Source organism: Mercenaria mercenaria, chromosome 16 (genome assembly GCF_021730395.1).
Source record: "Mercenaria mercenaria strain notata chromosome 16, MADL_Memer_1, whole genome shotgun sequence".
Taxonomy (NCBI): Eukaryota; Metazoa; Mollusca; class Bivalvia; order Venerida; family Veneridae; genus Mercenaria; species Mercenaria mercenaria.
In genome coordinates, this window is record NC_069376.1 from 62,164,334 (window position 1) to 62,236,422 (window position 72,089).

Here is a 72,089-nt window from a genome sequence, read left to right on the forward strand (position 1 = left end):
AATTTAGCTCTGGTGGCCACTACAAGGGACTAATCGCCCCCATTTAAATATAATTGGGAGAGGACCTTGTTTTTGTTGGTTTATTTGTTTTGGGGTTGACGCTGTTTTTTCGACAGTATTTCAGTCATGTAACGGCGGGCAGTTAACCTAACCAGTGTTCCTGGATTCTGTACCAGTACAAACCTGTTAATGACCAAGACTGATGAAGTTCCATTGAGCGGTTCATGAGAATATTTCGTTAACGGTATTTAGGGCCAAATACCAACATCTGACAATAACGTTGCAATACTAGTTTGACGGAAATCTGTAAAGGCGTTCATGAGAATAATTCTTTAAACGTATTTCTAGGTTTAGCACTAGTTGCCCCTATAACGGACTTCGCATCCCATTGGAACAAAATTGGTGGGGACCTACAATGATGATACAGACAATATTTGACGAGGACATCAAGCTGTTAGTGAGAAGAACGAGTTTAAAGGTATTTCTAATTTTAGTTCTAGTGACCCCTAAAAGGGCCAAGCATCCCCATTTGAACATATTGAGAGAGGATCTTATAAAATTTTTTAGTTTGATGAAGATCAATAGCGCGGCATCTCTAAAGTAGCCGTTTTGAAAGTATTTCTAATTTCAGCACTGAGACAAAAATAAATTTCGTTCTTTATCCCCCCTTCGGAGAGTAGCGAGTATATTGTTTTGCTAATTGTATTTGTCATGTCTAGATTCTAGGGTTTACTTGAGTGTTAACAATACGTAGAATGTACACCCTTGCTGCTATTTAAATGGCCGAGGCTGTCGTTGTGTCTTGATTACACTGGAAAATAAGCTGTATACTTTGCACTGAAATTTCACTATCCGAATGGGGGCGTCCGTGGCCGAGTGGTCAGACCCTTACCAATGTGGGTTCAAGTCTCGCTCGGGGCGTTGAATTCTTCATGTGAGGAAGCCACAGAAGGTCGGCGGTTCTATCAAGGTGCCCGCCCGTGATAAAATAATGCACATTCCATGCTGGAATGTCGCCATACGACCTATAATTGTGTCGGCGCGACGTTAAATCCCACAAAAGACTAATAAGCCGATTATATGATACACGGTCCGATAATCTGTATTTAAATGTCATTTCAATTCCTTTTCCGTTTGGTCTGTTCAGTTCAGCGCACCTGTCAAATTCTTTTGTAATACTCGTTGCATAACAGAGTCGCTGGTGTGTAGTATGTGATTTATGAAATAAATATCGAATTTTTCTGCAGATAAGGGACCACTATTTAGTGATTAAAGCTGGTATCTAAGCCACTGCCTGATATATAGCTGTAAAACTAAGAGGTAAACTTCAATGTTTTATCAGAAAATAAATATCTGCATGCCAGAGTCATTTAAAACATAGCGAACAGATCGATGGAGATACCATGCACCTGCCCGTAAATAGAGGGAGTATACCAAGCGCTACATAAGCTTTATAGCAGTCAGGCTTTCTCCCCTTTTCACGTACAACATATACTCATTTTGCGGCGGCGCCGTTTGTTTTCATTGAATATGCAAATTAAGCATGTCTCCCTGGACCAATGTAAACTTGTCTTATCGTCTATGGAAAAACGCGCGTGAAAGTCAGTAAAAATCACATGTTCTGTGTGTGCCGATTAGTCCAATCGTGGGATTCTCCGGGATTTCAGGTTCATATTTTCATAATTATGTAAAATATTGTTTGGTTAACATGCAAGCTATTTCTTCTTTTTTTAAGTTCTGAATTAACATATTTACAACTGATACAGGAAAATAAATGTTTGTATTACTCATTTATTGTTAGTATTCTGCATTAACTGATCCGCGAAAATAATGTTTAAATTCTATCTAAATACATATATTGTCAAATCGATAGAGCGGGGCAAAGAAGCAAAAACACAAAATTATTTGGCCTAGGTTGAAACACGAAAACCTTGTGACCTGTCATAAAATGACACAATAACGAATCTTTATAAAGACGTTCCTGTGTGCTAAAATAATATTAAAGAGCACTAGTGTATTGTGTTGTGACTAATCAACTGCACAGAAAATCAAGGCTTTATTGTAAAGACACAACTGAAGAAGTGGGCCTCAAATACCCTGGTTTAAATCCTAAAAGTAAATATCACAGTTTTAAAGATGCACCACAAAATAACTGTATTTATATGTATTTCCACGATGGTAATCATACATGCTTTACATGAAGACAATGAGAAATAAAAAGTATCTACTTATAAATTGACAGTGACATATATAAGGGCCAAGACAATGTGTTTAATATTAAATTAATGTAGTAGTATGCACAGTACTTGATGTATTAAGGTGAGTATAGACCACACTTTCAAGTTCGTTTCTACAGTGTAAGACAGTTATCAGTCTATGTTTATAAAACTGTACTGAGAAGAGAATGACTGAATAAGTTTGCAGATGAAGTTGGGAAAACACATTAATTCAAGGAGGGCCCAAATTGTCCACCTGTCATCTGTAGAATAAGTACCACTTTTTTTTTAATATACCAAACTAATGTCTTTAGTGAATGCGCTTTATCTTTTTTAAAGATATTTCTTGTTTGTTTTATGGCACTACTGTGTACCTCAGTGTCATTCACTATCAGCTGTGATAAAGCAGAGAATATCTGAATTTACATTTTGTTTATTAAATTGTCATGTCACCTGTACAAATTGAAACTTTATTAAAACAAAAACAACATATAATTTGCATGCAACCACTGTGGAATATTAACATTCATCACATTTACTTTATAAATAGCTCGCTAATAAATTGCCCTATTAACGATAAAATTCTTGTAGTGTAATGGCTAAATTTTGTATTTTATTTTTGATATTTCTGTCAGAGACTTAAGATTGTAAAAATAACACAAAAAAACTGTCCATTTCATAAATTATGAAAGTCAGACAAGATTGTCAAACCTTCGGTAGCCGGAGGGTGTCGAACAAGTACACATCCGTGAATTATTTTAGTTTAATTACTCTAAATATCCTTAAGTTGTTAGGAAGTTGAATAATGTATCAGCTGTGTTTTCCTGTGCTTTTCTGTATAAACTCTCAACATGCATTGTGATCAGGAGGGGAGACAGCCCAGGTGACGGGCTAGAAACATGGTCCCAGGTTTGGCTGACAGCTCCCAGGAACAGAAACGTATTAATATTGTTAAAAGATAGACTGAATCTCATTCAAGTAATTTATGTTAAAAGTAAGAAAAGGAACAGTTTTAAACAATTATTTGAACAATGAGTCACTTTTTTAGATTCTATCAAACAATTATCAGGATCAAGCTGTGCACTATTCTTCGTAGTAAATAAAACTGTTTTAACTGTCATTATGTGTTGTGTTCTAAAAAGACAACTTCAGGTACCTCGGCCACAACGTTACATTTTGTTCTATTTGTAACACTCTATTTGTAACACTCTATTTGTAACAAAGCAAATACTTGACTATTACAATACATGTATGAGAAACAAATACAAATGTGTCCTCACATGAAGTTATCTAAATGACCAGCTGGAAAGCAGTGATGTAATCATGGGCTGGAATACCTTATCATTGATAGAACTTATATAGTCTAAATTGTCAGTGTGAAATGAAACTAACTGCTAAAGTAGGACTGCTTGATCATGGATAATTTATCCATGATATTCATAAATTGAACTACTTTGTACAGCACATGAACATTTCCTTAATGTTATTAGGAATAAAATAAAGATTTTAGGATTGTCAGAAGAACACTTATAACTTTGGTATGACATCCCAGAAAAGGTAGTGCCAAGATGAAATAAAAAATGATCTGGTTCTAAATGGACAATACTGGTCTTAGATCCCTCACAAACCATGGACCTTAAAGGAAGGAAAAGCCGTTTAATGTACCAAACACATTTTTGTTGTGTGTATACCTGAACCATAATGTGTATAAGTTAATGTACTGTCTTCTATCCTGTAGCTATTACTTAGCTAATACATTGCTGAATCATCATTTAATGTTTGTTACATCATTATAACATTATTCGATTGCAGAGATTTTGTGTGTACCCAATGCTCTTTTGTGCTTTATAATTTCGGTTGTTTCCGATACCTCAGTAATTCTAGACATTTAAGTTGTTTGCACCCATTGCCTTGTGACAATAAATTTGCCATCAATCTAAGTGATAAACGGAGTTAGATAAAATTTGACGTGTTTCATATTAAATAACAAATACTTTTTTCAACATAAAAGGGAATACGGCGTAATTAATGCATAACATGTTCGCAGATCACCGGAAATGACCTTTCGTGTATTTTGCACGTATTATTGGCACAAGTTATTATCTACGTTGTATTTCGTGATGTTATTTATATTTGTGTACTATTTCTCGGAGAATATTAACTGATATAAATACACAAGTAAAAGTTCCAGATGCATAAAATATGCACGAGAAGACATTGGGTATATTGACAACAAATTAATTAAAGAAATTACTGAACTCAAAAAAATCCATATGCATTTTGTTCACCAAGATACAACCTTGTACTGTACAAACTTTGTTTAATTTACTATTATGGTACTTCTATACCTGTATTACCATTTTCCATTTGACTGCAGTATTAGTACTATCGTCAGAGACTTTACTTTTGGGTATTTTGCTCATTTCGTATTGTCACATGGAGGCTTGGTGGTTGTCGCAACACAATTTAGGTCATATGACAACGTTCTCTTTTTAAACAGAGAAAGGCATTTGTAATTATACATTAATAGGTTGGAAAGTCGCAATTAGACCTAAATCATGCACCAAAGCAATCAAACACAACAACAGCAACAAAATGAACTCTCAAGTTACAAATAATAAAAGATAGATACATATGTATCTTATTGCATTTAACCAAAACCATATTTATTGCTATTATTTTATATCTATTTAACTCAATAAATCATAAATATTTACGTATACAACGATTATGAGTAATGTTAAGTAATGTATAACGAAAGTTTTGCAAACTATTGTGCAACATAAATTGTTACTTTTTATATTTATGATTGTTAGTTGTAATTCCAGTTTAGATTCAGATATTTGCAGTAATGTTGCAATTTGAAAATTTGCCTGTAACTGTTTATATATAATAAAACTACAATCATATTCAAAGGTCAAACTATCACCAGTACTCATTTGCTTTAAGTTCATTTTGACTTCTTTTTTTTTTATAATTTCGACATCTCATCATAATCACGTGGGTACATGAAATGCAGCGTCAACAAATTAGAACTACTGATACTTCTTCACGTGATTGGTATTACATTCAATGACCTTCCGCACTCGAAGAGTAATCTCTTTTTGTATTTTAAATTCTTTCATGAACAAGTTTTCCAAGAACAAATTTAAGAATGATAACTTTCAAATTCACTTTAACTGGGTCGAAGAGATTTCTCCCTGAAAAAGTAAACTGATTCAAAAAGGAACTTTCTCAGTCACTTTCGCTTTTAAATGAATTCTGTTTAAATTCGATTTAATTAAGAAACTTGAAGCATCCGACTCAACTAATTAGTTTCGTACATTTAAGCTATATAATCGATTGCGCATGTTAGTTTAAGCAAATTAGTATCTCCGAGAAATTAATTTGGACAGTATAGAGCCGTAGAAACAATACTTTCAAATGTAAAGCCTTATCTATCTGCGTATTAAACCTTCACGTGTAACGCCTACAATTACCATCGATGTAGGTAAGTACGTTCCCCACATTTCGTTTTTACAACCGAAACTGAAACTACAAGCTTGTGATGCTGAATAATACTCAGAGAAATTTATAAATAGTTACACAGAAGTAATATCTATTAATAGACACAAAAATTCCCAGTAGCATGCTTATAAGGAGGTGAAATATAAAACCGGCAATAATTCTTTTCCGACACAGTTAATTTGTGGTGATATTAAGGTATGTATTTTATTTTTATTCAAGTGAGATAGTGCATGACGTTATGTGAGTTGTAGCTTAGATGATTTTTGTATTCAATAAATAACTGTTTTCTTTTATTCAAAAAGTGCAAGATTTATTACAAGTTACAGTACATTTGTGTATCGTGCATATATTTAACCAAGTATGCTTTGTGTTTCAGAAATTTAATACATACTGAATATAAAACAACAGTTCTATAAGAAAACGGTGCTAGGAACAATATTGTGGAATTACATATTGACAACGACACAAATCCAGAACGATCCATATATATTGAATTGGAACGCAAAATAGTCACGTTCAAGTCTAGCAGAAAAAAAGAACAGAAAGTACACAACAAACAAAACAAAAGCAATGAGAGTAATCGTCCTTCTCTTAATTGGGATACTGCTGATGGCCGTCCTAATTGATCGTATAGAATGTAAGAAACGTAGGAAACTTTGTCGATTTAACAAAGCAAAGATGACGTGCACTGACTTTATTCCAAAGAGAAGAAAATTTCGTAAAAACAAAGGCAAACCGAAAGTTGGACGCTGTGAAAAGAAGGGCGGTACATGTGAAATTTTCCAAGGTAGAAAGAAAGTACGTTGCTTTTGTGCAATATCATTTGACGTTTGAATGGGCTTTTAAAAAGGCAGAAATTATGTTGATACGGGTAGTGCTAGGCAAAATAGCCAATTCCAAAAAGAAAGTAGCCGGGCAAAATCGTCTGTCAGTGAATATGATGATATTGTTTGAAAGTATGGATATGTAAAAACTGTGACTTTAGAATTTGGGTATGTTTGACTTATATACATGATAATTCTGTATATATTATATTACGAAAACAAGTGTAACTTGTTTATGGTATTGAGATTTTATCAATCGTCGCAATGCGCATTCATTAAATAAGCAAACTACTGGTGCATACTTTAAAGCTGTACTTCAAACATTTATATCCGTAAAATAAATATTTTGTTACAATTATTAACTGATAGGTTAAGGAAGTATACTGTAATATGACTTTTTTCAAAGTAGTAAAATAGGACAACATTAAAGGGACATTTATGTGTTGGATGTCATGTGAGTAACGTCTGTCTCCCCCCATCCCCGCATTCACCCCCCATTTATCATCCTAAACAAAAATATTTCCGTAGAGGGCCAATACCAGACCAAATAACTCATATTTTTTAAATTTTAATGTCAGGTATTGAATGTTTGATTATGTCCCGACCTTTTGTTTATGAAAATTAGTCTTTGATAAACTGAATGTGTATATTTATATGTTTCTTTTTTAAGTTACAGATTTGAGATCTCTGCAGATTAATATGCTGTTTTTTCATTATTACAATTATTACATGTTGCACTTTAATGAATATCAACATTTTAAGAAATCCTTCTTGCCATTTATACGAGTACAGCTTGTGATTTATGGCAGCTATGAAAATTGTCTCAAGTTGACAAATAAGTATTTGTGCATTCTATCATGGATTAGTTCGTAGTCATATATTGTTTATGGTTTTCTTCTGCTGGTTATTGGTATTGTTTCCTAGATATTCTGCTCAATTCTTGAGCTAAAGAATAATACATAAGACAATATCTGTTGTATTACCTTTTGAACTATTATGTCACTTTTGTTATGTACATAATTATGTATATATGGTTTTGTTTTTATCAAATAATAATTTGCTGTACATATGCTTTGTTAAATTTGTTATGTTTTGTTTTCTAATAAAATTTTAACATAAACCTGCTTCACTTTTCATATTTAGTCGACTATGATACTATTGGATAGACAGTACTCTCGACCTCGTAACAAGGTTGTCTCATATTGTTTAAACAGCCATTATCTATGTATGCACAGTTACGTTACTGACACAGAAACAAAATTTATTGCTCAGGCAATATTTTACCATCATGTGAACAGAGCCTGACCAAATCCTTGTGTTCGCGTGCGAATTATGAATATAGTTTGAAGCTATAATGCGCATTCATAATTGGGATACAGATTTTAAGTCAAAGTCTGCGATTAAAGTAACCGACAATAAATTTATGTGATCAAGTTTTCAAACCTCCTGGTTATGAAACTCTGTAAATCATACGTTACTGATAGTACGTTCTCCACTTTAACAAAGTATCTGAAGCATCCAGTATGATTACTGACTTTTGATATTTAACAAGAAATATCTTTAAAAATGATGGTCGGCGAATTGTAATAAGGAAAGAAGTTTATGAATTTTTCATCTAACATTCATCTTTCATCTAACATTTTTCAAATTGCAAAACTAAACACCGCACTTTAACAATTTAAATGGTTCTCTTTTAATTTTTCGCAAAGGTTTCTAAGGTTGCAATTTTGTTTCGTTTATCCTTAGACGAATAATTACAGCAGTAGTTTGATGAAGATTCATGAAGCGGTTCATGAGAAGAGGTCATTAAACGTGTTTATATTTTTAGCTAAATTGGTCCCTATCCCCATTTGTAACAAAATAGCAGGAGACCTTACGATATTGTTACACATCGAGTTTGATAAAAATCCATTACATTTTAGTGGTTAATGCGAAGAAAGGCATATCTACTTTTAGCTATAGTGGTCCCTAATAGGGCCCAAGTTCCTAAATAAATGAATTTGGAAGAGGACCTTATAATGATGCTCCAGACCAAGTATGACAAAGATTCACCAAGCTGTTCATGAGACGCTGTATAAATGCATTTCTAGTTTTAGCTCTAGCAGCCCCTAAAAGGGGTCAAATGTCCCAGCTGAACAAAGTTGGCTGCGGGCCTAATAAAGATGCTACAAATCAAGTTTGATTAGAATACATGAGAAAAAAATCAATTAAAGACGTCACACCTATAAAAAAAGTGAAGGTCAAGCAAAACATACAACTGTAATTATTTCAATATTTCTGTTTCATAAGCAAAGTTTGACCGTAGTCATATCACCTAGATAAACTGTATGCAGCGTACCTTCATTTCAGTGTAACGAGATTCAGTCATTATATAGCATATAAATAATGAAACAGATTTCAACCGAGTTCAATATTTGCATACCATACTAAAGAAAAATATTCATATATAATAAATCAGTTAAACTATTTATAACAAATATATCAAAGCAAACAAGTACTCATTTTAATATGCAATCTGAATAAGTCACAAAAGCAAGAAACCTTTTCATATACAGACGACAATTGTAACAATGAAAATCTTTTAAAAAGCACTTCTCTACATAAAAGACTCTTATCACACCCTTATTCATGTGATACGCAGACCGTATTCAGCTCTTTCTTTAATTTGATATATGTTGGTATTTGAACTAGTTTTTACCTTATTTATTAAACTTACTTATCATTTTGAGATATATCAATATTCTTGCTAAATATACTGAGTCAAAGTTAGCTTTAAAACTGTGAACAGCGTCGTTTAGGATAAACGCTAGCTTTGTCTACATTTCACTCAGCGTAGCACAATCAACAGATTGAAAAAAATTGACACTCTCGTCCAATCAGACAGAGTGTTGCATAAATCTTCCATTTTGATAAATTATCTATAATGCGTTATCAAGTGGTTTGATTCGCAAACTGAAATCACGTGGCATAGGTAACGAAAACGAATTTAGACGGCGTCGCCGAAAAACCTGGGGCTCTGTCGTTTACGACCGAGCGGTGACACAAACTCAAGAACATAAATTCTCGAGTCTCACTGGCCTAATATGTCATTAAAAGATAATTGCCAATGTAAACACTCACAATTTTGCAAAGTTGTCTTTACTATAGTGTACGAAAAATGTAGATTTGTTTTAATTATGTATAACCTTTTCGTAAATATAGGGTTTATACAAATGCATTGAAGCATGAAAAAGACTTGATCGTTTAAAATATATAGACATTCTTCTTTTACAAAAGCGGATAATTGTCACAATGTATTACTACAGGTCAATAGTCGAGTTCATAAAAATACACATATTAAGGCAATGCAAAAAGACCTGATAATTTAAAAGTCGTAAAAATAAATAATTTGTTTTAACTTTGTTTTTGTGAAATTGAGACGCAACTGAAATACATAATATCTACAGACAGAGTTCCAATGTTTTATCAGATTAAGCAGATTTTTTTTCCGGCCATGGGCCGGTATTGATTTCATTATTACTTCCTGTTTATATCTGGGGTGAAGGTCATTTAACAGCTGATTAAAACTGTACATTTTGATTGGTGGATGAACAATTCCACAGGTTTCCGAATGGAATAGATAATATTTTCTTAAGGGGTGTGCAGGTGCTCTGAGCAGTATTGTTAGACAGTATAATCCGTTGCAAGGCTCCTGTGGAAATAGCTTGTAAAACGTCATACACGGCAGAGTTCGACTCCGCCATTCTGAGCGTAAACAGTCAACACGTCCCCTAGTCAACTCGTCTACCAGTCAACTCGTCCCAATTTTGGTCATTTCGTATTCCTTGACGATTGCAAAAATGATCATTTCGCTCCCCACCCCCACCCCACAAGACACCGCCTTTTTAGTCTTATTTTTTGTCAAAGTTTTCCAGATTATGATTAATATAATTATGATGTAAAATATGTGTTCTGTAAAATATACCCGACATAAAAAGCATGAAAATTTTACTTTAAAAATTACATTTTGTTTTACTTTATAAACGCCCGATCGTATGTAAAAGTGCAGAGTGCATGCACGTTTCGTAGCTTAAAGTGTGCATTGGCTAATGTGGCCGTGTATCTTTTTTAAAGATACTTCTGTTTCTGTGTATTATCGGAGTGTGTTTCATCGAGTGAATACCAGATGCAAGAGTCGTAGTCATGGGTGAAAAATAAAAACTGATGTCCGCAAATTTATATGTAAACTATATCAAATTCTTTCCATTTTGCCCGTGCAATGAAAATTACAACAGTTTGACTTCACAATGTCTATGAAGTTGCTTTAATAGTTATAAGTGATTTATAAAAAAAACGTATACGAGTTCTATGATGGTTTATACCTGTATTGTTCTGTTCTTAATGTTATATATGCACTTCTATAAGTATGTTTTGGATATTTATCACTCATTTCCCTCTAAGATGAAATAATGAAATAACAATCAAATTAATTACGATGTTGATAATCTAACTGTTCGAAATACAGTCAAATTTGCCCGAAGTATCACGTCTATTAAAAAAACACTTGCAGTAAGTGACCACATTTTCAGTTCTTTTATGTACATGTATAGCCTATATTGATGCCAATAAGAGGACATTAGTGTTGGGAACACATTTTGGTGTTCTTTTAGGTGGTCTCTTGATTCAATATGTACTGTAGTGAAACTTATAGAATAAAGATAAATAATCTACGTTATATTTCAATAAACTGTACTAACATGTAGTTTAATATATGAAACATATACAAGTTGAAGAAAATAGCCACTGGAAAACGTGAAACAAAATGAAAATAAGTTTCATAGTGCGTCTGATCGGTGGAATATATGACGATCTTAAACTTCAGCAAAAGTTTTCAGTATAGAAAGTGTCGAAAAATAGCAACATTCTAGCGCTATTCTAATGTCATTTTGTGCGAGTTAATAGTAATACTTTCAGTTTACCATGATGACATTTACTTAATTTGAAGTACATTGCATCAGAGCGGGAACATTTACTGATTAATAGCGGGAGTGACAAAAAGATATGGAAAAACTGATTCATGACGTAATGTAATGAAAATGTTAACAGATCTTTTTCTTGCGATGAACTAGCTCTAAGCAGGGTAACTGTATGTTCTATTAAAATATTTATTTGTGATAAGCAGGTAGAAAATTCGAAGCTAAACAACATTAGAATACAGCACCAATATTATTTCAAAAGAGGTTTTGTCACCATAATAGATACAGGTTTGACCACAATGGACAAATCTGCAAAAAGTCATGTCAAACCGATGTTGACCAATGATGCATCAAAATATATTTTTAATTGCCTATTACATCAGGAATTGATTTTAAAGGTGGATAATCAGATTTTGGCCATGTAACGGATTTGTTCGAAACTTTAGCATCTGATCATTTACACTCATTTATGTTCACTTAACACTTAATACAAATTAGATTTTCACTGGAGGTATTTTTAAAATTTCATTTTCTTATCCTGGTTGCCCAACCAAGATAGAGTTATTTTATCATAAGTATAAATTTGATAAACATACTTTGCCTAAGGAAATGTATAAATATTAGACATATTGTAATATATTTGTAAAATATTTGCATTGAAAATTATGTATTTAGATGGAATTCATTAGAAACGCAAGTTTGAAAAATTATTATTACCTCCCTTTGCCTATCTTGGTTGCGCAACCAAGATAGATTGGAAATAAATGAATTCAGAAGCTACACACAGCTTTTAAACTTGCATTTTGGTTCAGAGTGTTCAATACTTGATATGTCTATCAAATGCAAATGTAAAACTAGACATTGTATCGAAATAAAAAGAAATACCCAGCTTTTTATATACTTTCATATTAAAGGGGAGTAATTACAAAATTTTATAAAAATAATAAAATATACATTTCAAATAGGAATCTAACTCTATGTAATCGGTCTTTTTGTTCCTTAAATAATTCTCTACCAGAATATACAAAAAGTAAAAAATGTCATTAAATGTTTTTTAAATGTGATTGACCACCTTTAAATGATATTCCTAATACCATATTGGACAAACTACAACATGTTTTAGAACACGAGAGATTGCCTTGTAACGGGTCATATTACCCAGGAGGCAGTGCCAAATTCAGACCATCACCTTCTACTCGCATTTGATAGAAGTACACAGACATGTCAGGAACCCATGGTCAAAAGACACTATGCCTGTAATGTACGATCATTACAACACACTACTACCAGGTTATAGACCGCTTTAAAATTGACTGTTGATGTTTTTTATGTAAACTTTTAGTTTTGTTACAGTTTCACTTTCGGTTGTATTCAAAATATGTACTTAAAAGTATCTGATAACAAGTAAAAACTAAACAGAGTATTATTTTATGGGAAATAATGGTAAATAAACACATATTCCAAAATTATCTGTTACTAGGATATTTAACTGCGTGGAAATACAACGATGCGGTGCATTTGTATACACTACTTAAGGGCATTGTGAGTCAGAAAACCTTAAACGCAGTGCATTCAAGATTTGTAATGCTTTAAACAATTTCAGTGAAATAGACAGGTTATTTCCTGTTTAAATATATTTTCTTTTCACCTTCAGAACTTCTTTCACACACTTCAGTTGTGTTTCGTACTCACAGTATAAAATCACCGCCTCGGTAGCCTAGTGGTAGAGCGTCCGCTTCGAGTGCGGGAGGTCGTGGGTTCGATCCCCGGCCGCGTCATACCAAAGACGTAAAAAATGGTACTAGTAGCTTCCTCGCTTGGCGCTCAGCATTAAGAGGATAGTGCTAGGACTGGTCAGCCCGATGTCAGTATAATGTGACTGGGTGGGGTTTCATGCCACGTGTCTACGGCGTGATATTCCAGTGAGGCAGCATTATAAAGTTGGGCATTGTGCTCACTGCTACAAGTAGATATAACTGAAAAATTGTTGAAAAAGACGTTAAACCCGAACACACACACACACAGTATAAAATCGATTTATACTGGTATCTTTTGAATGTGTAAAATTTTCATTATCTATTATGACATAGAACAGTACGTAGACTAACTAATTTGCATCCAAAACATACACTCATAGGGAAAATGTGTCATAGTATATCAATGATATATAATTTTCCATTCTGGTATCCAATTTGAAAGAAATTATACAACAGAAAATGTGTCACTGCTCGCAACTGTTTTGATGAAATGGCCGACTAATGTACAAATTTGTCACACAGTGTCAAAATAATGTGCTGGTACATTGATGTCATGTCTACATACATTTAATAAAAAAGACAATATTATACCTGGATACATTTTAATTATCGATTTGGATTAGACATGTGTGTAATGTATGTACTTTCTATTTTGTATTGTTCCGATAATTAGTACATTATTGAGTATATAATTGATAATGGTGTTTAAATTGAATATTGTCATTTCTGAATACTTTGGAATACTTTATAGCAAGACAATATTTGTTCATGTGTCTTTTGGACTTTCAGTGCAGGTTCTTCTAAAAAAATGTCCCAATTTATCTCCCTTTAATCAGTGTAAGTGCTACGCTTTCAAAATAAAAATGACACAGGAAGATTTACAAACATTTTATTATCTACAGTAGTATTATCAACACATACCATTTTTGGTTGCGGGATTTATCCCGCTACCAAAGTTAAGTGTATTTCTGACAATCATGTAGTATCTTTATTTGATTCCAAATCACATCCAAAGGAAGGATGTTCTTGTGCTACACAAAGTAGTCCCATTCATGGACAATGCGGATGAATTATCAATGATCAAGTAGTTCTTATTCATCCTCTATCCGTTCACACTGGCCATTTAGATTATATAAGATCTGTCAATGATTAGGTATTCCAGCCCATGGTTACATCTCTGACTTCCAGTTGTTCATGTAAGGTCAGGCAGAGTTTATCTTAGATATGAGGCACATTAGTATTTGTTTCTTATACATGTATATTTATAGATTTGCATTTTAAATGAAAATAATTCTAGCAAAACCCGCAACCACCAGACATCTCAAGGCTTTGATTATGTACACGCATCGAGGAGGAATATTATAGCAAATGCAGAAAAAATGTTTCTGGACGCGTATCATTTCCAGACTTTCAGTTCATTTAATTAAAATTATCAAGTATACCACAACATACATATCTCCAGATGTCTATTTAACAGCTTAATTTTGCAGTTTTGCACTAGAAATGGAACATCTAACCTATTTAATATGAATAAAACATTTTGCTACATTTACCCTCAAACGCTTTATTTTTACTCTAATGATACTGATTGAACTGGCACAAGTTTCACGTGCTGGCGTGTTTCTCTTTTTTATGCCCCCTTCCTGTTTTGCAGATGTCGGCCGGTCGGTCGGTATGTAGACCAATCCGTTTCCGGATGATAGCTCAAGAACGCCTGGGTTTATGATCACGAAAGTTGATAGGTTGGTTGGTCATAACCAGCAGATGACTCCTATTGATTTTGAAATCAGTAGGTCAGAGGTCAAGGTCACAGTGATCCAGAACAGTTAAACAGTTTCCGGATGATAACTCAAGAACGCCTAAGTCTAGGATCATAAAAGTTGATAGGGTGGTTGGTCGTGACCAGATGACTCCTATTGATTTTGAGATCAGTAGGTCAAAGGTCAAGGTCACAGTGACCCAGAACAGTAAACGGTTTCTGGATGATAACTAAAGAAGGCTTGGGCCTAGGATCATGAAAGTTGATAGAAAGGAAAGGTTGAGCTTGATCAGCAGATGACCCCTATTTATTTTGAGGTCAGTAGGTCATAGGTCAAGGTCACAGTGACCAAGAACAGTTTAACAGTTTCCGGATGATAACAAAAGAACGCTTTGGTCCAGGATCACGAAAATTGATAGGAAGGTTTATCATGACTAGCAAATGACTTGTATTGATTTTGAGGTCAGTAGGCCACAGGTCAATGACAAAGGGGTCTGGAACAGTAAATCCGTTTCCAGACGATAACTTGAGAACACTTGGGCTTAGGATCACGAAACTTAATAGGGAGGTTGATCATGACCAGCAAATGACTCCTATTGATTTTGAGGTCAGTAGGTCAATGTCACAGTGACCTCAAACAGTTGAGGTTGGGTTTATGATCATGAAAGTTAACTAAAGAAAGCTTGGGCCTAGGATCATGAAAGTTGATAGAAAAGTTGAGCTTGATCAGTAGATGACCCCTATTTATTTTGAGGTCAGTAGGTCATAGGTCAAGGTCACAGTGACCAAGAACAGTTTAACAGTTTCCGGATGATTACAAAAGAACGCTTTGGTCAAAGATCACGAAAATTGATAGTAAGGTTTATCATGACTAGCAGATGACTTATATTGATTTTGAGGTCAGTAGGCCACAGGTCAAGGACAAAGGGGTCTGGAACAGTAAATCCGTTTCCAGACGATAACTTGAGAACACTTGGGCTTAGGATCACGAAACTTAATAGGGAGGTTGATTATGACCAGCAAATGACTCCTATTGATTTTGAGGTCAGTAGGTCAATGTCACAGTGACCTCAAACAGTTGAAATGTGCCCGGACGATAACTTGAGAATACTAGGGCCTAGCTATAGGATCACGAAACTTGATATGGAGGTTTATCATGACCAGCAGATGACAACTATTGATTTTGAGGTCAATAGGTCAAAGGTCAATGTCACTTTGTGCACAATGACCATATAATTTCTGTTCCTTGTGCAATAACTGAATGCATCAAGGGGGCATTTCGTGTTCTACGAGCTCTTGTTCCACATGGGTCAGTTTCAAATTAACTAAGTAGCCTCTGATAGAAGTAAACCTGGTGACGTGATGACTGCAAAGGCGCGCTATATAAAGATCCTAAAATGACTTATAAAAAATCACTTTACTATTAACACAATATGTCTCTTGGTCTAAGTGTTCCAGGATGATTTTTGCCTGTAACGGATCTCAGAAAAGTGTCTAACAATGAAATACAGATCATTGATCCTGTACGTTTGCCAATGTAAGTCAAACAGCTCTCACACATGTACGTCTTATACAGAGATTAAGACACACCTCGATTCTGTGAAAACAAATTTATAATAAGACGTTTAGTTATGAAATGTTGTGCATTTGATTCATCTATAAGTAAACGACGAAAATAATTTCCTTTATTATATATTTGCACCGATTGCTGCCGCCGCAGATCTGATGCTTGTTTTTGTTATCACATCTTCAGCTGTTCCACATATACGCGTGGGTCTGTTATATTGCTGTGTAAAATGTTCAACAAAATCTATAAGAAGGTTATTAAGTACACGAAAATATGCAGTTGAATAGACTAACGGCACAGATTGCACTGTGAGATCGTATAACGCCCCAGTCTTTGGTTATGAGAACCTAGACTTAATTGACAAGTACACGTAAACTTTTACGCAAAATTATCAAAACGAGGAGAAATACTCCCCGGTATATGTTATACTAGTATGCCGAGCTAGGGCGTTACCTCATACATATCATTATCAAGTCCCAAATGGTTAAATTCTGAAATAAGTTAATCTTGTATAATGAATCAAATGATACCAAATATATATTAGATAGATAGATTTATTTCGGAAAGGAATGCACATACATGGACATTTAAAACAACATGTATAGTAAATAAAACATAATACAAATAGCCATGACAGGCACACCATCACCAAAGAATACACAAAAGAGAGAAAACTCTTATTTCCATTGTGGTCTTTTGTGTTGGTGGCATGACATAGAGAGGCATAACAAAGTTTAAAGAATTATATGACTAGATGGAAACTGCACAACTATATCTGAAAGTAAAATGCGAGCTTAAGTTAAAATAGTTCCTATACCGAAAGCCATTTGAATAGTTATTAAAAAAACATTCCTTTACCGACTTTAAACCAAAGCACAATATCCTGGTGGATAAAATGGTATCCCATGTAGTCCGGGGCTATGCCATTTTCTATTTTAAAAACATGACACAGAATAATCTGGTCTACACGTTTGTTGACGGGTAACCAGTTGAAAGATTGAAAGTGTTCTTGGCCAATGTGCGACCTAGCATCAAGGTCCAGAACAAACCTCATTAACTTATTCTGTGTGGTTTGGAGCTTCGATTTAAGTAACTGAGTCAGACCATTATACCATATAGAATAGGCGTAATCAAAATGCCATTGGATTAGGGCCATGGCAAGAAGTTTCTTAGTGTGTCGGCACTGTCGGGTAAGGTAGCGTTTCTTCCGATATAGATATTTGAACCTTGCGTTACCTTTTTTTAATACGGAACGAGCCATGGAATCGAAAGATAGGGTCTGATCAATAGATGCCCCAAGATATTTAAGAGTAGAAGTTGGTTTAATAGTTGTACCATTACATGTAGTATTAAGAGTCGAGTTTGACCTTATTCTATGTTTAGAACCAAATAAGATTGACTCAGTTTTACCTAAATGAAGTGACAACTTATTGTCTACCAACCATTGACTGACAAGATACAGGTCATCTTTCAATGATTTTTCTGCAGATGACTTACATTTACCTGAAATAAGTATGCCAGAATCATCTGCATATAACAAAGGCTTGTTTTTTTTAACCATAGCTGACACGTCGTTGACATAAATTAAAAATAAGAGTGGGTCTAGTATGACTCCACATGTAATGAGAGCAGTAGCAGAAAGAGTACCAGAGACATCCACCAGTTTTTGTCTATCCGAAAGATATGACTGAAACCATCTTAAAATGTCATCACCAAGTCCTGCTGAACAAAGCTTCATAAGAAGAATGGAGTGGTCGACTATGGAACGCCGGGGATGTCTGATCAGTTATAGTCTCATTATGTTAAAATGCAGTATTAACTTGTTTACAGCTGTGTTATTTGTCAGTTTGCTGTACTATCTTGTCTATTGACCATATATCTTGTCAAACAGACATGTCATTATGTTAATATACAGTATTAACTTGTTTAAATCTGTGTTATTTTGTCCGCTTGCTATTCTGTCTTGTCTATACGGCCTTGTCTACTGACCATATTATCTTCTCCAACAGACTTGCCATTATGTTTACATACGGTATTAACTTGTTTAAAGCTGTGTTATTTTGTCCGATTGCTATACTGTCTTGTCTACTGACCATATCATCTTGTCAAACAGACATGTCATTATGTTAACATACAGTATTTACTTGTTTAAATCTGTTACTTTGTCCGTTTGCTATACTGTCTTGTCTAGTTGTGTTTTGTCCATTTGCTATACTGTCTTGTCTACTGACCATATTATCTTGTCAAACAGACATGCCATTATGTTTTCATACAGTGTTAACTTGATTTTGTCCGTTTGCTATGCTGTCTTGTCTACTGACAATATAATGTTGTCAAGCGGACATACTGTAATGTCAACTGAAAATGAATAATTTGATTAAACGCTTATTTCTATATAAAAAAGTGACATATTCAATGGCGTTGTACATAATTATAATAATAATAATAATAATAATGATGATGATGATGATTATGACGCTTCTTAAATGCATATATCACAGTTTTGTAGTAATTGTTTTATGAATGAAATAACTCTGCGTGAGTAACCGTATTTTTTTTAAACAATCAAATCACGCGACTGTAACTCATCCGTGTAAGTAGATAGTCTAATACAAAGAAATTCTCAGGTAGCCGCTTTGTATTAAACTTATGAAAATATTCTAATTTGTAGGGATCTTTTCAGAGATTTTATTCTTTTTTCTATTGTCAAAGGAGTAAAAGTTTCTACAACAATACCCATATGTCAAACAATTAAGTAAAATGTTTACATCACGTACTATTTAAATATTATCCCAGCCAATTGTTCATACTTATAATGTTTTTTCTGTACTTTTTTGTAGAATACTTGTATTTTGTAATATGAGTCTTCGAAAATAAAGTATATGTTCTGTTCTATTCTGTTAAGAAAACAATGTTGAAAAACCGATATTGACTGATCAATGTGTTTCGCTACATGGTATTTATATGTAACGTATCTGGAGATAAGAGAAAATGTATCCCTGAAATACATGTTTTTTCACTGTCGAATCCGTATGAAGATTTCCGAAAGAGCCACGATCCTTAATTTCAACACCTTTTCTTTCGGTAACATGACTGTATAAAGTGAATGTCAAAATATCGAGCAGTAGCTCGTTGTTGTTAAAAAGAAATGAAAGAAGAACTATTTACTTCATATGTGGTCGGAGAACTAAGCAATTCAAAGAAGACAAATTGTAATCAATCTTGGTTTCATTTCAAGCGTCTTAATCTTGTGATGACTGGTTGCATGAAATAAGACGAGCTGTCAGCCTTTAAATTAGAATGAAATGGGAACATTAACGGTCTTACAATTTACTAATGTAGCCATGACCCACATAATTATAGCTTATTTATATCGATTGGGTTTTTAAGTTTGAAAATAGTTTATAGGCCGATACTAAAATTGAAATGTTTATTTGTACATATCAATTACATTTTTTCTTGTATAACCCATCCTCAAATGATAATTGATAAAACATATTTGTTGAAAACAGACATTTTCTTTGTTTCTCATATCATTAACCATTTTATTTTGTATTTATATATATATATATATATCTGTATTATAGTCTTATGTATGTACAGAACATAAAATAATTATCTTCAATAGTCATGCACAGCTATACACAGGCATTCTGTAAAAAATACGAGAGACTTATCACAGTATACATAATAAAAAACAGTCATAAAGACAAATAATAGTATTTAAATGCTAAATCAGGGGAACAATTGTTAATTTCAATGCTAAAGAGTAATTGTAACTGAAAGTTTTAAAATACTGAATGTAGAAAATGGGCGCTAATGCGCATTTAATGGATGTTTTAAAGTATCAGTTATCAGCCTCGATCAGATCGAGAGTGAACTAATTAGCGATTGTTTCTCGTACAAAATAAAAAAACTCAATAGTTTGTAAAAGAAAAATGTGAGACATTCTTTACAAAAGTTAAAATATGATCCTTGGAGTATGTAAAAACAGATTTTGGCACAAACTCGCACTAAAGATGGATGGGTAAACAGGTTTTTTGTTTTTGTTTTGAGTCTAACGCCGTTTTTCAACAGTATTTCAGTTATGTAACGGCGGGCAGTTAACCTAACCGGTGTTCCAGGATTCTGTACCAGTACAAACCTGTTCTCCGCATGTAACTGCCAACTTCCCCACATGAATCAGAGATGGAGGACGAATAATTTCAGACACAATGTCTTTTATCAAATCGTCACGGAGAACATACGCCCCGCCCAGGGTCGAACTCACGACTCCGCGATTCGTAGATCTGTGCTCTCCCTACTGAGCTCAGAGGGTGGGTGGATGAGTAAATAGAATTCATTTGGCCATTCTTATATTCTGGCCATCTCAAAAGGTATTTCTCTGGGATCACTATACATTACAAGGTCTCTCATTTTCTAATAAACCACAAAGGGCACTTCCGGTTTCTATCCTTAATGGAGCCATTCCACATCTAAATTTACTAAATGCAGACCTGCATGAATGAATGTTAACATCACTAAAACATATACAAAATTCCAAAGGTAAATGAAATATGTAGACAACAAAGACAAAACAAACAAATAAAGGAACACAATAGGGCACCGCGCTAAAACTTTTAGTGGCAAAAACACCACATTGAAGTTTAAACCTGTTAAAAGTGCATCAAACCTCACTGTTAATCTCCACCATGTTCCAGTGTTATAGGGAGTGTGTAAATTTACATAAACATCCTACCTAATAAGCAAGATATATATGCCTTTGCGAACCGAGAGAAACGCCATAAAAGGAGTCTGCCATCAAACATGCAGTTTGTCTAAAACCATTCGGATTTTTATATCATTTTAAAAATGTTTAATAACTTACCAGATACAACTGAAAATTGCCTATGTCCCCCACCAAAAAAGAAAACAAACAAACAAAACAAAACAAAAAACGTTTCATTAGATTACTATTAAATAAAAATAAATAAATGCTTCTATTTGTACTTTATTCTGTTTACAAAAGATTTTTGCAAAAGTTACACCTGCATAAAACCGAGAAAAGCAGAAACCAGTCATATAGAGAAGCAAAAGAAACAGACACAAACAAACAAACATGGAGAAGGAGCACATCAAGGCACCACTTTAGTACGGCCAGTGTCAAAACCAACGATGGAGAGTTTGCACTAGCTCACTAGTACCAAACTTCACTCTGTAACCCTCGTCATGTTCTTAAGTTACCAGCCTACTCCGCATCAGGTAAACCAGTGACGGGTTATTTTTGTTTCTTAGAGCTATCAGACAATATTTAAAGCATACTGTATGTTCGCAAGTTATTTTACTGATAATGAGTTGTTGAATGAAATAAATTCAAATTCCCCGTTTCTCTCAAACAATGTTACAACGTATTTGACGCATTACGCAGTTGGAAAAATAACGCACAAGTTGACGCGAACTAAAATAGAACAGGAAAAAGGATAGCATTATCTTCCTCCTTTTACATTTTCTTGAACTCATTCACGAAAAACCATAATGCAGTAAGACAACAAGAAGAAAGACACGTTGTTTAATTGGTCTGTTTTTTATTCAAGTGTTTAATTGTTATGACTAATATACAAGTGGCAAAGAGAAGGTTATTACTGTCAGTGTGGTTCGAATACTAAAAACGTTGAACATTATTTTTTCCACTGTAAATTATTTAAAGACCAGGGAATTACTCTATTCCGCGACACAAGACTATATCACTGAATGATAACCTTCTACTATTCCGCGACACAAGACCATATCACTGAATGATAACCTTCTACTATTTGGCGACACAAGACCATATCACTGAATGATAACCTTCTACTATTTGGCTGCGAAAACCTACGATACGATGGCAGCATAGTCATTTGTGAAGCTGTACAAACCCTTATTAAACTGACAAAACGTTTTAATACAGATTGATTGTTCTTATCTCAATATAGCACACAATTTAATAGCCCATTTCACAGGAACTTCGGAATCTATCGGAAATTTTCGTAAAGTCATATCACGTGGAGGCTTATCAGCTGACCGGCTTGACCAATGAAATACTGGTTCTTAATTGTACATGACTGTTTAGTAATGGCGAGTGCTTCAGCAGCAGACGAGTGTCCTTTTATTGAATTAAAAGACGCTTATTCTACTGGAAAACTGCCACAGTCTTTCAGAAAATTTAATATTTCTACTATTATTACGTATTTCCTTCACACGCATTCAGATTTTCGCTCTATCAGGGAAGTTTCTTTCGAGCTGTACACGAATGGACACGTCCGAGTAAGTATATACATGTATAGTGATGCTGTAGCGTAAGTAGGTCAAGTTCCGAGACAAAGAAAAAGCAGAAATCCAGTTGTGATTTTTTTTCCTGCTGGACTTCTGTCCTAGTCTTTTCACGACGCTACTCTGTGGTTAAACGTATTGAAAAATAAAATATAGAATAAAGTAGTCTTAGATGACGTTCATGTTTTAAAAGCATATTTACCCGCCGTTGTTTACAAATTTCGTACCCAGAAAGATTCGTACACAGATTATGTCAGCATATACGTAGATTCTATTTTTCTAAAATGTTTTAATAAGTAGTATTTTGCGTCGAAGAAAGAATATTCTTTTTTGACATAACTGCATTTAAGAATTATGACTATTTATAATCACGACGTCGCTTGAACGTATAAGCAAACTGATGGGCGGGTCCCGCACCTCTCTGTCGTACCGCCCGTAAGTTGTATCTGGGACGTAAACAGAAAATTGATCGTAAATATGTACGTCTTGGGTTGTATATTTCACACAAAAACTGAAATATTTTGCATAATTACAGGATATATGTACCAGAGAAGATGTAACAGCCGGTAAGGTGCTGATAAAAGCTAGATGTCTGGCACACATGCGGCAAAGAACATACGAGATGTTTCTTATACTTAACACAACTGATGGGGACATAATACATGCAAACTGTAGATGCGAGGATGGCAAAGGACCAGCGTCAACATGCAAGCATGTGGCAGCTCTTTGCTACGCCTTAGAGGATTTTGTGAAAGTTTTCATCCTCCCTGAAGACGTTCTTTCGTGCACAGGTAACAACTTAGATTTACAGGTCTTGAAAATTTAGAAAAAGAGACCCTTTTGAATTGAAAATTTTAATATACACTCATAACTGGGTTTTATATACAACACAGCACATCAGCCTTCTCGGGTACTCCGTCAGGAATGAAATATTTTAAGTGTTTAGTTGTAGCAGTAATCCATATAAAGTTAATTAATATTCTTCAAGGTTTGTTATGCCTCCCAGACACAAGCTTTGTACATGTAATCATTTGAAACAGATTTCTGGGGCAAATTTCTGTATTTCAATTACAAGGAATTTGTTTCAGTTTATATTTTTTTTATCATTTCAGAAAAACTAGAAGCTTGGAACAAACCAAGAGATGTGAAACTGCCTGCTTCGCCACTGTACGACATTGATTTCGAGAGGAAAAAGTTTGGCAAGAAGAGGAAAGAAAAAAGAGAGCTGAAAGGAGTGAGACCTGAATGGTATCAGCTTCATGAAGTGTGCGGCAGTGACAGAAGTGCTGTTACAGAGTTTCTGTCCGATCTACAGAGTTGGTCAGCTGATAGTGGCAAGACTTTATTGCTTAATACGGTAGTAGATCAGGGTGAACCAGTCGAAACTATATCTACTGTAAATTATCTTTATAATTACATGTCAGAGTTTACGCAGAAGTTAGGGTGTATTTGTTCCCAAGACGATGTTTCTCTTCAGGAACTGAAAGATGCTTTGAAAGTATCCGAAGAGAACCAGGTCATGGTTGAACAAAACACACTTCTTCAAAGTAGAGTTTCCGACTGGTTCACCTTGAGAAAGTACCGTATTACAGGTTCAATAGTTCATAGGGTTTGCAATTACTATATACACAAACGAGCAGATCCAGAAAATATTGTTAAAGCAATCATGCAGCCGTCTACCTTTACAAGCGCTGCAATGAGGCTCGGGCTGGAATTGGAACCAAAAGTCCTCGAACGTTATGAAACTATGCTAAAGGCAAATAATGTTCAGACAACTCTGAAGAAAATTGGTCTGCTTATTGATACAGAACATGGATTTTTGGCCGCATCTCCAGACTCTGGCATTATTGAAAATGGCAATTTAGTCGGTTTGGTAGAAGTAAAGACAAAAGTTGCCGATAAATGGAGCAAAAAATCTATTGCAGACAGTGCTAAAGACTCCGGCTATCCATTAAAATGTGTTGCCAGCAATGATGCAAGTAACTCTACAAACTTCATTCTCAAAGAAACAAATCCCTGGTATCACCAAATACAGCTGCAGCTATTTGTGTGTAGGTCATTTGCTAAGTTTTGTGACCTAGCTGTCTTTCATGTTGAATGTCAGGACTTTGTTTGTTTAAGAATAAAGCTTAATGATGACTGGGTACAAAAACACTTGCAAAAGTTTGAGCACTTTTTTGATAATTTCATGGCTCCAAAAATTATTGAAAAACATAAAGCATTTTTGTAATCCAACAGCATTTATTGTCACATTTGTTCTAACAAAGTTACATCACATATCCATGAGCACGTAAAGTGTTTTAAATTATGCAATGTATAAAAAAGAACATCTGATAGTTAACAGTAACTATAAATATTTGTGTATATTAAGATATACTTTTTGTTACATTTTCAGAGTAATATTAAAATTCTAACATTGCTCGGTTTGATTTGAAAGAAATCAAGCTCTGTATATTCTACGATAAACAACGGTTATCATGGGGACCAGTAAGAGCATTATGACGTCATTTATGAAGTAAAATTGCCGCATGACGTCCAATGAGCATGTAAGAATGAAATCAATCAAGGCCTTCTTGTGATTAATTGTCTAATTTACCACGGTTCATCATTCAGAGTCTCAGTATTTAACCACTTGGGATAACGTTCTCATGGTTAAATTCCTACGCACCTGAACAGTGGTAAATTATACAATAAATCACCCGATGGCCTTTATTATTTGTTTATTCTACCATACATATTCGTAGTTGTATACAGTGAAAAAAATTTATTATGCGGCATCCGAACTGAATTTGTATGTATAATTATCTTTTATCTTCAATGAAGATTACATTAGATAAATGTTATTTATTGTTTAAAGAAACTAACGGCAATAGTTTAGACTAATGACTGGCAATCCTTCCAATAAGTATTTGATTATGCGACATCAGGATTGAGTTTTTTTATACATGTAAAATCATATTTTATCTTCAATGAAGATTACAATAGATAAATTTTATTTGTTAAATGTAACTGAGGGTAATAGTTTAGACTATTAACTGACAAGCCATTCAATTAATATTTTATTATGTGACATCAGAATTGAGTTTTCTTATATAATTATATTTCATATTCAATGAAGATTACACTGGATAAATGTTAGCTATTGTTAAAAGAATCTGAGGGCAATAGTTTAGACTTATGACTGAGAAGCCATTCAATAAGTATTTTATCATGCAACATAGGAATTTTTCAGTTATACTTAATCTTCAATAAAAGAAGATAACAGTAGATAAATTTTTGTTATTGTTAAAAATCTGCGGGCAATAGTCTTGAACATTGACTGACAAGTCATTCAAGAAGTATCTTATTATGCGACATCAGGAATTATTTTCATAATTATTTTCTTTCAAGAGTATACTCAAGCCCACATAAATTTAGTGTCTAACTATAGACTTGGGATTTTGATGTGATAATCATTTTTTCCCCCGAGATTTGAAGGCAAGTAGTTTTGACTGTACAAGCCATTCAATAATTGTTTTTTGCAACATGACATCAGAAATAATCTTTCCTGTTTTTTTTCTTCACATTTTTACCTTGGCTATAAAACAAAATTTTATACTGAACTATAGACCAGTCAATATTACACAGAATTATGGACTGTAAATTCATACTAAATCATGCAATATTTTAATACTGTTCTTCATTGATTTGGATTACATAAATTTGAATTTATGTCGTCAGTAAAATTGTCTGCTTCTTGTTAGAAATATTTATCATTTTGTAAATATATGTCATATTGTTAAGTACTGTAAATAAACTATCATAAAATTTTAACACGATTGTTTTTATTTGTCTTACACGAGAATGATGACAGTATTGAACACACATACTCCCTGAAAAAGCTATAGTCATACAATGAGATAAAAAGGCGCTTCTCCAGTTGACCTTGATAAACTAAGTATTACTTAATATTTTTTATAAATATGACCATTTAAACTACGTCATCCTCTTCCATTTGCTCATGTAATGATTCCGTGCTTTGTACATTCCTCACTAGAGGACCTAAGTTGGCTAAAAATCCACATACAAAACTTATTTCATTCATGATAGGCAAATACAATATTGGAATTTTCTTCTGTTTTAAAAATGCAAAATAACTCAAGCGCGCATTGAAGTTTTCTACCACAATTCTTGACCGTGCAATGAGTCGCCCAGATTCACGATCAGTGGAGTCGAACTGTTTTCCTTTTTCTGATAAAAATGGCGGCCTGTACAGTTTGATATCTTTTCCCTGTATACAGTCTTTTATCAAAAATCCTTTGTCAACCATTAGTCCATCATGCGGCTTTAACCTAGTTGACAAATCACTTTGAGCAAATATTTCTTTGTCAGAGCTATTGCCTCCATATGCATCAGAACAGTGAATGAGTGCACCATTTGGTGCTGTGCTATACATTACTTTAACAGTGTGACAATTTTTATAATTACTAAATAGTTGTTTCCCAGGCAATGGGGCTCGTGGGACCTGAGTACTAAATTCCACACAGTCAGAAATTGCAACTAAATCTGGAAAGTGCTGCTTTGTAGCGCTAGGCATGTATTTTTGTACATTTTCGTGAGATGGCCAAATCTTTATTATTTTGAATTTTCTGTACATTCGTCTTATCCAGAATTTGAAAATCTCAGAAATACGTCCTGTTGAAACATGAAATTCAGATGATAAAACAGAATCTACAGGGTTTCTTTTCAGTTTGTACAATACAAGCAGTAACTGATTTTCTGTAGAAATGTGTGAATATAATTTTGATGGATCATCACTATGAGTTTGAATAGTGCATATGCTATCTGAACATTGGGAGACAAGATATTTGTGTAAAATTTGAAACAATTTATAATTTTCGATTCCTGTATACTTCTTTAATTCTTTGTCGCTTGTCTTCAACAACTCAATTTTTTCTAAGCATGCTTGTACGCTTTTGTTTTCAGTTGCAATTACTGTCTGTGTGGAGGTTGTTTTTTTAACTATAAAATTTTGAGCAGGTATTGGTGTCTGTACATCTTTTGTTAGTCTGAGTTCTGTGTTTGACATGGTTGATCGTCTAGACTTCGGAGTAATTTCTGTATGCCGTGATGTTGGCGGAGTTTTCTGAAGCCCTTTTGTACGTTGCTTTTTTGGATCTTTTGGCGTAACCTGAGACTCCGTTTCTCTGAACAGCTTCCGTTTCGATTGGGCTGGTCTACATGATGCTTGGGACGATACAGCACTGGCAACTTCTTCTGGGGCTATAAAGGAAATGATAAAAACATACCAAACAAAGGGAAAAACAAGTTTGTTGAACTGATTAAAAATTATTCATTCCATTTTACAAATGAACGTGATTTGATAGGAGCACCAGACAAAAAATCCAGCTTAGTTCCAGATATTATGGATACATATAATTCTTGAATTAAGAAAAACCTTTGGTGAATTATGACTCTCATGGATTACCAAGTCATATCATCTGAGACATATCTCTGGCCTAGTATTGTACATGTTAAACAAAGGGAATAACAGTGCCTAGGGATTGTAATATGAATTTGTAGAACCTTATTTTGACACCTGAATGTTTTTTACAATATGATAAACTTATATATGAATTTTAGTTCTTTTATTGCACAACTTGTTATTCATTCTCCTGAAATCATTTAAGTGAACAGGCATTTTTTCTGATGTACCAGTACAGATAATTTATAACTCTGAAGTTAGTACATACCTGTGGCAATACTTTCTGATGGACTTATTTGATCGACCTGCACTTCCTCACTCTGCGGGATTGCCTGACCTAAAACATTATTCATTAACGTAAAGGTACCAGTATAAAAATACATGCCTAAAATTTTTGTGGTGGATAAAAACTCACATACTACCAAGATAATTCGAAACATTTTAAACAGTTTAAGGCGACAACTCACCAATATCATGTTCTTCAAGTCCCTTTATTAAAGTGAAGTGTAAATATTAAAAAAATAGTAATGAGAACATTTTTTCTAGGCAAAATTAAAGATATGGTATTATACCAGTCCTGCACTTCAGCTAACTATCTCTTCATTTTCAGACATGAAAATGATAAGTAAAAAAAAAATTATTTATTTAAGAATTTGTAATGTTAATTACATACCAGTGATGATGCGCGGTGATTGAACCATCTGATCACCCTGCATTGCACTACTCTCCTGAATGCTGGCCTCAGAAGAACCTGAAATATTATAAGGATAAATTGTAACAAATTTACAGACTCAAATAGAATTTTAATACAGGGAAAGAAATGTGACTAAACAATGAAACAATTTTGAGAGAATAATAATAATAAAATATATAAATGAAATTATGTTTAATTAAAAAGAATATATCTTGCACAGGTAAGCTTTCATGTATCTATTATATTTTTAAAAAATGGTTTATATACAATGTATCTTGGTATGAATAGAATAACAATAGAGGGAGGAGTCAGATGAAATTTATCGACAAAAACAGAACAGAACATAACACCTTGGCTAAAGAGATATTTTGATAGTTGATTTTGATGACTGTGTTTAACACATACTTACCTGTATAAGTACCGCTTGTTGATGAGGAAGCAGTCCCCTGTGAATCATGCAGTTGTAAAAGACCTGTAGCTGCTAGTTTTCTTTCATAATCTAAAGTAAAAAAGTATTATAAAGGTAAAAGTAAAGTCTTCACCGTCGCTTTGTTAAAAAATGAACATTACTATGTCGAGCATCGTCAATGGTCATATTTTATGAACTGTTTAAACCGATGATAAAGTGCCTTGACCAAGCATTCTCCGCACTATAATTTGACAGGAATTGACCCCGGGTCTTCACCTCCATTGGAAAGTATCTAACTTATTCTAAGCTCTCTAGAAAAATGCATCAACACATTAAATGATTATTTTTTTGAATGTTTCATATCATAATAATTAGTTACAAACCAAAGATAATTAAAATTTTATCATTTTTCTCATCGCAAAATACATAAGAACACATAAAAATATCTATGTTACGAAAATACGAAACATTATAGGTACGAAACTCACAGAAATTTCTGACGGAAATGCTTTGTCAGAAATTTATAATTCATTACAAGTATGCGTGTTATCAATAATAAAACCTATAATTACAAACCTGGTAGACCGATCGTTGGAAGAAATGGCTCTTGAGTCTGACGCGCTGACTGGAAATGTGCCGAACAAATTCGCCAGTTCCGGCATTGAGAAACTGTCACATCTTTCAGTTCTTTATCTGTCATTCCTGCTCTTATTAACCATTCTCTACAATTCTTCACGTTATTAACTGGTAATCGATGGAATTTGACATCGTGTCCTCTACCTGACATGTTTTGCATCCCTTCACTATGCAATAGAGCGGCATTTTTACAGCGGTTTCAAAACTCCTGCAAAGAATCCGCCATTTTCCATCTCTCTGTTTAGATTTATGTTACTATTTATAGCATATTACGACAACATTTTGTACATGTATCCTCCAGCATTTGATTGGTCAGACGATTATGTGTTCGGATCATAATCGCTGATTTCCGTGGAATCTCGTTAAAAATCGTAGTGAAATGGGCTATTGTTCCTAGTATTTATAACAACAAATCCCTGTAGCTCACTATTAATGATAATGTTACCTAATAAATTTTAATTTTTTTACAGTTTGCATTCACAAATAGGTACCTTTCAAACTATGATTAAATGACAAATAACATTTAAATTATTAACTACATATACATGCTTATGATTCCGTGTCGCCATTCTAAAATAGAAAAAGTGGAAACTCCACAGGTCGCTCAACACAACAAAAACGAAAATGTTGCAGGCTCGGTTTGATTGAGCCTGTTCATGGACGGTAGTGGAAAGGCATGCTACCGTCCACGCCCTCTAGCCCCGGGTTGAGCAGAACTCAACATTTACACATGCTAAAACTTGTATTAAAACTTGTATTTTTCTGTAATTTTCATTACTGAGAAGGGCTTAATGAAATGTTGGTAGAACTTATTGCCCAACCCATTGCTTTTGTATTGTTGTAATTTTATGTATCTATTTGCATGTATATGTAAGCAATAAAATATTATTAAAACTCTACAAGTTACGATACATGTTAAGTATGTATTACTATAAATATGTAATTTATTCCAATGTACAACATCCTTATCCAAACAGAAAAAGGTAAATGTTTCCTATTTAAACTAAAGTAAAAATGTTGAGTAATAAATTAAAACGTAAGAACTAAGACATTTGACCATTAAGCGTAAGTAAATATTTATATCAGGGTTGTTTGTTCTGACAGCTGTTATTGAAAATGGACAATGTTTGAGGATGAATGTAGGTGGTAGGTCAACCATAGCTGATTGACGCTGTGCTGAGAATGGCGGCACATGTGAGGTTCTTACATTATATGTTTGTACTGTTATGTTTGCCGATTAAAATTACACATATTACATTCACTATATGTTATATTTATAAAGAAACAAGAGCTGTCACTATTTGTGACAAATGCCCCCGAAGCATGCCAAAGAATGCTACAATCGTCTGCGCAAAAAAACACACATCATTTCGTGACCTTGTACTTGACCCGGGTCATAAGCGTGACACACCTTCTCAATACGGTTAACATTTGTGTCAAATTATTTTCAAATCCCTCGATAAATGGCAGAGTTATTGACCAAACAAGAAACACCTTTTGACTTCTAAGTGTGACATTGATCTTGGAGCTAGGGGTCTGTGTCTTGCGCATGACGCGTCATCTCATTGTGGGGAACATTTATGCCAAGTAATTTTAAAATCCCTTTATCAATGGCAGAGTTATACACCGGACAAGAAACAAACAATATTAACATTTGACTTCTAAGTGTGACATTGACCTTGGAGCTAGGGGTCTGGGTCTTGCACATGACACGTCGTTTCATTATGGTGAACACTTATGCCAAGTTATTACAAAATCCCTTTATGGATGGCAGAGTTACAGGCCGGACAAGAATTTACACGGACGAACGCACAGACACACGGACGGACGGACAGTTCGATTTAAATATGCCCACCTTTGGGGACATAAAAACGTCTCCCTTCCCGTATACTAGTAAATGACATTCTTGATTGCCCCTTTAGCGAAATTGCACGCGCAATTCCTGGATTCATATGAAGTCCCAATGTGGCTTACACCCGTCTAAATGCACAACAAATAATTACAGACAAAGAATTGAAATGACGAAATATGACTACTAATTTCATCATTTGGTTCATCTTTCTGAAGGCCTAGAATGGAAGTCATGTTGGTTGCTAACTGACTTTTTATACCTTGATGACTTGTAATTGATTTAGATGTGCATTAATGTAGATACTGGCATATATAAGTGCAGATAAGTACAAACATTTGATCATCCGCAAAACGAACACGATACTATATATTTGCATACGTAAATGCAATAAATCAACGAAATGAAATGCACAGACGGTGTTCAATATCATATATATAGAATAAAAATTAGTATAACAAAAATCTTCAAGTCATGCCAGATATTATACAACGGAAATTTTAACTTCCAGCAGGTTTTTAATGCTCTAAAATGGACTGAATTATATTTGACTGCTAAAAACGAGTAAACTTACATGTTTGATTAGGTGCTTACTTTCATAGAAAATATAATAAATTGTAGAATCAAACAAATTTAATGACATGCACGAAATCAAAAACATATCAATTAAAAAAATCATCTATCTGTAAAATAGAAATAAAACTATATCGCAACTTAAACAGGTGCAATATATTATCTGCATAGTACCAAATGATTCAATACGCTATGACTGTCGGGTTATTTGGGTTTACAGGTTTACAATAACTGAAGAAATCCGTTGTCACTGCAATGAATAATGGGCTCTCGAGCCTCTCTCGAAGACTTTAAGCAACGAGTAAAAATGTTAAAAATTGTGTTCCAGAGTGACCGACCAATATTTTGGTCCATCTAACAAATTTTATTCATATTTCAACTGCTTTTACCATCTTTTACTAATATTGCACGTGCAGCATAAAGTCACGCGCAGCATCACCGCATCACTATGGTTTTACTGGAAAAAGTTTAATAGTTCTATGAGATTTATAGGTGTTACACTTTAGTACGAATATGTGTGAAGATATAACAGTATACTTATATATAGTATGTTTTTACTTGTGTATTCTTTTGAGAGTATTCATTAATGAAATACCACATCTGTTTCACTTTTATATCTCTGTAATACATTCAAAACATGCTATAAAATAATTTCATCCTGAAATTGAAATTAATCTTTTATTTAGTTTTACATATTTATTGATAACCTACACCATTAGAAGTCTTAAATCTATAAGGTCTTCATTGAGCTACAGTAGCAAAGGTTTTTGATAACATATACTGGGCGAAATCGGAAAAGCAGCGCTAGATGAGCGCGTGCGTGAAAAACTTAACATTCATAGGAGCTTTGAAGCAGGTCAGAAAATTTACAACATTTAGATGTCCTCATGTCTTGTGAAGCTCAACTATATCTTTACGCAATCTGTTATAGTCAGAATATCAAACAGTTACCAGTCGGCGTTATATTGTAAATGATTAAATAAGCGGAGTAATTTATGAGATGCGATTGCAGTAATGACTAATCGGCTATCAACTTACTTACTACTGACTCATCAGTTTTAATATAGGTTCTATTTTTCTACATATTACAGCAAAAGTTATTGAGATTATATATCCTCTTCTCATTTTAAAGAATGTTTCTTTTCAATCAATCAGACTGAGAAAGGAAGAAAACTTAAAGCAATGTATTTAAAAAAAACACGAACGAATCAATATCAGTATCGTCACAAGTATCTTGTTGAGACACACAAGTGGCGTTAAGTGGGACAAGTCCTTCACTGAAATAGGGTTAATGTACCAAAGTAGCCTTGGTTTAAACTATTAAATCGACTGGGTTTTTATTCTTTTGATAGGTTAGGACAAATATTAAAATGATACGTTTCAAAGGGCATTATTAATTGATAAATTCAACGATACAGAGAAGACAGAAGAGACAGTGATCGTTCATTGATAATATGATCATCAGATTCTAAAATACATTTGTAATAATATAATGGCCATTTATTAAAATGTATTTAAAGGTATATTGTACGCCCACCGTTTGTCCTCTTGTTGATCTAGGTATGCGTCATCGTCAACATCATAATACTTCGTTTATCAAAATAAATGTGGGGCTGACTGGCTGCAGTCTGGTTAAAACATTCAGTGGCACTCCTCAGTTTCCAGCATTCCACCAGTCCAAGACGATGCCTATATTTATGACCTGCAACGCATTTGTTTTGTGTGGTTTGTTTGATGTTATATGTCTATAGTGGCCGTTTGTAAAATATATTAAATACTTTCTCCGTTCTGAAAGTAAGAACAGCCAATATCTAATCAGAATAATTATATTTAGAAGAACATTTTATAAATAGAAATGTGTCACCTCCGTTAGTTTTAGAGAACATGTGATACAATTATTTTTCTGTTTTACTCATGCAGCGTTTTATATTCAGCTAAACATGTAGTGGATGTAGCTAAATGATAGCTGATCCATTCTAATAAAAACCACATTGTAATTTTGTTACAAGACAAGGTCATGGACAATTTCTACACACACCTTTCCCTTAATCGACAATCCACCTAAGTGTTAGGTCACCTGCCGTTTCTGTTACCGAATTAAGACATTTTAAGCTTCTTCCTGTCCATTACTGTCGCTCACATGTCAGTAACTGGTCGGATGAATCGTTGCCCCTCTTTTTAGATTTGTTTCCTGTACGAATGTAGTTTTCTTTTGAAGGCACTTTGCTGGTTGAGTTTTCAACTAATCAGTGTGACAAATATTTCTAAAACTAAAAACATCTGATATTAGAATTTAGGTTAAATGAGTGAAGTTTAGTTAGTGTTTGGTATTATAACATTACACAGGGGTCGTATAATGTTCCAAACTTTGCCACTGTGTTTTTGCTTTCTTTGGAACCCTAAAACTCTTTATTATCGTCTGTTGTTTTAATTTCTATCTCAGTAGATGGTAATTCAAACGACTCAGAAAGACTATATTCTACAATTTAAGCTGATAATGAGTAATTTACAAGTTCTACATTTAATTTGCAATTGAAATATTTGTAAAGAAATAAATACAATATCTTCCATCTCAAGATTAGGGAAAATAGAAACAAAGTTACTTTTGTAATTGTTACATAATGCAATATGAAAAATACGCATAATATCACATGATACTCTTCTAATTACATATGGTATATGTAAATTGGTTTCCTCTATGAAATAATTCATAAAAAACCCTTCCATGCAGTAAAACAAGGAGGAAAGAAGGAAGCTTTGTTTAATTGGTCTATGTTTTCATAAGAAGTTTGTAATTGTTATGACTAATTCATAAGTGGCAAAGCATGTGAATAAAGTATGACTATATTTAGGCGATTCCAACGTCCAGCATCCTTATCCGAACATATAAAACAGTAACGAGCTTATAGCTCAATATTAAATGTGGTCGAGGAAACGACAAGCACAAATTTAACCAGATTAAACATTAACGGAGCATTAACTGAAGCAGAATATTAAAACGAGCGGACACTAGCAATTATAACAAATATTCAGGTGAGTTACATTTTTAGACAAATACTAAAATTTATCATACTTCATGAAGTATTTTCCTTTTAAGATACCAAATCTTATTCATTCAATAGATATGTTCATATTCACTGTTAGTTATGATTTTTTAAAGTTTTTCAAAGGTTTAGTCACTTACTTTAGTATTAAAACATAACTGATTCATTATTTTAATTAATTTGTTGTTTTAGATTTATTTGCAATCTGTGTTTTATTCTTCAGGTAAAATGGGTTCTACCAAAGTGATACTCTTGGTTGGGTTGCTTGTTCTGGCAGCTGTTATTGAGAATGGGCAATGTCAGAGACGCCAAAGGTTGTGCAGAATGAATAGAACATCCGGTACATGTAAGGATATTGTAATGAGAGGAGATGGTGGTTCATCAAGGACTGCTGGTCGGTGTGCTGAGAAAGGCGGCACGTGTGAGATCATATCAATAAGAAGGAAGGCTAGATGTGTTTGTGCTATCATGTTTGATGTTTAAAATTACATTTCCAGTCGATTGTGCCGATATTTGATCAGTATCATGTAAGCGTAAATAAATAACTGAATTTAATTCACTTTATATGGCTAGGAGTCGCCAATGAAATTGTACATATGTTTGAGCAAACGTTAGAAATCGGTAAAGCTTGAGAAAAAAAAAAACGTTTGTATGTTGTTGAACACAAGCTGAAAGAAATGAAATACCATCCGCTTCCTATGATTAAATTTACCAGTTGCTACAAGAATAAAACATGCAGAATGTTTTCGGTCGAATGTTGGAAACGGAAAAATGAGATCAGGTTTACTTCACCAATTTTATTTTAAATTGTTCATTACATAATGACAATGGTAAGGAGTTGATGAATTATTACACTATTGATGCCTGGTTGATTCCTCCTTTGCTGTTGGCAATTTTACTTGTTAACGATATTCTTGCATACATATCAATGTCCAGTACTTTTTTTCATCATTTATTTACTTGCTTATTTTTGTTATTCATTTGTCCGTTCATGTATTTTTATCATTTTATGTGAAATAGGTTAGTTAGATTGATTAATCGATATTAGCTATTTATTCAGAGCAGTTTTCATCATCCAAATATGTTTACTTTTTGCATCAGAGCTTAAGTTCGTTCGATTCACGCTATTATTATATAAGGGTTTTCAAATTGTCTTAGTCATACTATTGTAATCCCGTTTTTTCTAGATCATGACTTGTAGCATGTGTAAATGTTGAGTTCTGCTCAACCCGGGGCTAGAGGGCATAGACGGTAGCATGCATTTCCACTACCGTCCATGAACAGGCTCAATCAAACCGAACCTGCAACATTTTCGATTTTGTCGTTTTGAGCGACCTGTGGAGTTTCCACTTTTTCTATTTTACATCATTTTGACATAGTGTGATATGTATTTATTTATAATGTTTATGAGTGGCAATCTCAAGTGTTATTTATTCTTTTTACTTATCGTTAATATTCGTTACAAGAGTAATATACATAATAAGATAATTTTACATACATTAATTAGTTTGTTTTGATATTGTTCTTTTACCTTTCTTATAGACCATTAAAGAAGCTGGTTTGTTTATTTATACAAATAAATTTGATAACTGAACAATAAGCTGTTTTACTTATTACAGCAAATGAGCATATCCTGCTCAAGGTGAACTATTGCGTTTGCCATGTGTCCGCCGTCGTCCATCGTGCTTTGTTAACAGTTCTTAACACACTTTCTCTAAGTCTTAAAAGAGAAGAAATTCCTACATGAAAGCACTCGCCCAGCCATTCATAACGCTGATTCGATTTTGAATTGAAGATGATATGAAGGTTTTAAATCGACGAAAATGGCAAACAAATGAAGAAGATATTCGAGTGTTTATGGTGCCATTTACACAGTGATGATTTTACTTTTTCAAACAAATTATTTTAGAAGCCACTTCGGCGAAAGACAACTGAATCGAAGTCATGATTTAATCCAAGTAACAATAGGCAACTAATTATCAAACTTGTTCAAGGTTTTATTGAGGCATACATTCTAACTAAATTCCATTTGAAGGGAACTTAAAGCTTAATGGATGATTAAACTCATTGTATTTATCACTTTAGATATTTCACTCTTGAATTTTGAATAATTTATACATGCCGTAAATATCTATGAAGACGAGTATTAATGTTATCAATAGAGAACTCTGCTGCGCCAAAATAATGATTTTCCGCCTCGTGAGTTTCACTACTTATTTAGATAAACAAATATTGTAAAAAAAAATGAAGTAAGATAAACGATATATAGTAAAACTTTCGTTTTTAGCGCACGCATTTCAATATGCTGTAAGTTTTAAAGACAGCAATTTTGTATTTACACAAGTTAAAAATATTTCTGTTGTGAATAATCTAGGTCACTTTCGAGTGACTCAGTACGTATTTACTTACTAACTGAGGGAATCCCGCTACTGTTACTCAGGAGTGGCTGGCGTGATTAAATAATGATAGAGAATTTATTATCTCGTTTAAGATGATAAGGACTTTAATATTTCGTATAAAATAATCATAACATGCTGACAATCTAAATTTTAAGACTTTCCACACTGCATAAACTGAATTCCCTATAAAAGAATGTACATGTTATATTTCATATGAAAATAAAGTCTTCTAATTACCATGGTCTGTTCTAATAACAATGACACTGATTTACTATTGAACAAAACTTTACCGTCTAAAGAGTTACTCTTGAGTCAGATGTTTCCATCCGCACCTTCAACCACTTAAAGATTCTTATACGCTTGCAAAACCCTTTTTAAAGCAAAACATGAGTGAGCTATGTGTCAACGTTATTCTAGTTTTTAATTCCCTGAAGTAATACAGTTGTAATTTGCATAAAAGCCTGTTTTTAAGCATTTAAACATATGAAAAATACACTGTGTAATATTTATAAAAATAAATTTTCATGTTAATATGATTGACATTTTGAAAGAAATGTTTTTAGCCTATATAATCTGAACTTTTGAAATATCTTTTCATGTTTTATTTAAACAAGCTTTTTCAGCTGACGCGGACGGCCTAGGGAAATTCGGTGAAATTTTGGTGGCGGGTTTACCCTGCTACCAAAGTTACAAGTGTATTTCTGACAATCATAGAATCTTTATTTTATTCCTAATCACATCAAAAGGATATAAAAGCACTACGCAAAATAGTCCCATTTATGAACATTGCGGATGAATTATTAATGATTAAGCAGGTATCTATTCACACTGACCATTTAGATTATATTAGATCTATCAATGATAAGGAATTCCAGACCATGCTTACATCACTGATTTCCAGCTGTCAATTTATATCAGTTCGTGTAAGGTCAGGCAGAGTTCATCTTAAATTTGAGGCACATTGGTATTTGTTTCGCATACATGTATATTTAAATTATAGTTTGGCATTTTCTTTGTTACCAGTAGAGTGTTACTAATAGATCAGGGATATTATAAACAGGGCAATTTATAAGCGAAATATTTATAAAGAAAAGGTGAATGCTAATATTTCATAGTGAAATTTTCTTTTTTATTTGAATGTAAACTGTTTGCTGTCTTTGCTATGCTCCCTTGCCGTCCTGCAATTCTTGTCTGGAGTATTTCTCAGCAACCACTGGTTTGAATCTAGCGAAACTTCATAGGAAGCTTCACTATCAAACGGAGATGCGCATATTGTCTTCGTGTTCCTGGCGGATGATTTTTCACAGAGTGCCCTTTAATTATTCAACAGTAGTATATTATAGTACAATTTTTGTCCATTCTATCCATTTGAAGTCTATTTTGACTGAATTCATTTCTCAGATCACATTGATTAACATATTGATAGATTAAACAGACTGAAAATTAATCCATCAAAATGTCATTTCTTCAAAGATCAAATTACTTACATCGGACATGTCGTTTCCAAAGATGGTATCCAAATAGATACTGAAAAGACAAAAGCTGTAAAAGATTGTCCAACACCTACATCAATCAAGGAAGTCGGGAAATTTTTGGGTTTCGTCGATTACTTCAGAAGGTTCAGCAACCACTACTTGGAATTTTGCAAAACTTCACAGGAAGCTTCACCATCAAGAGGAGATGCACATGTTATCTTAGTATTCTGGTCGGCTTATTTTACCAAGTTATTGCCCTTTGATTATTCAACAGTAGTATACTATAGTACACTTCTTGTTCAGAGTATTTCTCAGCAACTACTGGTTGGAATTTAGCCATAAACCATAGGAAGATTTATCATTAAGAGGAGATGCGCATATTATCTTCGTGTTCGGGTCGGATGATTTTTACCGAGCTATTGCCCTTTGATTATTCACTAATAGTATACTATAGTACAATTCTTGTCCGGAGTATTTTTTAGCAACTACATGTACTACTTGGAATTTAGCGAAACTTCATAGGAAACTTCACCCTTAAGAGGATAAACACAATCATGTTATCTTCGTTTTCCGGTCGGCTTATTTTTACCACGTTATTGCCCTCAGATTATTCAACAGTAGTATACTATAGTACACTTCTTGTCCAGGGTATTTCTCAGCATCCATTTTTCACAGACTTGTTGCCCGTTGATTTTTCAACAATACTTTATTATAGTACAACTCTTGTACAGAGTATTTCTCAGCAACCACTGTTTGGAATTAAGCAAAACTTCATATGAAGCTTCACTATTCAGAGGAGATGGGTATATCGTCTTCTTGATTTGGATGGATGATTTTTCACGAAGTTATTGCCCTTTAAATTATTCAACATTCGTATACTATAGTACAATTCTTGTAGCCACCACTGTTTGGAATTTAGCCAAACTTCATAGCAAGCTTTACTATCAAGAGGAGATGCGCATATTGTCTTTGTGTTTCAGTCGGATTATTTTTCAATAAGTTATTGCCCTTTGATTATCAACCATTAGTAGTACAATTTCTTATGCAGAATATTCCATAGCAACCACTTTCTGGAAGTCATCAAAACTTCATGGGAAGTTTAAATCACAAAAAGAGATGCGCATATTGTCTTTATGTTTGTGACAGGATGGACGTACCGGGGACAATAACCATCAGAACAAATCAACACCCATTACAATATTTACAACTTTATTTACAGAAAATGATTATTTACAATGAATAAATGATAAATGAAAAAAAAATCTGATTATAAGAAAGAAAGAAAGAAAATCTGAGTTCAGTATCTCTAGATATAAAGTTCTAACACTGACAGTTCCGTTTTAACGTGACGTGGCACAGTTGTTTCCGTTAATTTCGAGCTTTATGTAGCACAAAAAGACAACATATCTTCAAATAATGTCCCTTTAAACCGTGAATACGTTGACTCCGATTTGGCTCCCTATGATGGTAGGTGATTGCATCCCTGAGCTGACTTCAGAGGATAACAAAAATCATCGTCTTTGCGGTTCACGGCACAACCATGGGACGAAAGCTCTGCGCTGGGAAAATCACATCCAGGCGAGTGAAGACAAGTGAACCTCGGGTATTGTACTTCCGGGTTGTGACATCATCACCAGGTAAAATTCGTCTGGCGGAAGAAGCTCGATCGAGCAAGAAAAATCAATTTGACGTAGATTCGTCTAATGTCAAAATGTGGTGTGCGCTAGGCATATCTAGTCCAGTCTATTTGTAGGGTAATGTCCCGCCAAATACTAAATTTCATGGGACTCACGACTAATGCGTGTACTCTGACTATTTGTATTTCCACGGGAATCACGATATAGCCGGGAAATCTGACTACTTTGGCGCGGATTGAAATAGAACAATTTAAGGCCCGTTATAGTGGTTTTGGGGATAAAAACATAAATTACTGAAGTTTATAAAATATCAACTTTCTTATTACTGAACCGAATTTAATAAAATTTACATGGAAATTTAAGTTATGAAATACAGAAAAACATGAGAGTTATTTTATGCGACAAATCTGACATGTACCTCAATAACTCAAAAATTTACAAAAAGATTATGCAATACCTGCATTTACACTACAATGAGGCCCGTGTGTCATTTTGTGACAATGTTCTGGTCGGAAGATTTTTCACTAAGTTACTGCCCGTTTAGTATTGAACATAGTATACTATAGTACAATTTCTTGTCCGGGGTATTCCCGTGCAACCACTGGCAGGAATTCATTGAAACTTCATAGGAAACTTCACTTGTAATAGGAGATGTGCATATTATCTGCATGTTTTGTTCAGATGCTTTTCACTGAGTTATTGCCCATTGATTATTCAACATTAGTAAACTATAGCGCCATCATCGTCAGTGAGTTCCACTTGTGTTCTTTTAATATGTAATAATTCAAATTTCGGGGAGCATCCATCGGTTTTATACAGTTACATTTTGTACAGGTGACATGACATATTTAATAGACAAAATATAAATTCAGATGCTCTCTGGTTTATCCTAGCTGTTAATGAAAGGCATTGAGGTACACAACAGTTGCCATTAAACAGAAAATAAATCTACCAAACCCCCACCACCCCCAGACGTCTCAAGGCTTTAATTTTTACACGTCCAATTACAGCAGAGAGTGTAGCTATACAGTCGAACCCTCACAAAAATAAATGAGTTAACGAAACCTCTTATACCGGCACTTACGGTACAATGCACCGGAACTTGTATATCATAGAAATATTATTCAGATGATTCCTATCATATAAGATACAAAAGTATAGTGGCTTATTTATTCCGGGTCTAGTTGTCGTGTTGGCAGAACAAAGACACGACAACACGATAGTATGACAACATGACAAATACAGAAAGTGTCGTTCTGTTGTGCTGTCGTATGCGCTGGGCGAAAGACATAACCCTACACGACAGGTCGACAAAGTAAGGGCACTAGAACGACATGTTTACACCCGCCGACAAAATGATGAGTTGGATTGGGCTGGTGACCTATATTTGTTGTTATTTCGTGTACAATCTGCGAAGCTTTTGTAACTCGACGCAAGACAATTAAAAAAATACAGAAACTGTCATTCTGTCGTATTGCCGTGTTTGCGGTGCGAAGATACGACTATAATTAGGGGGCATAACATTTAAATTACCGCGACACGAAACTTCGACAAAACATCTTTCGAGCTGGCGGCCCAAATATGACATTTTAAAAGTATGTGATAGTGATTCGTTCAAGACCTTGCAACATATCACTGTAGATTCCGAAAGTTCCCCTTTATGCTGAAAGTAACGAAATGACCCTTTTCCACGGAAAGCTGTAAACAGAACAATTCTGGAGCAAACTCTTGTTTTTGATAGGAATTAGATAGTATTAGAGAAAGATACAAGTATTCAATTCGAAGGGACCTTAATGGCTGATGGCTGAGTTGTTAATGTTATTAGACCGTCAACTCAGTGGATTTGAATTTCGAGCCCTGCTTGAGTCTTCATGCGAATAGGACATCCACTGGCAGATGGAGTGCGAAATGTTGGTGGTTCCACCTTAGCGTACAACCGTGGCTGGAAGAATGGAGGGACACTTGAGGTCATATTTCTACCTTAAAATCTGGAATGTCGCTATATGACCCAACAAACACTAGTGGGGATAATCGGACTCCCAATCTTGTTTAAAATTAGTAATAACAGGGAGCGCCCTGGTTTCTCGCTTTTTCCCTGCATGGTTAAAATTAAAACATTTTCCCCAAGTTATTCTAATATTAGCTATTGAATAGATATCTCAGGCGATCTATGTGTATAAAATGGTAGCGAAGTGGTAATAGAGGATTGAAAATCTTGAAAAGAAAAATGTCGAAATGAAAGAGTCCTTGACATATATGCAATCGCAATCCATGCGCAATAATTTGATTTTCGGTGGAATTAAGGAAGAAACAAATGAAAATCCTGAAAAAACAGAAACTATCCTCCGAAATTTCATGGTTGAAAAACTACAGCTTGCAAGAGAATTAGTTGCAAATATGAAAATTGAAAAGGGTACATCGTATGGGTCCTCCTGCACAAGATCAAACTGAAAGGCAAACTAAAATTCGCCGCATTGTTTGCAAGTTCAACCTGTTCCAGGACAGAGAAGTTGTTCGGAAATCCAGTCATAAACTTAGGAGTACGAGTTATTATATCACGGAGCAGTTTCCACCGGAAATTGCAGTGAAAAGGAAAAGTCTTTTCAGGAAAATGAAGCAGGAAAAGGAGGCCGGCAATACTGCCTGGGTCTCATACGATAAGTTATACGTCAACGGCAAAGTTGTTTCCGACGCGTAGGAGCTCGCGGATGGACTTAAGTGTTTAGTTTGGAACTGCAACGGACTTAGTTCTGCTAAAAGAGCGGACAAAAATTTCACAGATTTCTTGACGGAAAACGATCTTATTATACTTACGGAGTCATGGACTAGTAAATCAAGTAACATTGAATTAGACGGTTATTTTTGTTATAATTTATATCGAAAATTCAGGCATCGCAATGCAAAGCGAAATAGCGGTGGAATTGTGATATACGTACGAAATAGTATTAAAGATGGAATTACTCTTGTAAAAAATGTACATGATACGATTGTTTGGATAAAGTTTGATAAATATTTCTTCAAAAACCCTTCCGATATTTACTTGGCGGCAGTATATTTATGGCCCGAAAATTCCCCGGTTGCAAATATTTTGGATATAGACTTATTTGACTGTTTGCAAAATGATATAGAATATTTCAAAGCTAGAGGCACGGTTCTTATTTCCGGTGATTGTAACGCAAGGACATCGTGTAAAAACGATTTTATCTTATGTGATAGTTATGTGTCGGACATCGACGAGGATGAATATTTTACTGATACGCCCCTGCCGAGATTTTCAATGGATAAGGGAAGTAACTCTTATGGTAACAGGCTAATAGACATGTGCAAGTCTACCTCCCTTAGAATAGCTAACGGTCGTCTAGGCGCCGATTTTGGCAAAGGTGTATATACATGTTATAGTTATAATGGAGCCAGCGTGATTGATTATTTACTATTAAGTGAAAAAGATTTTAACATGATAAATAATTTTAATGTTAGTAATTTCAATGAGTTCAGTGATCATTCTGCTTTAAAATTTAAAGTGTTGTGTCATTCAGGGGTTGAAAATTGCTCCACATCCTTCAATTACGAGTTTGTCAAATGGGATGATAACGCAAAAGAAGCATACCGTGCTGGATTGATAGCAAAGCTACCAGTATTAAATGGCATTTTATACCAATATGAGATAAACAATGCAAATAGTATAAATGAAATGGTAAAAGCTTTCAGGGACGTAGTTAGGGGGTGGCAGACCCTTATTCTTAAAATATGGCAGTAAAATTGACAATTTCGAAGTCACACAAGAAGATAAGTCGTCTAAATGGTTCGACTATGACTGTAGAGAGGCAAAACGTTTGTATAAACATGCTCTTTCTCAATTCAATAAGTCTCATACGGAGTCTAATCGACTGGAATTGGTGCAGTTAAAGAAATCATACAAAGATCTTATAAAGAAAAAACGCAGGTCTTTTAAATGGCAATTAACAAAAAATTTTGAAAACTTAAAAAGGTGCAAACCTCGGGAGTTTTGGCGTTATTTTAAAAGTCAAAAGGGGGCAAATAATAATGGAATAGGAATAGATGATTTTAAACTTTATTTTGAGAATATGTTCTCGGGTGTAAATCATGCTTCTAACCAGAGTGCAGAAAATTTTATTAATAGTCACGATTTTGATGATTTTAACCCTGTTTTTTCTGAATTAGATAGAAATATATCCTATCAGGAGGTATGTAAAGCAATTTCGATGCTTAACAGAAATAAAGCAGCTGGTATGGACAACCTGCTAAATGAATACTTTATTGAAGCAAGTGATATTCTTTCAGGTCATATTACTGAATTATTTAAGAATATTTTAGAATCCGGTATTTTCCCGGAAATATGGACAAAAGGTTGTATAATACCGTTGCATAAAAAAGAAAATAAAGAAGATGTACAAAATTACAGAGGTATAACCTTACTAAGTCATCTTGGTAAACTGTTCACTAGTGTATTAAACCAACGAATTACTAAATGGTGCAATGAAAATGATGTGATATCCGATGCACAATTCGGATTTAAAAAAGGTTGCTCAACAATAGATGCTGTGTTCATTTTACAATCCCTGATTGAAAAATTTTTGAATGAAAATAAACGATTGCATTGTGCATTTATTGATTTACGCCGTTGTTTTGATTCCATTTACAGGAATGCACTATGGTATAAATTGTATAATACTGGTTTAAATGGTAAATTACTAAGAATTGTAAGAAGTATGTACAACTCAGTAAAATCATGTATAAAGTCATGTGGAAGTTTTTCTGACTTTTTCGATATTTCTATAGGTTTACGTCAAGGGGAGATAATTTCGCCTGTAATGTTTTCTTTGTTTATAGAGGATCTAGAACTATATTTACAAAGTTCGGATAATTCTGGTATATGTTTTCAAGATGTTTGTTTGATTTTACTTTTGTTCGCTGACGATATGGTTCTTATTGGTGAAAATCCTTTTGATCTGCAATGTTCATTAGATAAATTACTCGAATATTGTAATAAATGGGGTTTGGAGGTAAATGTGCCCAAAACTAAGATAGTTGTTTTTCGTAAGAGTGGTCTGAAAGCCGATGAAAAATGGACATACGGAGAAGATGTTATAGAGGTAGTCAATGACTTTAATTATTTAGGGGTTACACTTAATTATACTGGAAATTTTAATTTAAATACTCAAACTTTGTATGGTAAAGGTTTAAAAGCTCTCAGTACCCTCATAGCTAATTTAAAGAAATATGATACAAAACCAAAACTGGCGTTACAGCTATTTGATTCCTTTGTGGCATCGACAATTATGTATGGTAGCGAAATATGGGGTTTTTCTAAGTCGAAAAAATTAGAAAATATTCATATTAGATTTTGTAAAGTCCTTCTTGGTGTAAGACAGTCTAGTTGTAATGTAGCTGTGTACGGTGAGCTTGGAAGATATCCGCTATATATAAATAGATACATCCGCATCATTAGATATTGGTTTAAAATAACGAATGCAAATAATATTATTATCCAGTGTATAGTTGATTCTGGTTTGAAAGATGCCCGTAAGGGATGCAATAACTGGTTCACACAAGTACGAAACTTACTTGAAAGATATGGCTTTTTAGATGTTTGGTTAAATCCTACAAATGTAAACCAGAGTCAGTTTTTGAGTGTTTTTAAACAGTGATTATTAGACGAGTATATACAAGAATGGAGAGCCAGTATAGATTCGAATAATGTTCTTATATTGTATAGATCTGTTAAAATTAATTTTGGATTGGAATCTTATTTAGAAAATATAGTATCGAGAAAACTAAGAATAGCATTAACAAAAATAAGAATCTCAGCACATAGTCTCAGAATACAAACAGGTAGATTTTCACGTGAAAGAGTAGATCGTAACCAAAGGTTTTGTGAAATTTGTAATACAAATGATATTGAAGATGAATTCCATTTTGTTTTTAAGTGTCCACCATATGAAAGGTTAAGACGATTGTATATTAAAAGTTATTACAGAAATAGACCAAGTATGTTTAAATTTATACAATTATTAAATAGTAGCAGAAAAAATGAAATTGAAATGTTATGCAAATTTATTTGTGAAGCAGTGGAACTGCGATACCAGATCATGAATAGTTAGTCCAATAAATGTAATACATGTATATGTGGAATTATGTTCATACAAACTGAAGTTAAACTGTTCCGAACTACTTTTTGTGTTCTATAGACTTTAGCCGTTTATTGTTGTTATTAAAGCATAAATGTCATTATATCGTGTTTCAAAACTGCGTAATATTGTAACGCAACATGTTTTTGTAATGTGTCCATTTTACGTATCGCTACATTATAAAAGTCAGTACCTTAGTTAACTATACATGAATCAGACATGAAGATTCCAAAAATGAGATAAATGCTATGTAAGCATAGAGGTCACATCTATCTACAACGTTGCATAACATGGACATTTTACCGACATGTATGGTTTTGTTGAACCTATGCGCCACTCGGCTTGTATCTTACTAATTTCATTGTAAACTCTAGTTGTTGTTGTTTTTAGTTAAAAACTGATGTTAAGCAGTCCCGAACTTCTTTTTTGTGTAGTGTAATTAGTTTACTCATCTGCACTGTAAGCTCTTGTTGTTGTTTTTTAGTTAAGAAACTGATGTTAAACAGTTCCGAACTACTTTTTGTGTAGCGTAATTAATTGACCTGCGGCGCATAGGTGCGACATTGAATATTATATAATTAACTGTATAGTACTTGTATGCTATTTAAATGTTAATCCGTCCATCCAAATCCTGAAATATCTTACAAATAATTCATAAATATATGTATATGATTAATGTCAAAATCCGTTATAATTGTTTGAATGTCATCTGTATTTTCATGCCATGCAAATATGCTTGTAAATGTATTTATCACGAGGAACTTTTAGTTCAAGTGAAATAAAATTCTGTTCTGTTCTGTTCTGTTCTGTTCTGTTCTGTTCTGGTAATACAATTAAGTAGTATACTCTGATATTTCAGTGTAAAGAACTGTAGTGTTACAAAAGGTACGTTTAAACTTTAAACGACAGATAATAATAATTTGTTAGAATTCGTTAACATCTTGAAACAGTTTACAGTACGTTTAAGGAAGACAAAAAAGGGATTATGTTATATATATTTCACATCTCTTTTATTGTTATTATTATCAATATTATTATTATAATTGCAATGACGTTTGTATATGGCAAAACGCATGCTCTTTGCGAATTGCCAGTAATTCATTAGTAACATAATTATTCTTTTTTTCAGGAGTTGATTTACCCAAAAGAAAGAAACAAATATATCACCTAAATACAATCAATACCATAATATGGCTCATAAAAGATTATTTATATGCGTCGCAGTGTGTCTATGTTTGTTGCCACTTCTTCAAATATCAGAGGCAAAACGTTTCAAACTCTGTCGCTTTAATCGAAAAACGAACACATGTAATGGCATCATTTTACGAAAGAGCGGACCAATACGATATTATGTTAATCCATGTGAAGTTGCCGGAGGAAGCTGCATGAAATTCAAAGGACGCAAACGGACCAGTTGCTTCTGTAACAACAGACATGATTTATGAAGTCAGGATATCAGAAAAGATGTTTTTAAAGAATCAAGTTCGGCATCAGTACGTCAAAGAAAACGAAGATGATGCAAGTATAAAAACTCACATAATTCAATAACTGTTAGCATAGAAGAATTCAATTATCACTACTTTAAAAGTCGGCGATATTAAATGATCAACTACAAAAAGTGTTGCGAAAATATTCAATATATGAAGGAACATGGACGAAATAAAACTCTTATATATATTTTTTTAATTTTCAAACAGATACAATGTATTTTAGAAAAATGGAAACCACTCCTATAATGTTAATATGGCTAGGTATTCTGCCAAAACCTGTTTTTATATACTGTAACGCAGAAACTTTATCTTTGTGAGTAATATCTACACCTCATTTTAGACACCCTGTTAGATGTACCAACAAGAGGAAACTGCTAATCCTGTTCCTTTTTTTTTTTTTAAATCAGATTACGGGAGACAAATATTTTAGTATTTTAGTATTTATAACTACATTTTACATGGCACATTAGTGCTTCTTTACTGATTCAAGTTTTTAATGTGTTGTATTTAGAGGACTTTAAACTTTGGATTAGCAAACGTATATTTGGCTTATGATGTACTAAAGATAAAGATTAATACAAAAAATGTCTTTGAGCATTTTATATATTATATTACCTATATCAATATTGATTCACGAATATAAATTACAAGTTTTGCATGGCAACTGCATTGACACACACACACAAACGCCCACACGCACGCACACATGCACACGCACACACGCACACACCACATCTATGCATACATTTCTCATGCATAAATTCTGTTGAAATATAGTTCAATTATTTTAACAACGAAACATTCTCAATTGCATTTCAAATAATATATCTCTTGCTAAAGGTTTTAACAATTTAACAAATATTTTTATGTTATCAGAGAAGGTAATGAAGAGTATGTAAACAGGGAAGTAATATGGTAACATGAATCAGTTACATAAATTCACTTGTAATTCTATATTGAATGGCCATTTACTTGTATGATATCTGCTAATGTGTATAAAATGTAAAAACGATCTCTTTTATGTTGAAACATTGTTCATGCAAACTTCGGCAAACACATCAGGATATATAAATAGAATAGTGTTAAATGTTTTAAGGGATAATTTAAATAATTCTTTTTCATCATTCATTTACTTGCTTATCTATATTATTCATTTGCCCATTCGTGTATTTTTATCATTTTGCGTGAAATATGTATCTTAATTAGATTAACCGACATTGGCTATTTGTTCAGGGCAGTTTTCATCATCCAAGGACGTTAGCTAAACTTTAATCAATTCATACTATGTCTAGTCGATCGTCTCATTCGTCCTGTTTACTCAAGATCATGCATGTGATTTACATCTTATTGATAAGTTGTAATATGTCTTTATCTATAATGTTTATAAGAGACAATGGCACCGGTTATTTATTGTTTATGTTCGTTACAAGAAAATTATACTTGAAAGTGATTTACATGTGAATAATATTAAGATAGCATTACATATATAAACTGATTTGTTTTGATACTGTTCTTTTCTTTGTTCACATGCTTGTAATTATTATTGACTTGTTGATTTATACAAATAAATTAGATAATTCTACAATAATCTGTTTTACTTATTACCTCACTTTACCGCATTATGCTCACGTGAGCTGTTGCGTTCGCCCTATGTCAGCCCTCATCAATCGTATTATGATTATAATAGTGATGATGATCTTTTAACGATTTTATGATATACATATAAATGTTCTAAAGAACAAGATTCTAAAAATTCCAGATATAGATTTTGTTTATTCGAAAGCTGCACTTTACGTAGCGGTTAGACATCATTAACAGGCCATCACCCAGCCTGCCCAAAAACGTATTTCACGTTATCAACTGACACTGACGGACAAGAGAAATTCGATGAAAATTTTAAACACTGTAGGGTAAGTGTCAGTGTAGCTATACCGTCGAACCAGCGTATTATCTTAATCTTTAGCTTGCTAAAATTCTAAAATTGACGGATTCATCATTTAATTTGGGCAGTACCATTTATTATTCAAAGGGATGATCACTGAACATTCACTGACTGAATTGCGAAAAATACACACCATGATCAGTCTGCACTGGTCGAAAAAGCAAAATAATCTTGAAAGTTAAAACAAGAGCTCGCAGAACACGAAATGACCCCCTTAATTCATTCAGTAACTGCACAAGGAAAAGAAAAAAATCTAGTTATTTGGCCAAAAAAGAAAGGTTCTACTGCTCTGGGTCAAGGTGATCTTGACATTTGACCTACTGACCTCAGAATCAATAGGGGTCATATGCTCGTCATGATCAACCTCCCTATTAAGTTTCGTGCGTTCTCAGGTTATCGTCCGAAAATGGTGTAACTGTTTCGGGTCACTGCAACCTTGACCATTGACCTAGTGATCTCAAAGTAATTAGTGGTCATCTGCTGGTCATGATCAGCCTCCCTATTAAGGATGTCTGATATTTTGAAAAATGTTTCTTTGAATATTTCTTTCTAACAATTTTACCAAAAATTAATGCTAATTTGTTAAGATATGGCTAATTATGTACCATTTAATCAAACAGATTCTAATTGTTGCGAAAAAAATCACCCTGGTTTTGGCTGGCATTTGCCTAAACTTGATGTAAGATATACAAAAGGGTAGGGGTCGGTAATTTCAAATATCTATTAAAGTAGATAAGGTTTGGTTCTGATTTTTTTTTCTGACTGATATATGTAAGCTACAACTGAAATAAAAGAAAACGAGGAAATATAAATTAAAACAAAGAACTAAAAGTATCAAAATCCATTCGTTTTTAAACGTGTTTTTCTAAATAAATGTCCTAGATCCACGGTGACCCCTAAGCATTTAGAGCTGCAAAATATTGTTTTTTTTTAAATCTTAACGGAAGAATTTTGTTTTAGATTTAAATAGTTCTTTTCTTTCAATTGAAAATAAGGTGGACAGGGAAATTATGTCAACGTGTAAGAAAGAAAGTTTTGTCAGTGACATTTATGCTTATATAATACTGATATCAGATATCACCTTGTATTCAATATAACCTGAAAAACCTGAAATCTCTATAACATTAGTGCAATGTTATTGTTTCATAAAATACCACCAATTTTTCAGTTTTACAAAATTTCAGAAATGTTTAAAGGGTAAGGAAAGCCTGAAAATAAGTTAATTTTGTATGAAAGCCATCATCAAGCCTTTCATAACGCTGAAAGAATGTTTAAAATCGGACATCTATTGAAAAAGATATGGCAGTTTGAAATTTAAGAAAATGGCTGATAATGGAGGCATCCATTTTAATGGTTTATGATGTCATTTACTCACTGCTGAATATTTTATTTTGCAAATAACCTTTTAAAAGTCTAATTTTCATATATTTCTTGAGTGTAAGGTGTAAAACATGATAATTTCTTTCATTATACATTGTAGCTGGAAAAAGTAGAGCAATTATTTTACAGTAATCAGTAAATGCAGTTCAAATATGTTTCTAAAAATTTAATAGATTCGCCATTTTGTTTTTTGTTGCCATGGAAACAAAATGGCCGCCAATTTGACCAAATATTTAAATGCTCATAACTTTCTCATTTTTACTACAATTTTGAAAATTCTTTCAATTCTTTGAATGGTTTAAGAAATCCCAGCTGACAAAATTAACATTAGAACAACATTGCTTTTCCCTTTAAACAGTGGGTGAAAAAATGCCCTATAAAATTAAAACGAGTTCAGTGACCTGTGTTTTTTCTTCTCTTGTTTGTCTTAGAAACTTTTGTTCTTCAAGCTCAGAGAGTATGAAAAAATTCTTAATGGTAGAGAAAAAATAACGATCCTACATCCTTAAGTTTCGTGATCCTATACCCAAGCGTTCTCAAGTTATCGTCTGGAAACGGTTTAACTGTTCAGAGTCACTGTGACCTTGACCTTTTGACCTACTGATCTCAAACTCAGCAACAGTCATCTGCTGGTCATGACCAACCACCCTATCAACTTCCATGATCTTAGGCCCAAGTGTTGTTTAGTTATCATCCGGAAACCGATTGATCTCCGGACCGACCGACCGACCGTCCGATAAACTGACCGACATCAGCAAGATAATATACCCTTCCTTCTTCGAAGAATGACAAAATTTTCTGTTAGATTTGACCAGAGACCTATATTTCTTGTTATTTCGTGTACAGTCGGCCGAGCTGTTGTGACACGAAATCACTACAATACAAACAAATACAGAAACTTTCATTCTGTCGTCCGCTATGAAGACACGACAATATATAGCTCTATAAATGTAGGGTCCGTAACATTTTAATACCCGCCAACACGAAACCTCAACAAAAATATCTGTGAAGTTGTTGACTCAAACATGTCATTTTAAAACTATGTTGAGAAGGTACATCTTCGTAGTGAGGAAACCGAAAAGATGTATGTTGAAAGTAACGAAATGACTTTCTTCCACGGAAAGCTGTAAAAGGAACAAAAAATCTTAGGTAAGCACCTGAATGTTTTAATAGGAATGAGATAGCATGAGAAACCTTCATGGCTGAGTGGCTGAGTTGTTAATGTCGCTCACTTTGAATCATTAGACCTTCAATTCAGTTGATTCAAATTTCGAGTCGTGCTCTAGTCTTCATGCGAAACTGCCATCCACTGGCAGATGGATTGCGAATTGTTGGTGGTTCTATCTGAGCGTAAACCGTGTCTGGCTGAATCCTTGGAGGGCCACTTGGGTATTTTTTCTGCCGTAAAAATATGGACATGTCCAAGGGGGCATATTCGGATTTTCAAACTTATTTAAAATTAGTTCGGTTTTTCACCGACATAGTTAAAAATTAAAAACATTTCCAAGTTATTCTAACACTAGATACGTAGGCGGCGGTGAAGTTAAGTAGTACACTCTAAAATTGCATTGTAGAGAACACCGGTAATAGGAAAAGTATTTTTAACTTTTAAACGATAGATAAATGAATAATGATGTTATAATTTTATTTTGATTCGTTAAAATTTTGAAACAGTTTACAATATGTTCAAGGATGACAGCAAAAAGGGATGATGTTATATGTATTTCATATCTGTATCATAATGATGTTTGTATATGTCCACAAGCATGTACTTTGCCGATTGCCAGTTAATTCATTTGCGAAATGAAGATTTGTTTTTGTTTTTCAGGAGTTAATTTACTATAAATATGAACACAAAGAAATATATCACCTAAATACAAAAAAAAAGAAGAACAAAAACAAAAAATAACATTTTTTATTCTATCATTCTTCACATCGGCAACTAAATGTCAGGATTTTGTTTGCATGGCTCTCTGTTGACAGTAAATGGTATAGAACCGTCCAATGTCAATTTATTAAACGTTCAGCTGTAACTGAAATCTAAAATTCATTTTGTAACACACCTTTTTTAAATTTACATTTATATTTACAGTATTATAGTGTAAAAACAGTCTGTCAAATGAATGAGAATTCAGTATTCTTTATGTAAGCTTTAATATTGATAAATCAAAAAGAGCACTTATGATGCAATGCCAAAATCAAACTTCAATCGGATGGAAAATGTCAAAAAATTATCAATTAGACATGACCTACTTCCAGTTGTGGAAATTACCATTAGTAACGGGGATTATAATAGCTGGCCTCCAACTATGACTAGTATCGTAAGTGGTTGTTCGGTCACACTCATGTTGAATTATTTTCACGCTTGTTGATTTTCACTACAAAACTTCGATAAACAAACTAAACATTTAAACCTTGAAATAGAATTTCTATAATGTTCGTTTTAGTAGTTTTATTTACTTAGTTGTAAACCTTTTATCAGGTTTATGACTGACGGTTGCTACTGTGATCAATCTAGGTCGCATCGAATGACTCAGTACGTCATTTGTCATGTAAGAAGTTACTGATTGAAGGAATCCTGTTACTGGTGCTTTATTCGTGACGAGAAATAATAGTTTTTTTCTATTTCTTCCTGGAATATAAAATTATTATACATCAGATGCTGAAAAAACTAATTTCAAAAATTCTGCATATCATAGTCTTAAAATAGCTCAATCCAGTATTTTAAAAGAATATTTAAGATAATTACTGGTGTTTGTAAAAACAACAAAAACAAAATTTATTATAGTGTTAAAAATAATATATTTTATTGTATTATCATTATTCTCATTTTGATGTATATCATCAAACACAGAAATATTTGGTAAACATCTTTACCAACAATCTCCATTTCCGTTACATGTTCTACCATGCTGTCCAGTACGACTGGATACTTAATAAAGTATCAAATAGTTGTCCCACTTTAAAATTGAATGTGTTTTTTTTTATAAAGAAATGAAAAATAAACAATCGCTGAAAACTACGTTCCACCTATTAATGTCAAATTTCAACACTGGGACATTATCGCAAATGCATCTAAACGAAGATATGTATCAGTTCTTTGAAAACGGCGACTTTTTAAAGGCGATGAACTTTTTAAAAGTGTGGTCCCTTATCATTTAATGTTATCTGACTTTTCCCCCCTCAAAATATGTGGCTAACCGTTAATACTATTATAACTACTACTAATAATAGTGATTAAGGACCACGGTCATTATTGTCGTCTATTTTTATTAACAACAATATAACAACAACAATATAACGAACAATACCTATGACGATAGTGTAATGATTACTATCTCGATTAAGGTAGTAGACCCGTAATAGTAATGTTTAAAAAAATGCATTATCTTGATACATACTTAAAGTTAATTATTTTACCATGTCGTTTTTTGTGTGTAATTTATGATATTTCCTCAAGCTCAAATATAGACTTCAAAGAAATAATCACTGTACAAAACGTTTGCAGAGAATTCATTATACCAATAAGTCCTCAAAGTATTGGTAAACAATACTTTATAAAACACAAAAACAAACTACCGAGAACATATTTTTCTAGGGAGCCGCAAGTAAAAGGCATTAATTGGACTGAAATTTAGCTCCAGCATTGAAAAATAATGGCCGAGTCCTGTGAGACTAGTTTAAATTTTGCTCTCTACATTAAAAAATAACCATGAGGCAGAAGTAAAATCTACCTACATTTCTTCCACAATAAGTTAACTAGAAAGTAAAGGTGAAGTAAAGAACTTTTACTGCATGTAACTCGATCAGTATTTTCAAAGAAGTCTTACCCTGCACCCTTCTGTATCAGAGGTAAAATTCACGATAAACAGCAAGAAATGGCTTATCAAATCAAATATTTCCGATTTTGTACAATAAATCAATAATAAGTCATGAAAAAACAGTTTATTTTACTAGAAAAAAGAAATTTAAATAAAAAAGTTCGGTCCTAGTGCGGTTTGAACCTACGACCTACTAAAAATCAAAGTAGGTTTATGATATAGGAATTGAATACTCTTCAAAAGGAGGTACACTATTACGGGTCTACATGATTCTTATTAGCAGTGACGCCAAATAACTTAAACGATGCAAATAAAATTCAAATAATAATAATAATAATAATAGTAATAATAATGATGATGATGATAATAATAATAATAAATAATAATAATAATAATAATATTGATAAAATGACATAATGCATTTATGCTCTTATTCAGGTAAATATCACGTATTGGCTCAGAACAATTAAATATTAAGCTGTAATTATTACTGTTTTTGATTTTGATGTTGGTGGTATTGTTATCATCATTATTACTTTTTATTTATTATTATCATTGTTGTTGTTGTTGCTGTTGCAGCTGTTGTTAAAAACCTGGTGTTCCAGAAAATTACATATATTGTTTGTATATATGCATTATAATTAATCGTATGACAAAGAGTATACGTTGCAATGAGAAATAAGCAAAAATACTTTTAGGAGGTCAACAAACTGTATATCCCGGATTTCACTAGGCTACGCACTGGAAAATACAATTTGTAGTTAATGCTAAAAATAGATACTGGAATTTACCTAGCGTAGCCGAACCACAGTACATATACAGCGTATATACATATTCGATAGTTTGAATTAAAAACCTTTATTAACAGCAGACCAGTTCATCTAGGTAATCTACTATACTATACTATAATTTAATATCTCTTAAAAGAAAATAACAAAAAAAAAACTAAACGACATATCATTTTACTCAGTTTATACAATTATCTTATCTCAATAAAAATTATTGTAATTTTATTCCGATGACATTAACGCGAACGCCTAAATGTCTTTTACATTACGTTCACGTGCATTTCTTCAACTTTTGATTTCAAACCAATAAATTTACAATATCATCTTTTTTCAGGAGTTGATAAACTAAAAATCAAGAAACGAAAGCGAAGTGCAGTCTCACTGGAGTATTAAATAACAAAATGGCTCACAGTCGACTCGTGAAATATATAGCAATGTTTCTTCTTTTGGCCCAGCTTGTTGAAATGTCATCCGCGAAGCGTCGTATAAAGCTTTGCCGCTACAACCGAAGAACGAACACGTGCAATGACGTCACTTTGCGAAGTAGCCAACCAATCCGACATAAGATAGGACTGTGTGAAATTGCTGGAGGAAGCTGTATGCCATTCCAAGGACGGAGGAGAATAAGATGTTTCTGTAATAAGAGGCGTGACGTATGAAATCAAAACACAGACCTTTGCTGATATCGAATGATAGAGTCAAGCTCAGAATCCAGCGGTCAAGAAAAGACCAAGCGGCATGTATGAATAAGGACGATAGCAGACCATGATACAAACTCTACACTTTCTTCTTATGGATATAAAGAAATACAGCAAAGATATAACTGTTTGAACACTAGCCAGAAAAAGATATGAAACATTCAAAGGAAAAGCAGTACTTACTTGTTCAAGATAAAATGTCAACATATAAACAAGGACACAGAAGACGAACTATGTTGAAGCAACGTAGAGATTACAGAAACATTCAAATACAAGTTAGAAACACACAAAAGAAGCCATTTTTGTATGGTGGACGGATGTCTAAACACCCAAAAACGTAATTTATAGATGATGTTTGATCAAAGTTTAATCGATTTTCGTTTTGGTTATATTTATGACTGTTTTGGTTATATTTATGTCTGTTTTGGTTACATTTATGACTGTTTTGGTTATATTTATGACTGTTTTGAATTTTATTCGCTGAAAACCAGTGATTGAACAAAGGAATTCTGTGAAAATGGAATATGGAGATGTCTTGGGTTGATTTCGCTATATAGATGCACTGTATTTAATAAAAGTAATATTAAATCATCCTGTTTTATTGCGTTGTAACAAATAGAAATAAACAATATCTTAATTTACTTGTTTTGTTTTGGAGCACTCAGAGACTTTATACTGGCAGATCTGTAATGCCACTCGGCTGTTATAGCAAAAGACAATACTCTCGTTAAGTATATGCAGAATATTATATAATAATAACATATCTAACAGCTTTATGTTGTCTTCATATTCAGAAGATTATTTTTGCCGTCTTTGCTTATGTTTTTCGGAACCAGTATTTCATTAGAAGGCCAATAAACTATCTATAACCTACTGATATCATTGGCTAGCCCCAAATATATGTTTTATTTTCCTGATATCATTATAAGGAACTTGATAAAGTATAAAGATTAAAAAAAACTAAAAATTAAGACAAATATCGGAAGTTTCTACTAGTCAAAGTTTATGTGACTTCTGTTAAAGTATTTAATAGTAGATATGTATCCTACAATAAGTGTGACATTCAGTTTTTTTTCTTTTCACATTTACTAACTGAGAAGGACTCAATATGTTTTTCTTTTTCTTTTTGGAACCATAAAATAAAAAGGTGGAGAATCACAGGTCGCCCAACACGACATAAACGAAACTTGCAGGCTCGGTTTGATTGAGCCTGTATATGGGCGGTAGTGGAAGTGCACGCCCTCTAGCCCCAAGCTGAGCAGAACTCAACATTTACAAGTATCAGAATGAAATTTAAGGACATACGCAGATGTATTCATACGCGGTCAAATGGAACCTTCAATGATGCATAGAGTGCAAGCGTATTTCCCCAGATAAAATAATGGTTGTTGCCTAAACTAGAAAACAATAGGCAGAACTAAAACTGTGGTTATGGAACTGCATATCACAGAAACTGCCAAAAGACAAAATTAAAAAGCAGGCACCAAATCCGAGGGTGATTAAACAATACCCAAAGCTTTTAAAGCCTGAGTATTGGCACCACCCAGGCCGAAATGTTCAAGCTGAAAAATCAAACGGTACATTAACACAACATGTAAATGTCGTGCTGAATGATCTGAAGAGATCGAATAATAACAGCTCGTGAAAACTTTTAACGGCCGTCACACGACACAAACAGCGCTGCTGTGATAATAAGAAACAGTGGAAAACCACAGGTCGCCCAACACGACATAAACGAAAAGTTGCAGGCTCGGTTTCATTGAGCTTGTTCAAGGACGGTAGTGGAAGTGCAAGCTACCGCCACATGGCCCGTTTATACTTAAAAAAAATATATGTACCGTCATATAGTTGCTATTTTGTTTTTAACATAATCAAAATTACTTTCAGTTGTTACTACGGAAACGTATATTGACCCCCCTTATATATGCATCATATAACTTGAATATTAATGAAATATCTAATTTCTAAGATATGAAACTAAATATATGCTATAACTTTTACCACAAATTATTCTTGTAAAATCACATAAAATGTTTTGATCGAACATGTTTATGTTTATAAACAGAAGTATGTATGTAACAGATGTATATATTGACGTATGTTTGTAATCTCAAATGAAAGAAGTTACGTTTTATGAAGACAAATAACCCCTTCTTTAAAGATGATTTTTATCTCCGTAAATAAACATCTGTTAAGTATTCGTTTATAATTACAAAATTACGTCACCAGCGCGCGCGTTTTCCAGCAGTCAAGAGGGAAGATGGCTCACCGCACTCCAATGAAATATTTCTTGAACCGGGTCTGTTATACATACACTTTATATTCTTAAAACGATAGCTGACATCAGACATACTATTGTATTTTTTTTAAATCTCAGATCTCCTAATGCAGCTTTAGTGAATATAAATAAATTCTGAATTCTTCGTTCGAAAGGAAAGAAAATGCTTCTAAAACCCTTTGCCATTGGTTTCTATGGTGGATGATTTCTGCCATTTCGTGTTGGCGGGGCAAAAACACGAATACTCGACAAAAACCTAATTTGTCGTGTTTTCGTGTTGTCGTGTCGGCGGGGCGAAAACGCAAAAAACGACACATTTTACGCGAAAACTCTACGTTTAGAGGGCGCCGACACGACAAATTTATCTGTCGAGTTTTCGTGTTGGCGGGTATAAATATGTCGTGTTGGCGCCCTTTATTTGTCGTGTTTTCGTGTTTTTGCATCGCCAACACGAAAACATGACAAATACGTTATTTGTCGAGTGTTTGTGTTTTCTCCCCGCCTACACGAAAACACGACAAATACATTACTTTTGAGTTTACGTGTTTTCGCCCCGCCGACATGACAACACGAAAAACGCTACAAATACCTTTCATACATTGTAGAGTTACTCTGAAACCTATGGTGTCTAGTTTCTGCCATTTCATGTTCCTTCTTTTAAAATGTTGTCAGATAGTTTTATACATAAAACATGTGATATTTAACAATCTTAATAACAGGATATTTGTTTTTTCATACTTAAATAACACTTTGATAAATGCACTTCGAGGATAATTATCAAAACATGTCATTCGATCAGATTACTTATTTATGTGGAATAAATAAATAACTTCACGGGAAAATTCGCTTATGTAGTGCTTTACATATAAACTAAAACAACAGCTATTGATAATTTGCTAAATATTTAGAAATACAGCTTACTTTATATATTAAATATATACATAATCATTTGAAGGACTACTTTCACATTCATCAATACATATAACTTGATTAAACCTTCCCATTCGTTTTATATATTTTAAATATAAGGGGGGTCAATATACGTTTCCGTAGGAATGTCCTCTCTTAACATTGCATAAAATTCCAAATATGTTTTGAAAACGGACCAGCTACATATTTTACTCTATAAGACACAAGACAATATACACTGAATACTGATAGCTTGTCAACATTTCACCATCATTTATTTCATATCATTGTATATATTTAAACTAAACAGATTTGTTGTAAAAAGGAAAAACATATTTCTCTCTCATGCAAACCGACCATTCTGAGTTTTGACAACAAAAATGTATATTCTCAATGAATCACTAGTTACAATCTAGTAAAAAGAGTAAAGACGGCTAATGTAAAAGTGTTCATAAAATGATTTTTAAACATATATCATTGAAGAAGTAATCTTTATTAAAATTTCGTCGCTGTATATTTTCTTTAAATTGGTAATAAAAATTCTGGTTTAGTAAAAATGTGTGCAGCATTAGGATTAAAATATTTATAAGGTGTTAAAGGAAGATAACAAAATAAAGATTCCACGTGGGTATGGAATATGTCTCGGTCTTATTTATTTAAGCATCAGATATGATATTTAATAGTTCCTTAAGGTGGGTCGATACCTTATTTGTCAAATATGACATTCCTTCCGATTTTGATGAAACTTGGTCCAACTATAGGGCTATGGTTCCTTTTTATTTTTCCGTCGTCTTGGCAACAGTATGTTATCAGTGATGACGTCACGAACGTCACAACTTAGGGTGCCAAAATGCCCAAAATCCGCCGTTATAGGTCTTCTAAAATATCTAATTAAGATATGACAACAGACATTTATAGTTTGACTGAGCAACCCATGTTCCTTCGGATGTAAAATTTTGACAAAAAATCGGCAAATATACGCAAAAATGACATCTTTAAAAAACTGTAGGCCCATTAAAAGTCTGATTTTTAGTACAATTGATCAATTTGCAAATGAAATGTCAAATAAAAAAGGGAACTTTACGTTTTCAGTTTTTCACAAAATTGTGTTGAAGATAAACTGTCCTTCCGATTTTTTTGACGTAAAACGCGACGTTTTATCGACGTTGCTTACTGTTTTCATCGTTGCGCTTTTGACGCTTGCATTATATCTTACGCATCGGTCTTTCTAAGTAATATTGAAGCACTATCAGTTATCGGGGTTCCACGCAAGGACATTTTCCTTCCATTTTAACAACAATACGCTACAACTTAACTGACTGCAATACACGGAATGTAATTTGGACATAACCGAACTAAGAAATATGATCTTTTTTATTTTATTTCTGTTCATTTAATATTTCGTTTTTCACTTTCGTTCCCGCTGAATTTGCAGTAAGCTTCCTGAATCACTGAAAGCATGTCAATCAACATTTCCTGGCGTTATAGAATTGTGTCACCGATTATGTTCTATATCCCGCATTTGTGTAGAAGTCAATAAAGTCCGTGAAGATCGATTGATAATTCATTTTCCAGCCCTTCATTCGCACGTGTAATTTGTTCGGCACGTGGCGCGTATGAACATATCAGTATTGGCTGTTTCTTTTACGCACCAAAAACTGAACCGGGAAAAAAATATAGATTGTAGCTAAATGACACCGAAGCAGGCCTAAACGAAAACATGCGTGCATTTAGTAAAAAAAAAATGCATGTAGATCACTTTCCCCTAATATTAGTCGGATTTTTCCATGCTGTGCAACTACTTAAAACAGGCGTACAGAATCATCGTGCAATTCCACACAAAATCGTATGCTAATGAATAGTATCGATTTCATTATCAAATGCCGACGGAATTAACATATCGTCATCATCCATATTAAGGACATATCTGCCTATCGTTATTTATAAAGCACTACAGTAGCCGATTCGGAAACTTTTTTTTTCCACAACAAAATATGTAAGATCTAAGAAAACCAACATCATAATATTCCCAATAGTCATTCTCGTTTATAATTATGTGAAGTCACTTATGCTGCATATAATCATATTTACTGCAGTGTTACTCGAATGTTTTCTCTGCTGATACGTGGCCTAACATGTATTTTAATGCATCAATGCAAAGTTAAACTGTAAAAAATCGCGAACATCAATTTCTTTAAAATACCTGCATGTTTATCTAATTTGCACGGCGAACTTATCTTCTGTTAGTTTCCAATTATATCCCCCCCCCCCCCCCCCCCAACCCCACCAGATTAATGTAAATAAATGACATATCGTAAATAAGCGCATTTTTGCAGTTAAAAGTAGAAATAAGAAAGCCAGCATCGTAAAAAGATTTTTTTTTAATTTGTATTACGCGCAAAATATTTCACACCTTTTCCTAAATGTAACCAGTCTTAAATTATTTTCATTATAGATTAAACAGTAGGTATACAAAAAGATCACAAGTTGTTACTTTCACGTTTAGCCATGTAAAGGCACTGGCCTCCAGCTTATCGCTTGAAGTTCGATCATGTTTTGAACCTAAAATAAAGATTTTTTTGTTTCTAATCAGTCTTAAAATGCCATATCAAGAGAGTAGTTTAAAAACCTTAAGAAATATTGCAATTATTTTTGATATCTATTTTTATTCTTTTCTTGCTTTCGTACGATCTGGAGGTCAATGCCTTTATAACAAGTTTACTAAAACATGTACTGCGTGAAATCATTATTCTAAAAACGGATGACTAAATTTCCATAAATCATGTCCAAATAAATCACAAGTCTTGTCGACGTCAGGGCGTGAAGGCATGATACATGTATTTTTTAGTGACTCAACATGATTCTTCCGATACCATATTTCAGCAGAAACTGTACTAGATCGGTATATACATTTGAAATCGTACACTGTTAGGAAGATTTTCCTAATGTTTGATTGAACACACCTACAAATGTTAATGTGAAGATGGAAACGCAATGAAAATCCGGATTGAATATGCGTAAACATCGAGTCTTCTTGATAGATACGGAAGCAGACGTTTTTTCTTTGTATTTTGGCGGGCAAACAACACGTGCCTTTCCATGATGTTCCTTCGGTAATGACCGAATGCTTAAACAAAAAGAAATTACGTATTGACGTTATATTTTCGCGTCGGAGGAGGAAAACAAAAAAAACTTTGGGTGGCGTTTTTTTTTTTTGTTTTTTGTTTTTTTATGCTTTTTTTTATTCAAAAAGTGTCTTCCGACCCTCCCATACAATAAATTCTGTCCATTCACTTACTTTTATCAACTACATGTACGTATTATATGTTTTTCCCGTAGACCGAAGAACAAACACATGAACAGATATCTAATTGCATGTAACGCTTTACGTACATGGCATCTAACGTCAAAACGTTGAGTCATAGTCCAAAAATCGAAAAAATCATAAGGGCCAGCGTTCTGTTTATATTATAATAAACATAAACATGCTCGATCAAAACATTTTATATGATTTTACAAGAATAATTTGTTTATGTTTATAAAAAGAACGTTAGCCGAACAGCGACGTTGCTTTTACGAAAACACGACAAATAAAGGGCACCAACATTAGAAATTAGATATTTCATTAATATTCAAGTTATATGATGCATATATAAGGGGGGTCATATACGTTTCCGTAATGTTCTATATCCAACGACAAATTATTCTAAATCATCAAAACGTTTACATATTTTTACCTTTTGGAAAATGGCATGAATTACATCTAAAAGTGAGGTGATACATGGACATCTAAAAAGACAGTGGTCAATCTTATTGATTTCACCTATACTTCCTGTAAATATCTGGGATGAAGGTGATTTAACAGCTGATTAAAACTGTACATTTTGATTGCCGCGGTGGAACTCCATCAGTCGGACCGTAGCGCGTTTTGTACTAGTTCGGGCGCCGCGGAAAATTGATTAATACATAAGAAGCCTAAGTTAACTGACTTCAGTTGAATTCCTCCCAGCACCGATTGCACATATACACAATTCAACATCCGCATGCAGAAACACCTCCGCGGCGCCCGAACTCGTACAAAACGTGCTACAGTCCGAGTGGTGGAATTCCATCGTGGCGCCCGAACTAATACAAAACACGCTACGGTCCGAGTGGTGGAATATCCCATTTCCTCACAGTGATGCGCACAGACCGCATTCATTTCCGAAAGTACTTCAAGTAACATGTCAGTAGCCTTTCAATATATACATTCATTAACAAGAGCCCTTTAAATAGCATGTCAATATATACATTCATTCCAGAAGTACTTTGACATTCCTACATTTCATGCAGTGTTATATTTACTTGAAATTTGAGACTCCCTGAGGTTTTATCATACCAGTCGATTTGATGACAGCGGGACAGGCTGGAAGACTGGAATAACAAAAGTAATATCTTTATAGGGTGACACAATTTATTACAAATGTCGTACTTCGTCATCAGATTATGAATGACCCTGTAAAGGAAGTGACTGGTCTATCACAACAACGATAACGTATACTAAATTACACGTGTATATATACCAGGAACAGTTGACATTCATATCAAGAACATTACATTGAGACAAAAAAATTATCCATCTGCCTTAACAGATAAATTTAAATTTGCATGATTGCCACTAAGGTATCATACCAGTCAATGACGTATTATAATAAATAGCTCTGCCATAGGGGCTCAACTTTCCGAACACATAAAACTGAGAACCATCCATGTTACTTGAAGTACTTTTGGAAATGAATGTATATTCTAACATGTTACTTGAAGTACTTTTGGAAATGAATGTATATACTGACATGTTACTTGAAGTACTTTTGGAAATGAATGTATATTCTGACATGTTACCTGAAGAACTTTTGAAAATGAATGCCTATATTAACATGTAATATCGGTAATTATAACTGGCAAACGCGTCATATCCATCTTTCGAATACGTGTCCGACCACTGTCAAAGCCTTGTCCGCACAGTGAAGTTGATCATAAGTTTGTTTGAGGCATTATTTAGTACTTGAAATAACAATTACTCACATTAAGGCATATTACTGTGTGTCCGTTAACATCAAGTGCACATGCTCTATTAGATTCATGTTATACTCGTATAAGTGCATGCCTAATTTGCCTGTGGTAATTTACAAAGTATACACATGAAGTTTAAAAAAAAAACCACATTAATCATATAAGTAAAAGCATTATAAATACATGTATATACAAGTTGACAGTTAAAATTTCAAGGGTATTCTTATGAATTTCAAACGCATTTTATTAAATTTTTATAGTAGCAATACCCAGTGGCACCAGACCAGAAAGGAAATGCCTCTGTACATGTTGTACCCTATCCCTAGGTATTCTATAAGAACAATGGTCATGAACGGGAAAATATACTAACCCATTTCAATCGCGCATTTCATACCTAAAACGCGCATTTCGGTAAATTTATTTATATGTGCTTTGGATATTGAACAAGTGCTTATTTATCTTCCATTGTGTACCAGTCACATTTTTAGCTCGACTATACGAAGTATAAGGAGAGCTATCCTACTCGCGTCGGCGTCGGCGTCTTTCCGCGTCCCCACCTTGGTTAAAGTTTTTTAACACTTTCTCTTTTTTCAACTTATCTCTGTAATTACTTGATGGATTTGATTCAAACTTAAAATGCTTATTCCTCATCATCATCCACATCATCTGACATAAGGGCCATAACTCTGGCACCAATATTTTATGAATTATCCCCCCTTTTCACTTAGATTTTCAGGTTAAAGTTTTGATGCACTTTCACTCTATCTCTGTTATTACTGAATAGATTTGATTCAAACTTAAAATAGTTGTTCAACATCATCACCCACATCATATGACACAAGGTGCATAACTCTGGCACAATTTTCTCATAAATTATTCCCCCTTTTTACTTAGAATTTCAGGTTAAAGTTTTATGCACTTTCACTCCATCTCTGTTATTACTGAGTGCATCTGATTCAAACTTAAACAATTGTTCAACATCATAACCCTCATCATATGACACAAGGTGCATAACTCTGGGACCAATTTTTCATGAATTATTTCCCCTTTTTACTTAGAATTTTAGGTTAAAGTTTTGATGCACTTCACCTTGTCTCTGTTATTACTGAATGGATTTGATTCAAACTTAAAATAGTTGTTCAACATCAACACCCACACCATATGATGCAAGGTGCATAACTCTGGCACCAATTTTTCATTAATTATTCCCCCTTTTTACTTAGAATTTTAGGTTTAAGTTTTGATACACTTTCACTCTGTCTCAGTTATTACTGAATGGATTTGATTCAAACTTAAAATAGTTGTTCAGGCTATTGTGCATTATCTTCATCCACAACTGGAGTCATTAAACACTCCAGTGACAGCTCTAGTTTCCTCAGATGTGCCCAGTTTCACTATCCAGCATTGAAATAGTCGAGCGCGCTGTCTCCTGTGACAGCTCTTGTTCAATATTTCTTATCTGAGTGAAACAACGCGTAGTTTACAGTTTTTCAATTTTACACAAAAACTTCGTTTAACTTCCCTGGGGAAGTTCCGGTCTAGATAACAAAACCATTCTGATCGGCTGCTGTGAAAATATATGTCAGTCGTCGTTTAACTACACGTGTACGCTAATATATGTATATGCAGCATAAACGTGCAGTATGAATCAAATAAACAGTACAGATGTATACCAATGTATGACTTTAAATTCAAAATCATATATATGATGAATTTCATTCATGATTTCTATATTTATTTTAAAACTGTGAATATTTTGCATTCTGTTTTTTTTTTTTGACATTTCGCCTAAGATGTGCACACTACTGTGACCTCTAGACCGGATGTTCATTAGGGAAGTTCACGCAAGATTTTTCTGTAACGTTAACGAAAGCATAAAATTTGTGGAGTATCTCTGCAATATGAAATATTGAGACAATGTGACTGGTGCGCGATGGAAGATAAATTACCGCTTGTTCAATATTCTTGGTACCCATTCACCGGACTGCGCGTTTTAGGTGAGAAATATACGATTGAAATGGGTTAGTGCACTTTTTTGCATGCAGAACGACGTGAAAAACACGTCGTTTTTTGGTCACAGACGTCGCGACCTCGAAACAACTAAATAAAGACGTCTTCCAGACGTCTTTTGTTTGCTGGGTGTGATGACTTTGTTACTCTGGGATACGAGGGCCAATCTAAAAATAATGACAATCGTGCTGGAATATGGTTCACAGTCTGTGTACAGTCTTCAAATTTAGTTTATCACCTTTTCTGCAGTCGAGAAATCAAAGAGGTGAACGCTGCAGAGTAGACTCCCCTCGATATCATCAAAATGCCACTCCCAGGTCTTTTATTTGATAAATATTTGCGCCTAGCCAGCATCTATTTCAGCTTTGAAAAGAGGAAAACATTACAAGGACTTATATCTGGTGAATAACCGGGATGATTGATTTGTACCACATTATTTAGCTCTCAGAAACTTTTAAACCAATGCAATTTTGTGAGCTGCAGTGTTGTCATAGATCAACAGGAGACCGCGAAGACCAGTCCTTGGATACCTTTCGCAGCCACTGTTTGTTGTCAACGCGACGCTCTGGCTCATAAAAGTATATTCAGGCCTCATCTCCTGTCAAAAGTTGAGCTGTGACACTGTGCAATCATCTAAATTTGAGATTTTTTTCAGCGTTTCTATTGCACATTTGAGCCTATTGGCCTTTTGCTCTTCGATTAACATGTGAGGCACCCATCAGGCACAAAACTTTCTTTAAACTAAGTTCTTGCTGAGAAATCATGAGTTTTTCCTGTTGACATGCCAAGAAAAGACGCTATCTCTGAAAAAAAAACGAAGAACATTCTTATAAAAGGTGGTACACATGTATTCACCTCCAATGTTACTTTGAAATAGTGTACATTTTCTATTTTCTAAAGCTATTCAGTTCCAATTTCCTGTTTTTACAGATAGTCGGTTGTTTCTTGTCTTAAATGTCGCTATTATACTTCAGAACTACTGATATTTTGTTTTTACTCATTGTCTATAATTGCAGAATCACCATCTGTTTGCTCAATGTCATTGCCTTTTTAGCTCGACTTTTCGGAGAAAAAGTAGAGCTATTGGTTTGAATTTTGACAGAATTATGCCTCTTTTTAACTTAGAATTTTTGGTTAAAGTTTTTGATAAAGTCAAATATCTCTGCTTTTTGTCAAGCTTTTGACTTGAAACTTAAAATACTTATTTACCATCAAAGTCTACACAAGGAGAAACAATATCCATAACTCTGATTTGAATTTTGACAGAAGAATGCCCCTTTTTAACTTAGAATGTTTTGTTAAAAGTCAAATATCTCTGTTACTGTTAAAGCTTTTGACTTGAAACTCAAAATAGTTATTTACTATCAAAGTCTACACCAGGAGACACAATTTCCATAACTCTGATTTGAATTTTTACAGAGTTATGTCCCTTTTTAACTTATATTTTATTTACTGGCAAAGCTCTAATTCAGAGTCAAGCACTGAGAAAAGTCGAGCGTGCTGTCTTACAGACAGCTATTGTTTTAAATTTTATTGTCACGGGGCGTGCCAAAAGTGAAACCAGACCATGTTCGAATCCGTGGACCTTGGAATACATTATCAAAGCTCTCGAGTGAGCCGCAAGTCAACTACATTTTCGTCTTCTTTAAAGGCAGACTGCTTCCACACTAAATTGAAATTCTTTCTAGACTTACGATGAAAAATAATTTTAAATCAAATACGAGTGTCTTCGGACTAATTTAGCAACACAGCTAGTACCAAACATCACAGTGTGAGGTATAGAAACTCGAGGCCTAGGGAAAAAGAAAAGACAGCTTCTTCCTCAGTAAATACCGTAGTCGTGACGTTAACATTACAGACACCCCGCTGTTTTTGATTCCCTGTTATAATTGGTTTCATCATAACAGCTTTTGGATGGGTTACTAACAGTTTTGGAACGTCATGAAATATGCATGTTGATTGGAGAGATAAACTTGCGATATAATCAAGAAGAGATTTTTTTTCTAGAACAAGATATCTATTGAGATTCACATGAGAATACAAGCTGTTGTTTTGAATATGTCATGATGGCACAGTGTTATAAAATGATACATGGGAACTCATTTGCTTTGGTAGAGAAAGTGAAGAAAAAATGAAATTCAAGGAAGTCTTCGCAGTAAAATTACTTAAATTCTGGCGACAATACGGCTACAGTTACCTTTTATTGACGGTCTCCTAACTCGACATATGAGCCGTGCCATGAAAAAACCAACATAGTGGCTTTGCGACCAGCATGGATCCAGACCAGCCTGCGCATCCGCGCAGTCTGGACAGGATCCATGCTGTTCGCTTTCAAAGTCTATTGCAATTAGAGAAACCATTAGCGAACAGCATGGATCCTGACCAGACTGCGCGGATGCGCAGGCTGGTCTGGATCCATGCTGGTCGCAAAGCCACTATGTTGGTTTTCTTATGGCACGCCTCATATCATTGTTCATTCCCTAAATCAATATTGTCTTTGTTTTTTGCCTTATTACTTTTATTAGATACATATGCTGTCTACCGCATGCTTAGTAGTTTTGTAAAACTAGAGGAAAAACAATCCGCTACAAGATAAAACTCACTAGGGAAAATGAGCACTTAGGTCGTAAAACCGTCTATATTTTTGGATTCGTGTAATTGGCGATATTCACTATTATGCAGGGGAAGGATGGTCAGTACCGGATCAATGTGATTAGCATATAATGATATAAGTAAACCGACTTACATTTTTTCTGTGTTACCGCAGTGTTTCCATGATAACGTCTTTGTACAATGATAGCTATTCAAGTAACTTATCACAAACAATCGCAATTACAAATCAAATATCACTGTCACAGGTCAAGGTCACACTTGAGATACAATGTCTTAGTCATTGTATTGTACTGTCTGTTACTCTTCCATGAATAGTAACAAATGTTATGATACTCAAACTGTTTGGTGTATATATTCACCATTACAAGAAAATGTGTCATATGAAAGACCCAGACTCCATGTCAAAGGTCCTATTGTACTGGTAGGTATAATTCCTTCCATTTATATGTTGATTCCTTCTAATTTGAAAATGATTGTAAATAAGATTTTTATCGATAAACATCAGATTTACAGTATATAAGTTATTGTATATAAAGCATAGTTATGGTAGGTCTCTCTAGCTGATATTATGATTTTATTTGTTTAACCTGGACACTTCATAATGGAGTTTGATCTTGATTAAATTAATACCTGGTAACCAAAATACACAAGGCGATCTTACGTTCATATTACATAGTGTAAGATTTCCTTGTACTTTGGGATGATGGAACCCAGTCAATGTTTGTGTTTTATAGAGTTCTGCTGGAGGCAATGCTATGAACGGTGTTCCCCCCAAGGACAGACTCAGTCAAACCGAGTTTGCTATTACTTTGCTTTCTTGCATTTTATGCTTTCAAAACGTCGTCTTATAGGTTTTGGTATAAATGAAATCTATTTAACTTTGTTAAGATATTTCTGTTACCGACTTAATATTCTTGTGCAAAACAGATCTGACTATAATGTTATATATATAACGCTTTCCATTTTTGTCTCGTCCTAAATATGACATCTTTTATATCATTGTTTAGAGGAAATATTGAACACCAGGGACGATATAAATTTATGAATATTTGATAAATAGCTGTCACGAAGTAGAAGTGATCCCGAGTTAGGTCTATATATTCCATTACATAAATGTCGTAGTGTCAAGTCCTTACGCAGGAACCCATTATGTAATCTGCAGTTTAAGTACCAAGAGGTTAATATACTGCTCAGTTGTGTCTTCTTGTCATAATGACATACTTAGTGTCATATTTGTCCAAGACCATTATGAAGCTAGATGTGCCATAATGGCTTCTAGGTATGCACCTGCCGTTTATTGACTCTCTTATTATATACATTATTTTCATTTTTATCTTGGTATTTTCATTTGTCATATTTTGTACAGGTACCAAATGTACTGCTCTTTTTATCTAGAATGCAGTCAATACGGAGAATCCGATATGAACGTTTAAATCCTCAATATAATTATATGTGAAAATAAAGGATCGTTTTAACTAATTAGAAGACTTTGAATGGCTCTAATTAGTGTCAGGTGATTGAAACGATAGGAATTATTACTAGACTTTGACAGAAAAAAAAAACAACAGTAAGTTAACAGTCAGTTCTTTTATTATTTTATTCTATGAATTGTAAACTACGGTATTGAAGAGCTTTATCAGGAAATTCGAACTGGAAGGTAGAAATAACAGCAAACATTTAATTAGGTCACGAGTCAAATTTTTTTAATTGGTTTTCACGACTCGGGGCGTTGAATTCTTCATGTGAGGAAGCCATCCAGCTGGCTTACGGAAGGTCGGTGGTTCTACCCAGGTGCCCGCTTGTGATGAAATAATGCACGGAGGGGCACCTGGGGTCTTCCTCCACCATTAAAAGCTGGAAAGTCGCCATATGACCTATCATGTGTCGAAGCGACGTTAAATCCAAC

The 72,089-nt window shown here is 33.8% G+C and overlaps 2 protein-coding genes and 1 long non-coding RNA gene across 3 annotated transcripts; 2 read left to right on the plus strand and 1 right to left on the minus strand.

Moving 5' to 3' along the window:
* The first annotated feature begins 22,553 nt into the window (after window positions 1-22,553).
* LOC128549755 (uncharacterized) lies at window positions 22,554-26,686 on the plus strand. The gene is made up of 2 exons (XM_053527238.1): window positions 22,554-23,664; window positions 23,986-26,686. Exons 1-2 carry the CDS (start codon window positions 23,475-23,477, stop codon window positions 25,101-25,103), a joined length of 1,308 nt encoding a protein of 435 aa, XP_053383213.1. The 5' UTR covers window positions 22,554-23,474; the 3' UTR covers window positions 25,104-26,686.
* Window positions 25,093-30,459, minus strand: LOC128549754 (uncharacterized). Its single transcript, XM_053527237.1, has 5 exons — window positions 30,017-30,459; window positions 29,441-29,530; window positions 29,011-29,088; window positions 28,606-28,674; window positions 25,093-28,135 (listed from the first exon to the last, which is right to left on the minus strand). Exons 1-5 carry the CDS (start codon window positions 30,234-30,236, stop codon window positions 26,844-26,846), a joined length of 1,749 nt encoding a protein of 582 aa, XP_053383212.1. The 5' UTR covers window positions 30,237-30,459; the 3' UTR covers window positions 25,093-26,843.
* Window positions 30,460-56,287: 25,828 nt separating this feature from the next.
* Window positions 56,288-57,527, plus strand: LOC128549234 (uncharacterized). The gene is made up of 2 exons (XR_008367529.1): window positions 56,288-56,720; window positions 56,958-57,527. It is a non-coding gene; the product is annotated as an uncharacterized LOC128549234 (long non-coding RNA).
* The last annotated feature ends 14,562 nt before the right edge of the window (window positions 57,528-72,089 follow it).

What these genes read in the sequence shown, in the direction of transcription:
- LOC128549755 (XM_053527238.1), top strand. Translation starts at nt 23,475, where the DNA reads ATGCGGCAAAGAACATACGAGATGTTTCTTATACTTAACACAACTGAT. An exon ending in AGACGTTCTTTCGTGCACAG is followed by an intron (nt 23,665 to 23,985) that starts GTAACAACTTAG and finishes TTATCATTTCAG; the next exon opens with AAAAACTAGAAGCTTGGAAC.
- LOC128549754 (XM_053527237.1), bottom strand. Translation starts at nt 30,236, where the DNA reads ATGCAAAACATGTCAGGTAGAGGACACGATGTCAAATTCCATCGATTA. An exon ending in AACAAGCGGTACTTATACAG is followed by an intron (nt 29,089 to 29,440) that starts GTAAGTATGTGT and finishes ATAATATTTCAG; the next exon opens with GTTCTTCTGAGGCCAGCATT. An exon ending in ATCAGAAAGTATTGCCACAG is followed by an intron (nt 28,136 to 28,605) that starts GTATGTACTAAC and finishes TTTCCTTTATAG; the next exon opens with CCCCAGAAGAAGTTGCCAGT.